Source organism: Thalassophryne amazonica, chromosome 7 (assembly GCF_902500255.1).
Source record: "Thalassophryne amazonica chromosome 7, fThaAma1.1, whole genome shotgun sequence".
Lineage (NCBI taxonomy): Eukaryota > Metazoa > Chordata > Actinopteri > Batrachoidiformes > Batrachoididae > Thalassophryne > Thalassophryne amazonica.
This window is the reverse complement of record NC_047109.1, coordinates 18,119,835-18,191,923: the sequence shown is the minus strand read 5'-3', so window position 1 is coordinate 18,191,923 and position 72,089 is coordinate 18,119,835. Positions and strand designations below refer to the sequence as shown.

Genomic DNA, 72,089 nt, shown 5'->3' with positions numbered 1-72,089 from the left:
ACCACCACCATAAAGGCCGGACTGCAACTCCACCTTTCCGCCGAGAAATCAGCTACCTTGGAGGTAATTTCTCTGCTGAATTTAAACTGAATAATAGTCTGATCTCATTTGCAGCCGTTTCCCTGTGACGTATTCCTTATCTGCTGTATTGGCGTTTGGTGTGGACTGCGACGGCTTCGCCTCCCACCCCAACCAGATAAGTGGTTTTCACAGGAGCTGTCCGAGTGTGTTATTGGAGGTGGAGGTTCTCCCTCCTTACAGAACACAGACTGTGGGATTACTGAGTGTGCGTACTCACACTCACCTGTGCTGTTTCTGTTCTCTGCCAGCAGTACCAGGTCTGACAGCTGGAGACGGTGACCACCTGGGGACCCAGGACTTGGCGGCTCCGGTGTTCTTCAGATCCGTTGGCGGTGAGGGCCGTGTGGGATCCGGCTCGGTTCTGGACGGGCGTCTCCTATCCTCAAGCCTGCCCACACGTCACCCAACGTGTAATTGACTATAGTCTAAAACTGACTGTTGTCTGTATTCCGTTGTGAACAATTTACAACATTAAATTGTTACTGTTTGGCTTAGCCATTGCCCATTCATTTAACGCCCCCTGTTGTGGGTCCGTGTTCCTACACTTTCACAACACTTTTAATAATAACTCACTTAAAGAAACAATGGCAAAACTCACATGTAAGTAAAAAAAAAAACCCAAAACGATTAATCGAAAAAATAATCGACCGATGAATTGATTACTAAAATAATCGTTCGTTGCAGCCCTAGTGTTTAGGCTGAAAAAAATGTCTTTCCTAAAAAATCTAAGTCTGGATTTCAAAAAAGAAGAGGAAAAAAAGGACAGGGAAAGAAAACTAAATGAGGGAAAGCAGCTGCTAACCAAATTCTTTGAAAAGAGAGGTGAGTGTGAAAGCTAGCTATATTGAGTTGGGGGATCTGGAGGACCAAATTGCACCATTTTTCTAGAAAATGGTGCAACTTGGTGCATTGCTCTCCCAACTTTTAAAAAGGGTTCTGACTCCCAGGTGTGATCTAAGGTATACATGATTTAGACCTGGTTTGACTATGCATTAGAAATTTGGTGTTTGCATTAATAAAAAAGAACATAACAGTGTGGAGCGGGGGGGGGGGGGGGGGGGGGGGGTCTTCAATGTGGCTAGTACCTAGGGGCCAGAATTTGGTGCTACACCCCTGAGGGGATCGCTCAAATGCGTGAGAGTTGTCAGAAAATAATCTTTGACAGCGTCAAAGATCTGGTCGAGGGTTATATAAAAGACCCCACCCTTGCAGCATCTATCAAAACGCCGCATCAGGGAATTTAACATCATAAAAACAGTTTCAGTCTAACAAACGTATCATTTCAAAAAACCTTCAGAGTGGTGTATGAAAACAGCATCTTTTAAAGGACGGGGAAACCGAGCCCTTTGGGTTTTGAAACATGTCTCACTCTACCGCTGCAGTCGATTTTGACCCCAGACTTCAGCTCCCATTCTCCTGCCTCATCGTTGGGCCAAGTGGGTCAGGAAAAACTGTGTTTGTGAAAACATTGCTGGAAAATTGTAACCACACCATGAGATATCTTCCTGATAACGTTGTATGGGTCTATACATCCAATCAGACTCTGTATTCTGAACTGAGGGTGAAGAATAAAAATATACAATTTTTACAAGGTCTGCCTGATTCCTTGGAAGATGAAAGTCTTTTTCCTGAAGGTCAGAGTCATCTGATTATTTTGGACGATCTCATCTTTCAAGCAATGGCTCATCCTGAAGTTGTAAGAATTTTTACCCAGTACAGACATCATCGGAATATGAGTGTTATAATGATCACGCAGAATGTATTCCATAAAGGGAAATACAGTCAGACCATAGGCTTGAATTGTAATTATATGGTGCTGTTTAAAAACCCCAGAGGCAAGTTACAGATGAACATTCTTGCTCAGCAAATGTTTCTCAGCAGAAAACAATATTTTTTGGAGGCTCTTGATGATGCTACGAGCGTACCTTATGGGTATTTATTACTGGATTGTACGCAGGGGTGTCCAGATCAGTTCAGATTGAGGTTGGGTTTACTTCCACACGAGTAGCCTGTGGTTTATTTACAGAAAGATAAACAGATATGAGCTCTCATTTAAAAAGGAACACCCCCGCTCTTAAAATGCTAATCAAAGCCGGGGCGAAGCAGCGTCAGCACATCTTGAAAACATGCAGGTTAGAGCTCCTGAGAACCTTATCAGAGATTGCTTTGAATATTTTGAAGGGGAATATCGCTTTGAGCAAGTCTCAATTTCTCACCTTAAACAAAAGAGAGTTTTACATCTTCTTGCAAACAGAAAAACCAGCTACAAAAGAAAGCACGGGGCGTTGATTCAGACGGGCGGCTTTCTCCTTCTTCTGCTAGCCGCAGCCCTGCTTGCTATAACGAGTCTAATGCTTCCCAGAGGATAATGGAGTTCAAAGTCACGCAAAAGATGTTTTTAGTGAGTCCACAGCAGCTGCAGCAACTCAGGCGTTCCGTCTTGCATCCATCAAGCGGTAATAACATCACGCAGGCTGCTAAAAATGATCTAGACATGCAAATGCGGGCCGTGCTGAACACAGTCGCTTGCTCCCCTTATGGAAAAAATAAAAAAATATGAGGCTTTGCTGCAGCGCTATTTAAGACTGATCAAACAGGGGGAAGTCGTGTATTTCAGCCCCACAAGAGACACACCCCGCTAAACAACCTGAGGAGGAAGAAGAGACTTTGAGGGAAGTCCTGAAGAACATTCGATCCAGAGACCGTAGAAATGCTGAATACGAGGTCTGTCCATAAAGTATTGTACCTTTTTATTTATTTTTTTAAACTATATGGATTTGATTCATGTGTTTTCACGTCAGACAAGCTTGAACCCTAGTGCGCATGCGTGAGTTTTTCCACGCCTGTCGGTGACGTCATTCGCCTGTGAGCACGCCTTGTGGAAGGAGTGGTCCCGCCCCGTCGTCGGATTTTCATTGTCTGGAAATGGCGGAATGATTTGGGTTTTTTCCATCAGAATTTTTTCAGAAACTGTTAGAGACTGGCAGTTGGAAACCATTCGAAAAATGTATCTGGCTTTCGGTGAAAATTTTACGGGCTTCACAGAGAATAAGGACTATTACTACAGCTTTAAGGACGGCCCACAATGGCGCTCGGCGCGCCGCGCTCCAAGCCGCGATGACAGGCACGAACCACCGGATTATTTCTAAACGGATGGCTGTGTGGAGCTGGGACCGTCGTGTGCACTTTCTCTGGTTATCACAAGAGCTGGACATCAACCATTTTTCAGCAGATTTCACTTTTAACAAGAGATTTTGTAGTGGAAAGCCGCGCGGAGGCTTCGTGCGTAATGACCGATTCGCTGTTCGAGCGAGACAAAGAACGCCTCCTTTTCGGCGTGTTAGAGGACAAGTTGTGACATGCCTATCTCGGCTTTCAATGCTTACCAGTAGACTGAGTTATAAGAGAAATTGTGGAGAGCTAGACATGTCCGAACTTGTCCTCTGACATGCCAAAACGGAGGCGTTCTTTGTCTCGCTCCAACAGCGAATCAGTCGTTACGCACGAAGCCTCCACGCGGCTTTCCACGACAAAATCTCTTGATAAAAGTGAAATCTGCCGGAAAATGGTTGATGTCCAGCTCTTGTGATAACCAGAGAAAGTGCACACGACGGTCCCAGCTCCACACAGCCATCCGTTTAGAAATAATCCAGTGGTTCGTGCCTGTCGTCGCGGCTCAGAGCGCAGCGCGCCGAGTGCCATTGTGGGCCATCCTTAAAGCTGTAGTAAATTTCTCAACACTGTCATTCCAGTGACATTCATATCAAACTAGCAAGCCCGTGAGCAGTTTCAGAAGCTTAAAAAAGTGCGAAGCAGCTCGCCGATGAAAACCACGTTTCAACCAAGTCACCCGCTTTGAAGAAACCTAAGAAAAAAAAAAGACTTCCAGTGCTGGGAAGGTTTCTCGCCATAAAAGAAGGATGCCAGCAGTCGATGTGGCAGTGTGCATGAAATAATAAAAAAAAAAACAACAGACGGAATATTGTGTTCATCATTTTTTAATACATAATTACTGTTACACGTTTTCATCTCATTGCGAATAAAATATCGAGTGAAACTAATAAACGGTCTTCAGCAGTTTTAATCAGCGGTTTCATTAATTAATAACAATGTTTTAAAGCATGCAAACGCAACGAAACTTCAAAGATATGATGAGGAGACCCCTCTCAACACATCCGTAACTTTTTTCCCCACAAAAACATAGAAAAAACCCCCAAAAAAATCAGGACCATGGACAGCTCTCACAGGTACACTTTTTCTTTAATTAATAACAACGTTTAAAAGCATGCAAACGCAACGAAACTTCAAAGATATGATGAGGAGACCACTGTTGACACATATGTAACTTTTTTCCCCAAAAAACATAGTTTTATAAAAAAAAAGTTCAGCACCACTGCCAGGGGTCAAAGGTCAACACTTTTTCTTTAATCAATAACAATACCTCAAAGCATGCAAATGCGATGAAACTTCAAAGATATGACAAGGAGACCTCTCTCAACACATCTGCGTTATTCTTTCCACAAAAAAACAAAACACAGACAGTGATCCGACTCAAAGACCAGCATTTCTTTAACCCTCTGGTTTCCGAGGGCTTTTTTTGGTGTTTAAAACCCAGCATATAGGCCATCGGTGGCTGAAAACGGAGGTAATAGTTCCCATCCCCAGCCCATTGGAATTTTTTTAATGTCATTGTATTTTAGACTGAGCTTGATATTCTTCCAACGAGAATTTATTTGATGCATAATCAAGTCAAGGTCATCATAATATCTCAACTCGAAATAGTCTTCAACAACTGGGGCTACATTTTTCATCCAGTGAAACATGGAGTGCTACCTGTCTGTAATATTTAACCAGGTGCGAGGGTACGAGATTTCGCTTAAGGCCACCTACCATTCCCCTTCTAAATAGAGATGCTAAGTCAACCTGGTAGCATGAAATTGTGTTGTCTTTAAAGACAAAATTGGCAAAATCAACAGCCTGGGTAAATACTGGCCTGTAGCTGTATTTTATCCAAGTTCTTGGTGAGGATTATACTGAACAGGCTGGAACAGTTTGTCTGGATCTCTGACAACCAGTTTGGATTTAACCCTAAACGCGGCACAGACGTTGATTTTTGCCTTAAAGGAGATTTTAGACATGTAGAACAGGAATAATTCCACGTTTGATGTGTTTTATCTAAATCCATCTGTTACAGCTGTAAAACAGGCTGTAAGGTCCGTAACATCATCAGCATCAATCATCTGATGTACGCAGATGATTTGGTGATATTTTGTCCATGTGCTGGTCTTCGACAGTTACTCAGAGTGAGCTCTCAGCATGCCTCAGACTTTGACATTAAATATGCTGCAAAGAGTAACATTAGGATTGCTAGAAGCAAGGAGGACCATAAGTTGGCATTTCCTGTTTTCTCTCTATCTGGTTCTATCCTTAAAATATGTGACGAGGTTAGGTATTTAGGACATTACATAACTGATGACCTGTCTGATGATAAGGACATTTACAGACAGGACAAATTTAGTATGTGCTCATCATCTGTGAAGACCAGACTTTTTAAAGCTTTTTCTGCACCCCAATGTATACCACCCACTCGTGGCGTCACTACAAGAAAAGCAGTATGCAAAAATGTAAAGTGGCATATGAAGATGACATGAGATTGGTACATGAAGCCGTGCAAGGCAGATGTTTGTCAGTGTCGGTGTTCCCACTTGTCCTACTGCACTCAGGAATCTCATGTACAGTATGTTGACTATCAAGTTGCCCAACAGCAGAAATGCAACACTAGTGAACCTGCAGCGAGTGCACTCAGCTTCACCTCCACACTGAGAAACCACTGGAATTTTAATCTATATGTAAATATTTGAACAGTTTGCTGTTGTGGATTTCTGACTGTTTTTGTTATGTGTCTCTTGTATTTGTTGTGAGAGAGAAAACCAAGACATAACTTGTCAAAAGGGCCATAAAATCATAAACTATCATAACTTATGACCCCCCCTCCTCCCTATCCCCCTACTCCAAACCCCACCTCCAAACTCCGCCCCTACCACAGCCCCTCCCACCTGCATCAAATTTTTTAATAGCATTTTATATTTTTTAATTCCTGAATTAAAGAATAATTTAAAAAATAACCGTATGTTTATTGTAATTATGTGATGATTTCTTTAATATAGTAATTAAGGAAATAGCGGTTTATTTGAATTGAATTTATTAGACACCCATGCATAACACAAATTCAGTCATATACAAACAACCAAACTCATAACAGAAAAGTCAAAGGTGAAAAGAAATATAAGAAAATAAACAAAATACATGGTGCCTAAAGACGTAGGCAGAAGCAACGGTTATCAATGCCTACCCCCCTGTATAAAGTCCAGTGTTGTATAGTAACGAAGTAAAAATACTTCACTACTGTACTTAAGTACGTTTTGGGAGACTTTGTACTTTACTTGAGTTTTTTAAATTCAGCTTACTTTCACTTTTTACTTCACTACATTTCCGACCGTAATTGCATACGTACTTCTACTCCGATACATTTTCTATGCGCCATGCTGTTACTCCTTACAAAAAACAAAAAAACAACAAACACACACACGAAAAAAGTCGTGTTTTCACCCAGAGACACCACTGATTACTAGTGACTGCAACGAAGTCAGGCTGATTTGTCATAATGCATGTCCTGTAGGCTTTTTTGCAGTTGCGCACTTGGGGGTTGTTTGTCAGGAAAATGATCATTTCTCTACATTGATTACAGACCTGCAGCAGGTCTGTAATCAACTTTTCTGCAGCGCGGCTTTGCTTTGAACCTTGAACCAATCGAAGCAGTGATTTGCAGATCGAAGCACTGAGCTGTTCGCATCAGAACGTTTGTGTTGATTTGTTTTCTGTATAATTAATGGCTCAGCGTTCGTTGTCGTAAAGGAGTCAAATTGTAATTTTTAAAATTTATTTTTATTCATATATTAATAATAATAGCAACAACAACAATAGTCATTAATAATAGACCAATGTTACAATACAATTTTAGAGAAAGAGACAAAAAGAACCTAATGAAACAAAACACAACAGAAAAGATAAAACCATGTAACAATGAAAATAAATAAATACATATAGAAATAAATAACTGTTTCCTGTGAACACCTAGTGAGTAGCCTACTCTCGTTTAGGTTTTGAAACCTTGTTTCTGAAGTGTTTTTGTGTGATGTGCACAATTTTCAGTACTTTGACTAATACTACCAGTCATTTACAAGCTTAGATAAACTTTGTAATATAAAAAAATCAGTCCATTTTTGATTATTAACACTTACTTGTACTTTTACTTTCAATACTTGAGTACATTAAGTTGTACATTGTCATACATTGTACATTGTACTTGTCATACTTAAGTACAATAAATACTATATACTTTAAGACTTTTACTTGAGTAGCATTTCAGTCGGTGACTTGAACTTCTACCAAAGTCATTTTTAATGGGTATCTGTACTTTTACTTAAGTGTGATTTTCCGGTACTTTATATAACACTGATAAAGTCAAATCAAACCAGGCATATATGGCTGATCATAGACATTTATATCCAGACACAATCTGAACAACAGCAACACATAGCTATAGATAAGAGAAGTCAAATATTTCTCCAGACAGCACCCAAAACAAACTAAACACACACACACACACAAAAGCTTCCAGTATAACAGCATCTACATATAACACAACTCAACCACATTTATCTAATACATATCTAGAAAATACCATTTCTTTGTATAAATATTTGAACAGGTTGATATCTGGACATTGCTAAGTTTTGCTTAAATAAGTAAATTATTCCATTTTTGGGCCACAAATTGAGACACAAAAGCACCTCCTAGTCGCCGTAGCGCCAGTTTTAGACCAATTTAATGACAATTTGTTTATGTCAAACCAACTCTTCAACTTTATCATTTCAGTTCTTAAATCAAACAATAATTGCTGAAAATTCTCTCCAGAACAAAACAGGTTTGTGTCATCAGCAAAGAGAACTGTTGTGAAAGTGTAATGACACGGACCCACAACAGGGGGCGTAAATGAACGGACAATAGATGAGCCAAAAATACAACACTTTACGTTGTGAAGCGTGCACAACGAAATACAGACAAATACAGAATTTGAACAGAGTCAAATGTACTAAGGTGACGTGTGGGCAGGCTCGAGGATAGAAGACGTCCGTCCAGAGAAGAGCCGGATCCCACACGATTTCCACTGCCACCGAACCCGGAGAATACTGCAGCCGCCAAGTTCCGAGTCCACAGGTGGCCACCGTCTCCGGCTGTCGGATCTGGTACTGCTGGCAGGAAGCGGAAACAGTTATGTGTGGGTGTGTGTACACCCAGCAATACAATCAGCGACAGTTCCTTAATGGTGGGTAAGACACCTCCACCTCCAAAACAGGAACACAATAACAAATACCAGTAGCACCTACTGAACACGGCTGAGAGAATACCTCAAAGGCAAACGATATCTCGGCAGCGGGGTGGAGATGTCGTCCGGCTTATATGGAGTGGTTGATGGGTTGATGATTGGTGACAGCTGTCAGGAGTTAATGAGTGACAGCTGTCACTCTCGGCTGTCTTGTGAGGCGGCAGCGCCCTCTCGTGCCTGAAGCCCGCACTCCAGGCAGGGCGCCTGTCGGGCGTATGTGGATTTGCCACATGAATCATTGGATAGACTCCTGATCCACCTGGTTCCTGATCAGCCGGTGGGGCTGATGGTCCAGGTTGATTTTCTTCATCTTTTAGTGTTTTGGATCGTGTTCTCATGACGTGTTGTGTAGGGTCTACATATGATGGGGGTTGTCCCTGCGGTAAATCTGGATAGAGTTTATTCTCCTTTATTTCAGCTTCTGGCTGACTGTGTTTTGTAGTATCCAATTTTACTACCATTTCTACTTTTGGAGCCGCAGGCCCTGTCTCATTATCTTCTTGTCTGTGAAACATCACGTTCCCCTGCTCCTTCTTATCATTTACTGTTTCTTTCTGTCTTTCCTTTGCTTCTCTAAGGCCCTTCTTTCGTTTCTCAACTTCTCTTTCCCATGCTACAATTTCACCTTGACCTTCTTTTTCTTTCTTTTTCTCACTTGTTCCACACTTTTTCTCAATACTGTTCTTTAGTTTAGTTAATGACTCTTTCTGCAAGCGTCCATCAAATCCATGATCTTTTATCCACTTATCTAAGTGTTTTGTTGAATTTGGATCAATTTTATTCATGTATATCCAATCTTTTGTTTTTAGATCGTCCCGGGACTTAGGTCTCTCATTTTTACTGTTAGATTTTCCCATTTTGTGTTTTCAGAACGTTTTAGACCAGTGATGGTTTTGCCCCTACAGGGTCCTAATCCACTGGTGTTGTTACAATCACAGGGTAGTAATCAACTATTCTGAGAAGTGCGTTCCCTTTCGCCACCCCGGAGGGCACGGCAAGGCCTTGCCTTTGCTTCTTCTCAAAACTTACTACTTACTTTCCTGTGAGATTTTCATAGAGGGGAGTCGAAGTGACTCCACACTCTCACTCAGTCACTTTATTACACTCACACACAGTTATTTTAATTTACACAAATACATAGAAACACTTTTAATAATCGTACGCGTATTCTTAGGTCAGGGGAGCTCGCCCTCCCGTGGAATTTAACTAATGTCCTGCATTAGGGGACTCCACCATCCCTGCGAGGTTTAACTGCCTTTTCACTGTGCACTTATTTCCCTGTTTAACCGTGACTTTCTGTCACTATTTCACTATTTCAACATTTCTATTTTACGCAGCCTACTGCCACCATTCACAACAACAATTTTATCAGAATCAAATTCTATACTCACACTCCGTCGGTCTCTTTCCCTCTCGGTGATCCCGTCAACCTTTCAGATCCCAGCCAACGGATTGAGCCAGTCCCGTCAAAGGGTCTGAGTTACCTTGGCCAAGGATTTCTCTGGTGTCGATCACGCTCGCTGGATCCGTCAGGTCTGTTGGGATCCCGGACGAGCCCCCAGTCTTTGTCGGGTTTAGAATACTGTACCTTTGATAAGAGGAAGAGACAACCAGGCAATAAAACAAGTGAGAGATAGAATTCAATTTAAGCTCGCGAGGAGTGCAGTCAGGCTGTACACCAAAGCTACACTAAAGTCTGGCCTGCGCTCCCGCTCTTTTTATTTAGGACTTCCCTACATACATGGGCGGTACAGCTCCTGAGGGGAAGAGTGATAGCGCGTGAGCTGTTGCCGCAGAACTGCTGATTGCACAATACATTCAGGATGTTCAGAACCTTTTTAATCTTGGGCTTGGTTAAGATGTGTTTAAGACATCTAACGATTAATCACACTTCTTCTGACAAAAGGACTGATGTATCACAATCACACTGTGGTTGGAACATTCAATTCTCTATTCTTTATCTTACTGCTCAGCTTCGGCTGCGTCCTGCATGAGTCATCTTCACATGTCCTAAAAAGAGCTTAGCGTGCACACAGAGATACCACAACTTGCAGAAACACGTCATGTCACATATCTTAAGTAACCTTCACCCATCACATCAGTACAATACACTTTATCAGAGCAGAGAGAACTACATTCTACCAGAGCAGAGAACACAAAACATGCATGATAAAATAAAACAGTGTATCTACAGAATAACTCCAACAGCGCCCTCTGATGGTGGGTCAGCAGTACCTCCTCTTCAGCGGCCCACACAACAAGAACTGCTTTAAACACATTGCAAACTTGACATAAATCATTAATATATAAAATAAATAATTTTGGTGCCAGCACAGAGCCCTGGGAACCCCGCAAACGATGTCCAGATATGCAGAACAGCAGTCCCCGATTTTAACAAATTGCTTCCGGTTTTGCAAATAACTTTTAATCCAATTCAGAGCCACTCCTTTAATCAATCAATTTTATTTATATAGCGCCAAATCACAACAAACAGTTGCCCCAGGTGCTTTATATTGTAAGGCAAGGCCATACAATAATTACGTAAAAACTCCAACGGTCAAAACGACCCCCTGTGAGCAAGCACTTGGCGACAGTGGGAAGGAAAAACTCCCTTTTAACAGGAAGAAACCTCCAGCAGAACCAGGCTCAGGGAGGGGCAGTCTTCTGCTAGGACTGGTTGGGGCTGAGGGAGAGAACCAGGAAAAAGACATGCTGTGGAGGGGAGCAGAGATCAATCACTAATGATTAAATGCAGAGTGGTGCATACAGAGCAAAAAGAGAAAGAAACACTCAGTGCATCATGGGAACCCCCCAGCAGTCTAAGTCTATAGCAGCATAACTAAGGGATGGTTCAGGGTCACCTGATCCAGCCCTAACTATAAGCTTTAGCAAAAAGGAAAGTTTTAAGCCTAATCTTAAAAGTAGAGAGGGTGTCTGTCTCCCTGATCTGAATTGGGAGCTGGTTCCACAGGAGAGGAGCCTGAAAGCTGAAGGCTCTGCCTCCCATTCTACTCTTACAAACCCTAGGAACTACAAGTAAGCCTGCAGTCTGAGAGCGAAGCGCTCTATTGGGGTGATATGGTACTACGAGGTCCCTAAGATAAGATGGGACCTGATTATTCAAAACCTTATAAGTAAGAAGAAGAATTTTAAATTCTATTCTAGAATTAACAGGAAGCCAATGAAGAGAGGCCAATATGGGTGAGATATGCTCTCTCCTTCTAGTCCCCATTAGTACTCTAGCTGCAGCATTTTGAATTAACTGAAGGCTTTTCAAGGAACTTTTAGGACAACCTGATGATAATGAATTACAATAGTCCAGCCTAGAGGAAATAAATGCATGAATTAGTTTTTCAGCATTACTCTGAGACAAGACCTTTCTAATTTTAGAGATATTGCGTAAATGCAAAAAAGCAGTCCTACATATTTAATATGCGCATTGAATGACATATCCTGATCAAAAATGACTCCAAGATTTCTCACAGTATTACTAGAGGTCAGGGTAATGCCATCCAGAGTAAGGATCTGGTTAGACACCATGTTTCTAAGATTTGTGGGATCAAGTACAATAACTTCAGTTTTATCTGAGTTTAAAAGCAGGAAATTAGAGGTCATCCATGTCTTTATGTCTGTAAGACAATCCTGCAGTTTAGCTAATTGATGTGTGTCCTCTGGCTTCATGGATAGATAAAGCTGGGTATCATGTTGTGTCGGACGCAGGACGGAGAACCGACCAGCGTTTGAAGGACCCAGTATAAAATAAGCAGAGCACGGTACAAAGGATAACTGAATTTAATAACATAACAGTGATGTGCTACAATACAAACAAATGAGTGCGCAGTGGAGATACGGTGCGCTCCTAGCAGCACAAATGGTCCTGAGCCAGAAACAGTTCGGACCCAAGGACCCCGCCGACACCCCCCAGGTGGCCGCGACAAACCGAGTCTGTGAAAGAAGAAACCATCATGTGAGTCCACACTCCACACACAGAGAGACCACTCAAAGGTGTACATAAACAGCAAACACTTCCTGGCTTAATCACTAATCAGCTTCCCACCCTGCAGGCATGGAACACCCAGTTCACATTCTTCACTGCAGTGGAAGCTGATTAAACGACTAACATAACAGCTCAATATAATAAGGTGTGAGGGACACATTTACTGACTGTACTAATGTTAGTCACAAAACCTACTGTACCTCAGGAAGTGTGCTGACGAGCGTGAGACCTCACCCCCTCCTCTTTCACAGACCATGGCATCAAAACCTGGTACGGTCTCTGCATCCAAGATGATGAGATGGCTCTCGAGACGGCGATCTCACCCGTCTGGTCACAAGGTCGAGTCTCTGGCAAATACACACTGTGTACTCCAGACTTAAATGCAACCATGCCCCAATCCATGTAGATGCACCACAGCTGTGAGTCCTGACGAGCTGCACATGACCAGCCTCAGGTGATCAGGGTGAGGTCCTAATAGCTCAGCCACACAGCCACTCAGTCCTGAACGCAAGCCACCTGGAAGGAAAAACAAAAGACAAAACAGAAACAAAAGGCAGCCAGGCACCCCCAGCCATTCAACATATCATCTGCGTAACAATGAAAATTTAAGCAATGCCGTCTAATAATACTGCCTAAGGAAGCATGTATAAAGTGAATAAAATCGGTCCTAGCACAGAACCTTTTGGAACTCCATAATTAACCTTAGTCTGAAGAAGATTCCCCATTTACATGAACAAATTGTAATCTATTAGATAAATATGATTCAAACCACCGCAGCACAGTGCCTTTAATACCTATGGCGTGCTCTAATCTCTGTAATAAAATTTTATGGTCAACAGTATCAAAAGCAGCACTGAGGTCTAACAGAACAAGCACAGAGATGAGTCCACTGTCTGAGGCCATAAGAAGATCATTTGTAACTTTCACTAATGCTGTTTCTGTACTATGATGAATTCTAAAACCTGACTGAAACTCTTCAAATAGACCATTCCTCTGCAGATGATCAGTTAGCTGTTTTACAACTACCCTTTCAAGAATTTTTGAGAGAAAAGGAAGGTTGGAGATTGTCCTATAATTAGCTAAGATAGCTGGGTCAAGTGATGGCTTTTTAAGTAATGGTTTAATTACTGCCACCTTAAAAGCCTGTGGTACATAGCCAACTAATAAAGATAGATATATCATATTTAAGATCGAAGCATTAAATAATGGTAGGGCTTCCTTGAGCACCCTGGTAGGAATGGGGTCTAATAGACATGTTGATGGTTTGGATGAAGTAACTAATGAAAATAACTCAGACAGAACAATCGGAGAGAAAGAGTCTAACCAAATACCGGCATCACTGAAAGCAGCCAAAGATAACGATACGTCTTTGGGATGGTTATGAGTAATTTTTTCTCTAATAGTTAAAATTTTATTAGCAAAGAAAGTCATGAAGTCATTACTAGTTAAAGTTAAAGGAATACTCGGCTCAATAGACCTCTGACTCTGTCAGCCTGGCTACAGTGCTGATAAGAAACCTGAGGTTCTTCTTATTTTCTTCAATTAGTGATGAGTAGTAAGATGTCCTAGCTTTACGGAGGGCGTTTTTATAGAGCAACACTCTTTTTCCAGGCTAAGTGAAGATCTTCTAAATTAGTGAGACGCCATTTCCTCTCCAACCTACGGGTTATCTGCTTTAAGCTGCGAGTTTATGAGTTATACCACGGAGTCAGGCACTTCTGATTTAAAGCTCTCTTTTTCAGAGGAGCTACAGCATCCAAAGTTGTCTTCAATGAGGATGTAAAACTATTGACAAGATACTCTATCTTACTTACAGAGTTTAGGTAGCTACTCTGCACTGTGTTGGTATATGGCATTAGAGAACATAAAGAAGGAATCATATCCTTAAACCTAGTTACAGTGCTTTCTGAAAGACTTCTAGTGTAATGAAACTTATTCCCCACTGCTGGGTAGTCCATCAGAGTAAATGTAAATGTTATTAAGAAATGATCAGACAGAAGGGAGTTTTCAGGGAATACTGTTAAGTCTTCAATTTCCATACCATAAGTCAGAACAAAGTGACAAAGTTTGACAAAGTTTTTTTAATTCGGCACACAAAATATTCAAATAGAAAAAAATGAACAATTCCACAAACAAACACAGACAAAACTAGTGATTCCGAAAGGGTGTGGGCTGAAGCAAAGCTTATTAGCGCCCACCCCTGCTAGTACAAGTCCAACAATTCTAATCAGTCATATTTACATAAATATAAATTCACTACTACATGTCGACACACAGACATACACATCAATATACTATTCACTTATAATTATATTTATATAGTACCAGATCATAAGAAAGTCGAATCAAGGCACTTTACGCCAGTAAGGACTAACCTTACCAACCCAGAACCCAACAGAACAAGATCTAAGATATGATTAAAGTGGTGGGTGGACTCATTTACATTTTGAGCAAAGCCAATTGAGTCTAATAATAGATTAAATGCAGTGTTGAGGCTGTCATTCTCAGCATCTGTGTGGATGTTAAAATCGCCCACTATAATTATCTTATCTGAGCTAAGCACTAAGTCAGACAAAAGGTCTGAAAATTCACAGAGAAACTCGCAGTAACGACCAGGTGGACGATAGATAATAACAAATAAAACTGGTTTTTGGGACTTCCAATTTGGATGGACAAGACTAAGAGTCAAGCTTTCAAATGAATTAAAGCTCTGTCTGGGTTTTTGATTAATTAATAAGCTGGAATGGAAGATTGCTGCTAATCCTCCGCCTCGGCCCGTGCTACGAGCATTCTGGCAGTTAGTGACTCGGGGGTGTTGACTCATTTAAACTAACATATTCATCCTGCTGTAACCAGGTTTCTGTAAGGCAGAATAAATCAATATGTTGATCAATTATTATATCATTTACTAACAGGGACTTACAAGAGAGAGGCCTAATGTTTAATAGACCACATTTAACTGTTTTAGTCTGTGGTGCAGTTGAAGGTGCTATATTATTTGTTCTTTTTGAATTTTTATGCTTAAATAGATTTTTGCTGGTTATTGGTGGTCTGGGAGCAGGCACCGTCTCTACGGGGATGGGGTAATGAGGGGATGGCAGGGGGAGAGAAGCTGCAGAGAGGTGTGTAAGACTACAACTCTGCTTCCTGGTCCCAACCCTGGATAGTCACGGTTTGGAGGATTTAAGAAAATTGGCCAGATTTCTAGAAATGAGAGCTGCTCCATCCAAAGTGGGATGGATGCCGTCTCTCCTAACAAGACCAGGTTTTCCCCAGAAGCTTTGCCAATTATCTATGAAGCCCACCTCATTTTTTGGACACCACTCAGACAGCCAGCAATTCAAGGAGAACATGCGGCTAAACATGTCACTCCCGGTCCGATTGGGGAGGGGCCCAGAGAAAACTACAGAGTCCGACATTGTTTTTGCAAAGTTACACACCGATTCAATGTTAATTTTAGTGACCTCCGATTGGCGTAACCGGGTGTCATTACTGCCGACGTGAATTACAATCTTACCAAATTTACGCTTAGCCTTAGCCAGCTGTTTCAAATTTCCTTCAATGTCGCCTGCTCTGGCCCCCGGAAGACAACTGACTATGGTTGCTGGTGTCGCTAACTTCACATTTCTCAAAACAGAGTCGCCAATAACCAGAGTTTGTTCCTTGGCGGGTGTGTCGTCGAGTGGGGAAAAACGGTTAGAAATGTGAACGGGTTGACGGTGTACACGGGGCTTCTGTTTAGAACTACGCTTCCTCCTCACAGTCACCCAGTTGGCCTGCTTTCCCGGCTGCTCGGGATCTGCCAGAGGGAAACTAACGGCGGCTAAGCTACCTTGGTCCGCACCGACTACAGGGGCCTGGCTAGCTGTAGAATTTTCCACGGTGCGGAGCTGAGTCTCCAATTCGCCCAGCCTGGCCTCCAAAGCTACGAATAAGCTACACTTATCACAAGTACCATTACTGCTAAAGAAGGCCGAGGAATAACTAAACATTTCACACCCAGAGCAGAAAGGTGCGGGAGAGACAGAAGAAGCCGCCATGCTAAACCGGCTAAGAGCTAGTAGCTGCGCTAAGCTAGCGGATTCCTAAAAACACACAAAGTGAATAATGTGTAAATAATTTAGAGGTGATTCAGCAGAGGGAGTGCTTTCGTTAAGGCACGTGAAGATTACACTGTGAAACAAATCGTTATCTAGTTAACTAGATCAATCTAACTGCGCAGATTAAACAGCTAACAGATACAGCAAAACACCGCTGTGCTCCGGAACAGGCAGTGATACAATACCGCAGTGAGAGCCAACCACCAGTAGAGGCAAGCAAGAGCTCCAGCTTGTTCCAGCCCATAAAGTTCCAACTTTTGAAATGTGATTGATTGTGTCAAAAGCCTTTCTTAAGCCAATAAATAGACCCATTACTAATTCCCTTGAGTCGACATGTTTATTGATCTCTTCGACTGCATTACACAAAGCCAAAGCAGTGGACCTTTTCGCTCTGAACCCATATTGACTGTCATCAAGCAGGTTGTGTAGTTCAATAAATCTATCCAATTTGTTATTGTAAAGTTTTTCCAGTATCTTAGAAAATTGTGACAATAAACGACACAGGCCTGTAGTTAATAAAAAGATGTCACCAGATTTAAATAAAGGTATCACCTTTGCCTCTTTCATACCATTTCGAACAATTCCCGTTTGAAATGCTTTATTAAATATATATGCTAATGGTTTAGCAATTTCTGTAATTATCTGCTTTACTAAGGTCATATGTACATCATTATGATCAGTTGTCTTTTTGAAAACGTCCTAGTGCTGGACGATCCAGCCATAACCCATCTTCAATGCTCTTACTGAGGGAAGGAGGTTATTTGCCAAAATCTCGTAATACATGACCCCATCCATCCTCCCTTCAATACGGTGCAGTCGTCCTGTCCCCTCTGCAGAAGAGCACCTCCAGAGTATGATGTTTCCACCCCCATGCTTCACGGTTGGGGTGGTTTTCTTGGGGTTGTTCTCATCCTCTCAACATGGTAAGTGGAGTTGATCCCAAAAAGCTCTATGTTGGTCTCATATCACATGACCTTCTCCCATGCCTCCTCTGGATCATCCAGATGGTCACTGGTGAACTTCAAACGGGCCTGGACATGTGCTGGCTTGAGCAGGGGGACCTTGCTGCCTTGCAGGATTTTAAACCATGACAGCATCATGTGTTAGTAATGTAATCTTTGTGACTGTGGTCCCAGCTCTCTTCAGGCCATTGACCAGGTTCTCCTGTGTGGTCCTGAGCTTTCTCAGAATCGTCCTTACCCCACAAAGTGAGATCTTGCATAGAATCCCAGACCGAGGGAGATTGACAGTCATCTTGTGTTTCTTCCACTTTCTAATAAATAATAACAGTTGTCTTCTACCAAGCTGCTTGCCTGTTATCCTGTAGTCCATCCCAGCCTTGTGCAGGTCTACAGTTTTGTCCCTGGTGTCCTTAGACAGCTCTTTGGACTTGGCTATGGTGGACAGGTTACAGTGTGATTGATTGAGTGTATGAACAGGTGTCTTTTATACAGGTAAGTTCAAACAGGTGCAATTAATACAGGTAAAGAGTGCAGAATAAGAGGGCTTCTTAAATAAAAATTAACAGGTCTGTAAGAGCCAGAAATTTGGTATGGGGTCAAATACTTATTTTCTGCAATAAAATGTATGTTATGGTATGATTTTATTTCTCAGGGACAGTGCACAATAATACACTGACCTAAAAAACAGGAAAGATGCATTGTGCCAAGTTATAGCAAAAATACTAATTTCCACCTGTAGTCCCTGGCCAGGCTGATGTCTAACTGAATGACAGTTTGTAAGTGAAAAGAAAATCCATTTAGCAGAAAGACTATTCATACTGTAAACATATACCTCGCCCCTCAAATATACCATTCATAAAAACTTTCAACATTTTATCAGCTCAGACATATACAAAAGATACCACTTTGTTCACACTCAAACTCATCACATACATACATATATATATATATATATAGTCACACTTTTCAAACATCTTCACGCTATACTCTCACACATAGGCACATACATACATCATATATACAAATCATACTTTTCAGACACCTGCACTCTGTGCTCTCACGTGCACACTCTCATACATACATTCATCAGTGGTGGGCTTTGATAAAGCCATTTCTTTGTCAGCTGTGCAAACGTTGGAAAAGTTGTACATTTCATTATGTCGTTTGGTAAGATATTCCACTGACTAGAGGCAACAACGGAAAAGGCAGATTTGGCAAGAGGTCCTACATTTAGCGATGCTGCTCTCTCCTCTAGAGATCGCTCTTGTAGCTTGTTCTTTGAGCACAATGTGACAAACCTTCTTAGGGGAGGAGCAGCCATATCAGATGATTTTAAAAAGTAGACAGATATTTGCATGCATTATTAGATTGCCAAAATTTAGAAAATCATACTTAGAAAGAATAAGACAATGATGATATTGTCTGGATTCCCTACCGTGAATTTTTATTGCCCTTTTGAACATTGATTCAAGTGGCTTTAGGACTGATTTACTGGCCTGCGACCAACTAGTCACGCAATACAGAAGGCGTGAGAGAATCGTAGAATTTAAATACATATGAGATGCTTCAATAGTAAGAGATCCTCGAATGTACCTAAAATTTGCCAGATTAAATTTTAAAGAATTACACAATTTCTAAAAGTCAAGGTTGGGTCAAGCGTAACGCCCAAGTAGGTGAAGTTGTTTACATTCCTTATTAGGACACTGTGAGAAACAATATCGAAAGCCTTTCGCAGGTCCAGAAACACAGCTCCCACTACACTATGTAAACTAATTATTTTAAAATCATACAATGTGATTTACTGGATTTTTTTTTTTTTAGATTCTGTCTCACAGTTGAAGTGTACCTACGATAAAAATTACAGACCTCTCCATTCTTTGTAGGTGGGAAAACCTGCAAAACTGACAGGGGGTCAAATACTTATTTTCCCCCACTGTAATAATAAAAGAAAACAAGAGCAATTAGAGATTTCTGACATCCACCAATCCAGATCCGGATCACCTCCAAAATTTAATGGAGTCTTCCATGCACTAAAATCTACCTGTGGTGCAAATTTAGTGAGAATCCATGTAGTTTTGAAGACATCCTTCAAAGCGTATATAAAGTGGAATCTTGATCCAGAATCCGGATTCGGATTACCTCCAAACTTTAATGGAGTCTTCCATTAAAGTTTGGAGGTGAAGGTGAAGGTAAATTTGCACCTATTTACCTGTGGTGCAAATTTGGTGACAATCCGTGAAGTAGTTTTGACATAATACTTTAACGACCATATAAAGTGAAACGATCCAAATCACCTCCAAAATGCAATGGATTCTTCCATGGCCTAATATGCATCTGTGGTGAAAATTTCGTAGTTTCATAGTAGTTTTGACGTAACCCTGCAAACAAGTCAGACAAACATCCTTGGCGGATGTAATAACATTAATACAGATGATATCAACAGTGTGTATATAATAAGAACAGTATATAAATACATTAAGACAGCAAATTAACATAAAATAATTATGTAAATCAAGCAGGTGGTGTGTTACCGACTCACTATCATCCTACATATGGAGAATATCTCAGCTTCTTCTCTCTTTTCCACCATCTTGTCTGCTTAAAAGTCCTCCTCCCTCCAGTTTGGCACCTTAGGAGCTCTCTTAAGGCCTAAGGTGCTTTGTAGACAACTTTCCAATTTTACCAAGAGAAAATTCTAAGAAATGTCTAAGAATTTGAAGAATTCTGAGATTTTTCTTAGAATAATATCTCTAGGGGCTATTTTTAGCCTAAGGCTGCTTCATGGATACAGCCCATGGGCTGCTGAGCTGCTCCCAGTTTGGTCTCAGGATTTGATGTGGTTTTTGACAGACAGGAGGAACAGACTTTGAACAGGATACAGTGGGGCCAAAAAGTATTTAGTCAGCCCATGATTGTGCAAGTTCTCCTACTTAGGAAGATGAGAGGGGTAATTTCCAACATAGGTACACTTCAATTATGAGAGAGAAAATAAGAAGAAAAAAAAAAAATCCAGAAAATCACATTGTAGGATTTTTAAAGAATTTATTTGTAAATTATGGTGGAAAATAAGTATATGGTCACATACAAACAAGCAAGATTTCTGGCTCTCACAGACCTGTAACTTCTTCTTTAAGAAGCTCTTCTGTCCTCCACCTGTTACCTGTATTAATGGCACCTGTTGGAACTCGTTAAGTGTATAAAAGACACCTATCCACAGCCTCAAACAGTCAGACTCCAAACTCAACCATGGCCAAGAGCTGTCGAAGGACACCAGGAAGAAAATTGCAGATGTGCACCAGGCTGTGAAGAGTGAATCTACAATAGTCAAGCAGGTTGGTGTGAATAAAATCAACTGTGGGAGCAATTGTAAGAAAATGGAAGACATACAAGACCATTGATAATCTCCCTCGATCTGGGGCTCCACGCAAGATGTCATCCCATGGGGTCAAAATGATCACGAGAACGGTGAGCAAAAATCCCAGAACTACACGGAGAGACCTGATGAATGACCTGCAGAGAGCTGGGACCATAGTAACAAAGGCTACACATTATGCAGAGAGGGACTCAAATCCTGCTCCTGCAGAGCCAGTACATGTCCAGGCCCATCTGAAGTTTGCCAGAGAGCATATGGGTGATCCAGAAGAGGATTGGGAGAATATCATGTGGTCAGATGAGTCCAAAATAGAACATTTTGGTAAAAACTCAACTAATCGTGTTTGGAGGAAGAAGAATGCTGAGTTGCATTCCAAGAACACATCTACTGTGAAGCATGGGGGTGGAAACATCATGCTTTGGGGCTGTTTTCTGCAAAGGGGACAGGACGACTGATCCGTGTTAAGGGAAGAATGAACGGGGCCATGTATCATGAGACTTTAAGCCAAAACCTCCTTCCATCAGTGAGAGCATTGAAGATGCAACATGGCTGGGTCTTCCAGCATGACAATGATCCCAAACACCCTGCTCAGGCAACAAAGGAGTGGCTCCGCAAAAAGCATTTCAAGGTCCTGGAGTGGCCAAGCCAGTCTCCAGACCTGAACCCCATAGAAAATTTGCTGAGGGAGTTGAAAGTCCGTGTTGCCCAGCGACAGCCCCAAAACATCACTGCTCTAGGGGAGACCTGCATGGAGGAATGGATCAAAATACCAGCTAGTGTGTGCAAACCTGGTGAAGACTTACAGGAAACATTTGATCTCTGTCATTGCCAACAAAGATTATGTTGCAAAGTATTGAATTGCATTTTTGTTATTGATCAAATACTTATTTTCCAACATAATTTACAAATAAATTCTTTAAAAATCCTACAATGTGATTTTCTGGATTTTTTCTTTCTCATTTTGTCTCTCATAATTGAAGTGCACCCATGTTGAAAATTACAGACCTCTCTAATCTTCCTAAGTAGGAGACCTTGCACAATCAGGGGCTGCCTAAATACTTTTTGGCCCCACTGTAAATACCTTCAGTTCAAACATGTTTGATAAACACATCATCACATGTGCAGTTGCTTACCATCTTAATTGACCTGTGTTCATAATCAAAACACTTGTGACCCCTAATGAGTGTAAAGCACTTTTGTGTACAAATCTAAAACAAATTGTTTTCACTCGAAACAAACATTAAAGTAGTTACAAAATTAACTCTGATTTTATTTTGAAAAACATTTTTTAAAAGATGACAGTGACATAATGAAAGAAAGAAGGAAAAGAATTAGAAAATTTAAAATGTAAAACATGCTTCCCCCAAATTAAATATGTACAATTTAAACACTGGTGCTGAAATGACTTTTTATTACAAAGCAAGAGTGGGTTTTGGCAAAATGATTAATAAAAGGGTTTAATTTAAATCAACAAAACTTCTTTGTCACTGTAAAAACAATAAAATATGTTTGTTCACTTTAGAGAAACTAACTCTGAACTCCAACGTTACATCTCGATCTCAACCACAGAACAAAGCTCTTACAGAACTGACAGGCAGGTTTTTCCATTTTCATTCATGTTTGGCAAAGTGTGACAAGACGAGCTTTCACGCAGAGGAAAACAAACTTTTTATATCTTTTAAAAATTAATTAATGATGAATCCATTTAATCTGAAAACCTACCGGAACCACACACACAGTGTGAAAAGTTAAGATGTGAAACAAAAAGGAGCTTTTGAGTTTTTCCTGCTGATGTGCTGCCTTTGTTACATTTGGTCAATTTTCTTCAGATCTTCATGTGATGAGCTGTTAGGAGGGGAAAAAAAAAGAGACGGTTACAGTTACAGAGTATGGTTTAAACAACTTAACTTCAAACCCTTATTATATACAGTGGTCCCTCGTTTATTGCCATCCCCTGAGGTGATGGTCTAGTGGTTAAGGTGTTGGGCTTGAGTCCAGAAGATCATGGGTTCAAATCCCCGCCTGACTGGAAAATCACTAAGGGCCCTTGGGCAAGGCCTTTAATCCCCTATTGCTTCCGACGTGTAGTGAGCGCCTTGTATGGCAGCACCCTGACATCAGGGTGAATGTGAGGCATTATTGTAAAGCGCTTTGAGCGTCTGATGCAGATGGAAAAGCGCTATATATGCAGTCCATTTACCATTGCGGGAGTTACGTTCTAAAACTAAGCCGTAACAAGCAAAATCCGCGAAGTAGTCAGCACTATTTTTTGCAATTATTATAGATGTTTTAGGGTGATTCTTAGACTACAGGCACTTATGTCCTTTGATCATATTGTATGAAAAACAGAAAAAAGGGGAAATTTCACACTTTTATAGTTATCTTTACAATGAAGGTGTTTTAAAAAATTTGTTCTAGTAGTCTATGATGACTTTTTCACCTTTTTTCAGCATCATTATATGCAAATATTGCCGTTTTGTGCTTGTCCACACCCAGACTTTTGATCTTCAATGATAAAAATGAATGGTAAAAAAATGTTTTTTTCTAATGTTTTAAAATATCTCTGAATAAAATATCAGTAAAATAATCAAAACATAATTGGGGTATTCAATGTCATACAACTGTTGTGATTTTTTTTTTTTTTTTAAACAAAATGTAGTTGTCCCACACTATTGCCGTAATTTCCACCACAACACTGTAATGTCCATTTAAACAGTTTGTATGAAAGATTCTTTGGGTAGTTTCTATGGAGATAAACAGTGACATCAGAGCACATGTATATAGTGCCAAATCACAACAAACAGTTGCCCCAAGGCGCTTTATATTGTAAGGCAATGGTGTGGTGGAAACTACATTTACAAGGCCAATAGTGCCCATAGTTAAAGAATCACCCTTTAAGGCTGTAAAACCAATCACTACACACTTTATACACTTTCTCAAACAGGCATTAACATTTTCTCACTTTTCTCTCCTGTGTAAACACTCTTTTTTTCTTCTAGGCGACAAGATTACAACCCCTGGCAAAAATTATGGAATCACCGGCCTCAGAGGATGTTCATTCAGTTGTTTAATTTTGTAGAAAAAAAGCAGATCACAGACATGACACAAAACTAAAGTCATTTCAAATGGCAACTTTCTGGCTGTAAGAAACACTGTAAGAAATCAGGAAAAAAAAAATTGTGGCAGTGAGTAACGGTTACTTTTTTAGACCAAGCAGAGGGAAAAAAAATATGGAATCACTCAATTCTGAGGAAAAAAAATCATGGAATCATGAAAAACAAAAGAACACTCCATCACTAGTATTTTGTTGCATCATCTCTGGCTTTTATAACAGCTTGCAGTCTCTGAGGCATAGACTTAATGAGTGACAAACAGTACTCTTCATCAATCTGGCTCCAACTTTCTCTGATTGCTGTTGCCAGATCAGCTTTGCAGCTTGGAGCCTTATGGACCATTTTCTTCAACTTCCACCAAAGATTTTCAATTGGATTAAGATCCGGACTATTTGCAGGCCATGACACTGACCCTATGTGTCTTTTTGCAAGGAATGTTTTCACAGTTTTTGCTCTATGGCAAGATGCATTATCATCTTGAAAAATGATTTCATCATCTCCAAACATCCTTTCAATTGATGGGATAAGAAAAGTGTCCAAAATATCAACAAACTTGTGCATTTATTGATGATGTAATGACAGCCATCTCCCCCAGTGCCTTTACCTGACGTTGACTCCTGTTTCCTCCTATTCGTTCCTCATTTGTTTTGTTGTGCATTTTCGATTTTTGAGACATATTGCTTTAATGTCTTCCTTGGTCTACCAGTATGTTTGCCTTTAACAACCTTCCCATGTTTGTATTTGGTCCAGAGTTTAGACACAGCTGACTGTGAACAACCAATATCTTTTGCAACATTGCGTGATAATTTACCCTCTTTTAAGAGTTTTTGATAATCCTCTTGTTGTTGTTGATAATCTTTCGTGTTGGAGCCATGATTCATGTCAGTCCACTTGGTGCAACAGCTCTCCAAGGTGTGATCACTCCTTTTTAGATGCAGACTAACGAGCAGATCTGATTTGATGCAGGTGTTAGTTTTGGGGATGAAAATTTACAGGATGATTCCATAATTTATTCCTCAGAATTGAGTGATTCCATATTTTTTTCCCTCTGCTTGGTCTAAAAAAGTAACCGTTACTGACTGCCACAATTTTTTTCCTGATTTCTTATAGTGTTTCTTAAAGTCAGAAAGTTGCCATTTGAAATGACTTTAGTTTTGTGTCATGTCTGTGATCTGCTTTTTTTCTACACAATTAAACAACTGATTGAACATCCTCCGAGGCCAGTGATTCCATAATTATTGCCAGGGGTTGTATAAACAGACACACGCAAAACACAATGCGCGTGCACTCCCTTCGCTCACTGCCTCCGGAGGTACGGATGCGGGACCCGTAAAATCCAAGTCCTCTCTCAGTGGCCACGGAGCTCTGCGGCTGCGATCAACATCCGTATCAAAACAGCGAGCATAGTCTCTGGACCTGTTGCCAGATTTGGCGCAGCTCTGCAAAGTAGACAGGAGGGCGGTGTGAGTTGCCCGCTGAGGTAGGGAGAGCAGTCGCGGTGATGCCGACCAGTGCCGCGACTGGCCCACTTGATAAGGACGCAGAACATAATGCGCTGTTAGAAAAAAAACAAAAAAAAACACAAACAAAATTGCACTAAAAAAAATCCACGAAACGTGAACCGCATTATAGCGAGGGACCACTGTAATCTGTAAAGTCAAAAACATCCAAAACCCAGTACGATTTAACCCTCTGAAGGTGACGGATGCACAGGCGCGCCCAACTCTGATTTTCCCTCATGTTGCTATTAATAGATCCTGGACTGAACATCACAGAGATTTCCACCCCGCTCAGAGTGCCGCTCTCACTGGACCGACATCTCTGCTATTTTGGAACTGTGGGATAAATCGCGTCCACAGATTGAACTCGCCAGTCTACTTTTGCCACACTCTCATGAGTGCCACTATTCCCAGATAGATCTCTTTCAGTGCAGCTTCTTGTTCTGACAAAGTTAACACCCAAGTCTTTCATCATCAACTATAAATGGTAATCAAACCATTCCAATCGTATCTTTCTGAACTCTTCCCCATAAACTCCATCGTGTCAATGTTTACAATGTGCTTGAGCAGGTGAAGCAGCTCATAAATAAGTTTCTTAAATATTTATTACGGCCACTCTTAAAACTTCAGTTATCTTCGTAATTTTATCACTGGTTATTTTAAGAATTGACAATTATCTGGGAACTACTTTTTGCGCAGGAATTCATCAAGCACGTCGGCCGCAGGTGCGTACTAACACAATACCCAGAAACTGGACAGTTGTTCGGCCATAATGAGAGCATCCACTTTTAGCTTGCCATAAGCTAAGATAGTGGCGCTCGCGAGAGTGTGAGACTTCATCCGCTTCCTGAAACCACAGTCCTTTAACTTTAAACTGCACTCTCCCACTCAATGATATATGCCTCACAGCCAATTCTATAGACTGGAGAATGTCACATGGGTCTGTTTGTCTCCGCTTTCAGCCGACTTTGCTCCAGAAAGGTTTTTTTCCCCCCTCTTTTTTTTTTTTTAACAACCAGAACACGAGAAAAAAAAAAAGCTTGTAACAACAATGGGGCACCACAGTCTCGTTTGAACACTGTGATATCGCGGGATTTGACCACTTACGGGGACTTAGAATCCACTGTGCAACACAGCATGACTTAACACAGATAAATGGTATACTGTTTTGTTTTCGGCTGCAATCACCGAAGCAGTCGTAAAAAGTGACAGAGGTGAACAAAAGACAAGGCAGGTGGGAAATGTGTCAGTAAGTGTTAGCCTACACGGCTAACCAGAGTAGCTCTGCTCTCTCTCGCCTGCAAAACCGCCTCAACACGTTTGAGGTCCGGGTCATAAACAAACCACAACACATGTCCACTTCCCCCCCACATCGTCACTTTTTCTTTGCATTTTCACTTTGTTTGCGTGTAATTTGCCCAAAAACCCCATTAAAGTGCTGTTGCTGCTCTCCTGGGAGTAGAGAAATTACATCATATTTTACCCCTTTAGCGCCTGCTCTCGAGACTGTGGTGCCCAATTATAGCCATTTCAATTACTGGAAAACTCATCTCTATTCAGCCTAGACGAAAGTGTAACAGGGATGAGAATGGGCAAAAAAAAAACCAAAAAAACAAACTGAAAATCAGCAGGGGCCCGGAGCTGGCATAGGCCCCCAGCGGGATCCAGGGGCTGTGCCCCTGGTTAGGGCCCACAGCTTTTTAGCATTTTAGAAGCATTTCAGGGCCACTAGAGCATGGGTTAAAGCAATAAATTTTCATCTGACTGAAATTTGTTGGCAAAAATCAATGCCAGCAATTCCCTAAAATGTGGCGTAGTGGGGCCACACACTGTTTTTCCTCAATAAATACAATAAACCCATTATACAGCATACAAATCAATTCTAAATAGCCTCTAAGGACAGACAGACAAAGCATAAAAAGAATGCAAAACCTGAACATACAGGTACATAAAAGGGTGGTGGGGGTGGGGTGTAGTCTTGATTCTGGGGGGTCTGGGGGTATTCCCACAGAACATTTTTTTAAAGACCAAGTTAAATTTTGTGTATTCTGGTGAATTTTAAATGGGTATGAAGCCCTGTGAATCAAATAAAACTCACTTCAATATGTGAAGTAAAAACACAGTATTGATTATGGGGGGTCTGGGGGTTCTCCCCCACAATTTTTTTTAAAAGAGCAAGTTGAATTTTGTATATTCTAGTGAATTTTAATGGGTATGAAGCCCTCTGAAACAAAGAAAACTCACTTCAAACTGTTAAGTAAAAACACAGTATTGATTATGGGGGGTCTGGGGGATCTCCCCCACAATTCTTTTTAAAAAGCAACTCAAATTTAGTATATTCTGGTGAATTTTAATGAGTATGAAGCCCTCTGAAACAAAGAAAACTCACTTCAATCTGTGAAGTAAAAACACAGTATTGATTATGGGGGGTTTGGGGGTTCTCCCCCAGAATTTTTTTTTTTTTTAAAAAGCAAGTCAAATTTTGTATATTCTGGTGAATTTTAATGGGTATGAAGCCCACTGAAACAAAGAAAACTCACTTCAAACTATGGGGGTCTGGGGGTGCTCCCCCAGAGATTTTTTTTTTAAAAGAGCAAGTCAAATTTTGTATATTCTGGTGAATTTTAATGAGTATGAAGCCCTCTGAAACAAAGAAAACTCACTTCAATCTGTGAAGTAAAAACACAGTATTGATTATGGGGGGGTCTGGGGGTTCTCCCCCACAATTTTTTTTAAAAGAGCAAGTTGAATTTTGTATATTCTGGTGAATTTTAATGAGTATGAAGCCCTCTGAAACAAAGAAAACTCACTTCAATATGTGAAGTAAAAACACAGTATTGATTATGGGGGGTCTGGGGGTTCTCCCCCACAATTTTTTTTAAAAGAGCAAGTCAAATTTTGTATATTCTGGTGAATTTTAATGAGTATGAAGCCCTCTGAAACAAAGAAAACTCACTTCAATATGTGAAGTAAAAACACAGTATTGATTATGGGGGGTCTGGGGGTTCTCCCCCACAATTTTTTTTAAAAGAGCAAGTTGAATTTTGTATATTCTGGTGAATTTTAATGGGTATGAAGCCCTCTGAAACAAAGAAAACTCACTTCAAACTGTTAAGTAAAAACACAGTATTGATTATGGGGGGTCTGGGGGATCTCCCCCACAATTTTTTTTAAAAGAGCAAGTCAAATTTTGTATTTTCTGGTGAATTTTAATGAGTATGAAGCCCTCTGAAACAAAGAAAACTCACTTCAATCTGTGAAGTAAAAACACAGTATTGATTATGGGGGGTTAGGGGGTTCTCCCCCAGAATTTTTTTTTTTTAAAAAGCAAGTCAAATTTTGTATATTCTGGTGAATTTTAATGGGTATGAAGCCCACTGAAACAAAGAAAACGCACTTCAAACTGTCAAGTAAAAATTCTTTGTCTTCTGTAGTATTTTGATTTGTTCTAATCCGGTGAATGCACCAAATGGGTGCTGTGTCGCTGTACAGTCAATAAAATACAAAATTAGGGCCTAAAGCAACTGACAATGTTGTTCTGCTGTGCACAAAGTAACACTGTCACCAGTTTTGAAAATGCATGCGCACTGAGAAACTCAAAACTGGCTTATTCACATTTAATCTGTAAAATGCACTCACTCCTAAAACAAACTGGGGCTGCAACTAACGATTATTTTAGTAATCGATTAATCTTTTTTTTTTTTTTTTTAACTTACATGTGAGTTTTGCCATTTCTTGAAGTGAGTTATTATTAAAAGGCCTTTATCACGCAACATCGTTTGACCTTGTAATAAAGTTATGATGTTATACAACCCCTGGCAAAAATTATGGAATTACCGGCCTCAGAGGATGTTCATTCAGTTGTTTAATTTTGTAGAAAAAGAAAAAAAAAAAAAAAAAAAAAAAAAAAAAAGCAGATCACAGACATGACACAAAACTAAAGACATTTCAAATGGCAACTTTCTGGCTTTAAGAAACACTATAAGAAATCAGGAAAAATAAATGTGGCAGTCAGTAACAGTTACTTTTTTTAGACCAAGCAGAGAGGAAAAAATATGGAATCACTCAATTCTGAGGAATAAATTATGGAATCACTCTGTAAATTTTCATCCCCAAAACTAAAACCTGCATTATATCAGATCCGCTCGTTAGTCTGCATCTAAAAAGGAGTGATCACACCTTGGAGAGCTGTTGCACCAAGTGGACTGACATGAATCATGGCTCCAACACGAGAGATGTCAATTGAAACAAAGGAGAGGATTATCAAAAACTCTTAAAAGAGAGTAAATCATCACGCAATGTTGCAAAAGATGTTGGTTGTTCACAGTCAGCTGTGTCTAAACTCTGGACCAAATACAAACAACATGAGAAGGTTGTTAAAGGCAAACATACCGCTAGACCAAGGAAGACATCAAAGCGTCAAGACAGAAAACTTAAAGCAATGTCTCAAAAATCAAAAATGCACAACAAAACAAATGAGGAACGAATGGGAGGAAACGGGAGTCAACGTCTGATTGAACTGTAAGAAACCGCCTAAAGGAAATGGGATTTACATACAGAAAAGCTAAACGAAAGCCATCATTAACACCTAAAATAAAAAAAATAAAAAAAACAAGGTTACAATGGGCTAAGGAAAAGCAATCGTGGACTGTGGATGACTGGATGAGTCATATTCAGCGATGAATCTAGAATCTGCATTGGCCAAGGTGATGATGCTGGAACTTTTGTTTGGTGCCGTTCCAATGAGATTTATAAAGATGACTGCCTGAAGAGAACATGTAAATTTCCACAGTCATTGATGATATGGGGCTGCATGTCAGGTAAAGGCACTGGGGAGATGGCTGTCATTACATCATCAATAAATGCACAAGTTTACATTGATATTTTGGACACTTTTCTTATCCCATCAATTGAAAGGATGTTTGGGGATGATGAAATCATTTTTCAAGAAGATAATGCATCTTGCCATAGAGCAAAACCTGTGAAAACATTCCTTGCAAAAAGACACATAGGGTCAATGTCATGGCCTGCAAATAGTCCGGATCTTAATCCAGTTGAAAATCTTTGGTGGAAGTTGAAGAAAATGGTCCATGATAAAGCTCCAACTTGCAAAGCTGATCTGGCAACAGCAATCAGAGAAAGTTGGAGCCAGATTGATGAAGAGTACTGTTTGTCACTCATTAAGTCCATGCCTCAGAAACTGCAAGCTGTTATAAAAGCCAGAGATGGTGCAACAAAATACTAGTGATGTGTTGGAGCGTTCTTTTGTTTTTCATGATTCCATAATTTTTTCCTCAGAATTGAGTGAGCCCATATTTTTCTCCCTCTGCTTGGTCTAAAAAAGTAACCGTTACTGACTGCCACAATTTTTTTTCCTGATTTCTTATAGTGTTTCTTAAAGCCAGAAACTTGCCATTTGAAATGACTTTAGTTTTGTGTCATGTCTGTGATCTGCTTTTTTTCCACAAAATTAAACAACTGAATGAACATCCTCCGAGGCCGGTGATTCCATAATTTTTGCCAGGGGTTGTATTCTTGTCAAAAACATACCTCGAATAATGTCTTATTTTGAGAGATTTCCATCAGGTTTCATCAGATTATGAGCATTTTTAGATGCCTACAGAAACTATCTCAACCATCCATCCATTTTCTTCCGCTTTATCCGGAGTCGGGTCGCGGGGGCAGCAGCTCAAGCAAAGCCACCCAGACCTCCCGATCCACACACACACCTCCTCCAGCTCATCCGGGGGAACCCCAAGGTGTTCCCAAGCCAGCCGAGAGATGTAGTCCCTCCAGCGTGTCCTGGGTCTTCCCCGGGGCCTCCTCCCAGTGGGACGTGCCCAGTACACCTCTCCAGCGAGGCGTCCAGGGGGCATCCGGAAAAGATGCCCGAGCCACCTCAACTGACTCCTTTCGACGTGGAGGAGCAGCGGCTTGACTCCAAGCTCCTCCCGAGTGACCGAGCTCCTCACCTATCTCTAAGGGAGCGCCCTGCCACCATGCGGAGGAAACTCATCTCGGCCGCTTGTACTCGAGATCTCGTTCTTTCGATCATGAGCCAAATCTCATGTCCATAGGTGAGGATCGGAACGTAGATCGATCGGTAAATCGAGAGCTTTGCCCCCCTACTCTGCTCTCTCTTCACCACGACGGTCCGATACAGCAACCGCATCACTGCAGATGCTGCACCGATCCGTCTATCGATCTCACTCTCCATCCGTCCCTCACTCGTGAACAAGACCCCGAGATACTTAAACTCCACTTGAGGCAAGGACACTCCACCGACCTGAAGAGGGCAAAGCACTTTTTTCCGGTCGAGAACCATGGCCTCGGATTTGGAGGTGCTGATTTTCATCCCGGACGCTTCACACTCGGCTGCAAACCGCCCCAGTGCACGTTGAAGGTCCTGATTTGACGAAGCCAACAGAACCACATCGTCCGCAAACAGCAGAGACGAGATTCTGTGGTTCCAAAACCAGACCCCCTCTACACCCTGGCTGCGCCTAGAAATTCTGTCCATAAAAATAATGAACAGAACCGGTGACAAAGGGCAGCCCTGGCGGAGGCCAACATGCACTGGAAACAGGTTTGACTTACTACCGGCAATGTGAACCAAGCTCCTGCTGCGGTCGTACAGGGACCGGATAGCCCTTAGCAAAGGACCCCGGACCCCGTACTCCCGGAGCACTCCCCATAGGGTGCCCCGAGGGACACGGTCGAATGCCTTCTCCAGATCCACAAAACACATGTGGACTGGTTGGACAAACTCCCATGAACCCTCAAGCCCCCGATGGAGCGTGTAGAGCTGGTCCAGTGTGCCACGACCAGGACGAAAACCACACTGCTCCTCCTGAATCCGAGGTTCGACCATCGGTCGAATTCTCCTCTCCAGTACTCTGGAATAAACCTTACCGGGGAGGCTGAGGAGTGTGTGATCCCCCTATAGTTGGAACACACCCTCCGATCCCCCTTCTTAAACAGAGGGACCACCACCCTGGTCTGCCAATCCAGAGGCACTGTCCCCGATCGCCACGCGATGTTGCAGAGGCGTGTCAGCCAAGACGGCCCCACAACATCCAGAGACTTAAGGTACTCAGGATGGATTTCATCCAACCCAAGAGCCTTGCCACCGAGGAGCTTTATAACCACCTTGGTGACTTCGGCCTGGGTAATGGATGAGTCCGCCTCCGAGTCCCCAGTCTCTGCTTCCTCTTCGGAAGACGTGATGATGGGATTGAGGAGATCCTCGAAGTACTCCTTCCACCGCCCGACAACATCCCCAGTCAGGGTCAACAGCTCCCCACCCGCACCGTAAACAGTGCTGGTGGAGAGCTGCTTCCGCCTCCTGAGGCATCGGACGGTTTGCCAGAATCTCTTTGAGGCCGACCGATAGTCCTCCTCCATAGCCTCCCCGAACTCCTCCCAGACCCGAGTTTTTGCCTCTGCGACTGCACGGGCTGCGGCACGCTTGGCCTGCCGGTACCTGACAGCTGCCTCTGGGGTCCCACCTACCAACAAAGATAAGTAGGACTCCTTCAGCTTGATGGCATCCCTTACTTCCGGTGTCCACCACCGGGTTCGGGGATTGCTGCCGCGACAGGGACCAGAGACCTTGCGACCACAGCTACGAGCAGCCGCATCAACAATGGAGGTGGAGAACATGGTCCACTCGGACTCCATGTCTCCAACCTCCCCCGGGATCTGGGAGAAGCACTCCTGGAGGTGGGAGTTGAAGACCTCGCTGACAGAGGGTTCCGCCAGTCGTTCCCAGCAGACCCTCACGATACGTTTGGGCCTGCCAGCTCTGCCCCTCTCTTCACTCGAGTGTCCAAGACACATGGCCGAAGGTCAGATGATACGACTACAAAGTCGATCATCGACCTCCGGCTCAGGGTGTCCTGGTGCCATGTGCACTTATGGACACCCTTGTGCTCGAACATGGTGTTCGTGATGGACAAACTGTGACTAGCACAGAAGTCCAACAACTGAACACCACTCGGGTTCAGATCGGGGAGGCCGTGCTTCCCGATCACCCCCCTCCAGGTCTCACTGTCGCCGCCCACGTGGGCGTTGAAATCCCCCAGGAGAACAATGGGAACAACTATCTCAACCACTGACAACATATTACAGCAAGAGTCCACAAAAGTATTTTAAAGGCCTGACTAAAGTGTAATATGTGATCTTTAATAAGTTATTTTCATGAAAAAGACACAAATGTGCAATTTACTGCATTTTATTTTTTTGTGTAAAAACACAGCTTAGATGTGGTTTGACTGAAACAAATTGTCATTAAACTTAACCAGTTGTATATAATTCTCGTTTTACATTACTTAGTCCACATTTCATTTTATTTTACCTTATGTTTATATTAGTTGTGCATATACTCTGAATAATTTACCGTTAAATTTCACGATCTTTCATTTGGCTAAAAATTACTTGCACCATGGAAAGCACCTTTTTGGAATTGCACTCAAATCTCGTTGTAATGCAAATTACAATAAAGGCGATTCTGATTCTTCTGATTATTATTATTATTAATACATAAATAAAAATAAATAAATTATAATTCGTAATACATTTGACTCTTTTACGACAACAAACACTAAGCCATTATTTATTATACAGAAAACATGCACACAAACTGTGCTGAGATGCGAACAGCTTAATGCTAACTTTAACATTGAAAACGCCATAGACATGCTAACGCGTTAGCAGCGGTCCCGTTTTTAAGTTATAAAATACATCTATCAACTGTTTTAGAAGACCATAACATGTCGGTTTAATATAAAAAAAAGGTAAATATTACTCACAGACAATGTAGACCTTTCAGTCACCAGGAAAACCCCACAGGCACATAAAGCATTGTATCATTAAAAACCACACATCCTGTGCACCAACTGTACCGCAGTCTATGAAATTCACCAAAATAAAACTGATGCAGGATGATTTCAGCATGCAGGCAAAATATATTTTGTAATTTTTTAATAGTTTATCAAGTGTACAAACTGAAAGAAATCAACTGTAAAGCCTGAAAGAAGGTTCTATACTAAGTATTTTAACCATAAGGTCAAGTAAGAAGGGAAAGTGCTTTTTTTCTTGAAACACACTGAACTTAAGATTTAGTCTTGCTATAACGGACTGATGCAGCAGGTGGCAGCAATGCAACAATAAGCACACCGACTGCCACAAAAGAAGAAGGGTTTGTTTTCTCTACAGCAGGGGTGGCCAAGTTCAGTCCTCGAGAGCCACCTTCCTGCTCCAACACACCTGAATCCAATGAAAGACTCATTAAAATTCTGCTAACGAGTCTTTCATTGGATTCAGGTGTGTTGGAGCAGGGAGACAACTAAGTGTCAGGAAGGTGGCTCTCGAGGACCGAACTTGACCACCCCTGCTCTACAAGGTCACGTTTTGGAGAAAAAAAAAAGCGCATTTCGTGTCAAAATAAAGCCATAAAATACATGTTTTATTTTTTAAGTTAGCAGTTTTATATGACGAAATAAATGGAACATGGGAACAATTTTTGATGAAAATCTGTATACAAACGCCGGTCAGTTCAGTACTTGCACAGCTGAGCCACACTTAAAAACTTTCAGTGACTGCAGTTTTTATTGTTGTCTTGACTCTTAGTCTTGCCTCTACTGGTGGTTGGCTCTCACTGCGGTATTGTATCACTTCCTGTTCTGGAGCACAGCGGTGTTTTGCTGTATCTGTTAGCTGTTTAATTTGCGCAGTTAGATTGATCTAGTTATCTAGATAACGATTTGTTTCCCAGTGTAATCTTCACGTGCCTTAACTAAAGCACTCCTTCTGCTGAATCACCTCTAAATTATTTACACATTATTCACTTTGCGTGTTTTTAGGGATCTGCTAGCTTAGCGCAGCTACTAGCTCTTAGCCCATTTAGCATGGCGGCTTCTCCTGTCTCTCCCGCACTTTTCTGCTCTGGGTGTGAAATGTTAAGTTATTCCTCGGCCTCTTTGAGCAGTAATGGTACTTGTAATAAGTGTAGCTTATTCATAGCTTTGGAGGCCAGGCTGGGCGAATTGGAGACTCGGCTCCGCACCGTGGAAAATTCTACAGCTAGCCAGGCCCCTGTAGTCGGTGCGGACCAAGGTAGCTTAGCCGCCGTTAGTTCCCCTCTGGCAGATCCCGAGCAGCCGGGAAAGCAGGCCGACTGGGTGACTTTGAGGAGGAAGCGTAGCCCTAAACAGAAGCCCCGTGTACACCGCCAACCCGTTCACATTTCTAACCGTTTTTCCCCACTCGACGACACACCCGCCGAGGATCAAACTCTGGTTATTGGCGACTCTGTTTTGCGAAATGTGAAGTTAGCGACACCAGCAACCATAGTCAATTGTCTTCCGGGGGCCAGAGCAGGCGACATTGAAGGAAATTTGAAACTGCTGGCTAAGGCTAAGCATAAATTTGGTAAGATTGTAATTCACGTCGGCAGTAATGACACCCGGTTACGCCAATCGGAGGTCACTAAAATTAATATTGAATCGGTGTGTAACTTTGCAAAAATAATGTCGGACTCTGTAGTTTTCTCTGGGCCCCTCCCCAATCGGACCGGGAGTGACATGTTTAGCCGCATGTTCTCCTTGAATTGCTGGCTGTCTGAGTGGTGTCCAAAAAATGAGGTGGGCTTCATAGATAATTGGCAAAGCTTCTGGGGAAACCTGGTCTTGTTAGGAGAGACGGCATCCATCCCACTTTGGATGGAGCAGCTCTCATTTCTAGAAATCTGGCTAATTTTCTTAAATCCTCCAAACCGTGACTATCCAGGGTTGGGACCAGGAAGCAGAGTTGTAGTCTTACACACCTCTCTGCAGCTTCTCTCCCCCTGCCATCCCCTCACTACCCCATCCCTGTAGAGACGGTGCCTGCTCCCAGACCACCAACAACCAGCAAAAATCTATTTAAGCATAAAAATTCAAAAAGAAAAACTAATATAGCATTATAGTGGGCGATTTTAACATCCACACAGATGCTGAGAATGACAGCCTCAACACTGCATTTAATCTATTGTTAGACTCGATTGGCTTTGCTCAAAATGTAAATGAGTCCACCCACCACTTTAATCATACCTTAGATCTTGTTCTGACTTATGGTATGGAAATTGAAGACTTAACAGTATTCCCTGAAAACCCCCTTCTGTCTGATCATTTCTTAATAACATTTACATTTACTTTAATGGACTACCCAGCAGTGGGGAATAAGTTTCATTACAGTAGAAGTCTTTCGGAAAGTGCTGTAACTAGGTTTAAGGATATGATTCCTTCTTTGTTATGTTCTCCAATGCCATATACCAACACAGTGCAGAGTAGCTACCTAAACTCTGTAAGTGAGATAGAGTATCTCGTCAATAGTTTTACATCCTCATTGAAGACAACTTTGGATGCTGTAGCTCCTCTGAAAAAGAGAGCTTTAAATCAGAAGTGCCTGACTCCGTGGTATAACTCACAAACTCGTAGCTTAAAGCAGATAACCCGTAAGTTGGAGAGGAAATGGCGTCTCACTAATTTAGAAGATCTTCACTTAGCCTGGAAAAAGAGTCTGTTGCTCTATAAAAAAAGCCCTCCATAAAGCTAGGACATCTTTCTACTCATCACTAATTGAAGAAAATAAGAACCCCAGGTTTCTTTTCAGCACTGTAGCCAGGCTGACAAAGAGTCAGAGCTCTATTGAGCTGAGTATTCCATTAACTTTAACTAGTAATGACTTCATGACTTTCTTTGCTAACAAAATTTTAACTATTAGAGAAAAAATTACTCATAACCATCCCAAAGACGTATCGTTATCTTTGGCTGCTTTCAGTGATGCCGGTATTTGGTTAGACTCTTTCTCTCCGAGTTATTTTCATTAGTTACTTCATCCAAACCATCAACATGTCTATTAGACCCCATTCCTACCAGGCTGCTCAAGGAAGCCCTACCATTATTTAATGCTTCAATCTTAAATATGATCAATCTATCTTTGTTAGTTGGCTATGTACCACAGGCTTTTAAGGTGGCAGTAATTAAACCATTACTTAAAAAGCCATCACTTGACCCAGCTATCTTAGCTAGTTATAGGCCAATCTCCAACCTTCCTTTTCTCTCAAAAATTCTTGAAAGGGTAGTTGTAAAACAGCTAACTGATCATCTGCAGAGGAATGGTCTATTTGAAGAGTTTCAGTCAGGTTTTAGAATTCATCATAGTACAGAAACAGCATTAGTGAAGGTTACAAATGATCTTCTTATGGCCTCGGACAGTGGACTCATCTCTGTGCTTGTTCTGTTAGACCTCAGTGCTGCTTTTGATACTGTTGACCATAAAATTTTATTACAGAGATTAGAGCATGCCATAGGTATTAAAGGCACTGCGCTGCAGTGGTTTGAATCATATTTGTCTAATAGATTACAATTTGTTCATGTAAATGGGGAATCTTCTTCACAGACTAAAGTTAATTATGGAGTTTCACAAGGTTCTGTGCTAGGACAAATTTTATTCACTTTATAAATGCTTCCCTTAGGCAGTATTATTAGACGGTATTGCTTAAATTTTCATTGTTACGCAGATGATACCCAGCTTTATCTATCCATGAAGCCAGAGGACACACACCAATTAGCTAAACTGCAGGATTGTCTTACAGACATAAAGACATGGATGACCTCTAATTTCCTGCTTTTAAACTCAGATAAAACTGAAGTTATTGTACTTGGCCCCACAAATCTTAGAAACATGGTGTCTAACCAGATCCTTACTCTGGATGGCATTACCCTGACCTCTAGTAATACTGTGAGAAATCTTGGAGTCATTTTTGATCAGGATATGTCATTCAATGCGCATATTAAACAAATATGTAGGACTGCTTTTTTGCATTTACGCAATATCTCTAAAATTAGAAAGGTCTTGTCTCAGAGTGATGCTGAAAAACTAATTCATGCATTTATTTCCTCTAGGCTGGACTATTGTAATTCATTATTATCAGGTTGTCCTAAAAGTTCCCTGAAAAGCCTTCAGTTAATTCAAAATGCTGCAGCTAGAATACTCACAGGGACTAGAAGGAGAGAGCATATCTCACCCATATTGGCCTCTCTTCATTGGCTTCCTGTTAATTCTAGAATAGAATTTAAAATTCTTCTTCTTACTTATAAGGTTTTGAATAATCAGGTCCCATCTTATCTTAGGGACCTCATAGTACCATATCACCCCAATAGAGCGCTTCGCTCTCAGACTGCAGGCTTACTTGTAGTTCCTAGGGTTTGTAAGAGTAAAATGGGAGGCAGAGCCTTCAGCTTTCAGGCTCCTCTCCTGTGGAACCAGCTCCCAATTCAGATCAGGGAGACAGACACCCTCTCTACTTTTAAGATTAGGCTTAAAACTTTCCTTTTTGCTAAAGCTTATAGTTAGGGCTGGATCAGGTGACCCTGAACCATCCCTTAGTTATGCTGCTATAGACGTAGACTGCTGGGGGGTTCCCATGATGCACTGTTTCTTTCTCTTTTTGCTCTGTATGCACCACTCTGCATTTAATCATTAGTGATCGATCTCTGCTCCCCTCCACAGCATGTCTTTTTCCTGGTTCTCTCCCTCAGCCCCAACCAGTCCCAGCAGAAGACTGCCCCTCCCTGAGCCTGGTTCTGCTGGAGATTTCTTCCTGTTAAAAGGGAGTTTTTCCTTCCCACTGTAGCCAAGTGCTTGCTCACAGGGGGTCGTTTTGACCGTTGGGGTTTTACATAATTATTGTATGGCCTTGCCTTACAATATAAAGCGCCTTGGGGCAACTGTTTGTTGTGATTTGGCGCTATATAAAAAAAAACTGATTGATTGATTGTAACAATTTAACTGCATGAGAAGAATTACTGACATGCACCTGAGCACTGAATGTTCAGTCGCTGATGGGTGTCAGGAGCTCAGCACTCCCCTTACCGGTACGAGTGCTGTAGGCTTTGGGGCTCACTGTGCCTCTTCTGCGCTCTTCTGGAGCCGGACACATTAGTCCATTTAATATTAACTTTGCTGACATGTTTCTTCATCTTGCAGTGTTCTTCCAATGTTTTGTTGATGAAATCCAAACATAATCTGCAGAGGGCTTTATAGAGAAGCTCAACCTTGCGGACTAATTCACCAAGTCCTGCCTTTGTCCCATCCACATCCACCTCCTGGACTAAACATGCCTGCTTGAGCCTTTTTTTTTTTTCTTTTTTTTTTTTTTTTTAAACACCATTATCATTGTCTCTCAGTAATTTTGGCCATGTTACAGGCACAGCTCGACAGACCAAAACTTGCGGAAACTCACAATATCCACATCCAGGTACTTTCAGTGACTTCAGATATTACAGAGATTCTGATTGGCTGAAAATTTGCTGTTGAAGGAGATGTAACCAATGATTTTGCACATTTTAGCTTGCAGTTTCGGCAGCACTATTATGGTCCCCATGCATACGATGAAAGATTTCACTCGCACAGATGACCCGCGCTGCACCACCCACCCAAACTTTTTCTCAACTCTGAAATCTGCGGATCCGCGGAAAATTCTCATCCCTGGTAACATATTCCGAGTTGAGATTCTTCTGGACATTTTAATGTGCAATACATTGACACTTGAGAAAGTGATTAGGAAGGCCAGCTCTGTCCTGCGAAGTCCCCCGGACTCCATGCAGGAGGCAGGAGAAAGGAGGATGATCCTTGCTGGAGAATGCCTCTCCGTGAGTGACACCCTGACTACACTGGAGAGCTCCTTCAGCGACAGGCTGCTCCACCCAAAACGTGCGAAGGAGCGACACCACAGCTCCTTCCTTCCTGCTGCTGTCAGACTCCACAACCAGCACCGTTCCCAGTCAAACGCTCAGATCCTTAATATCGTTACAGTAACAATTTTTCAGCCATTTGCAGTAATACTACACATTCTGTGCAATAATGCTTGTACACTCGTGTACAACATCACAAAACATTCTTTCTGCTTGAATATAGTGTAATCTATTCCACTGCATATATTAGTCCGTACAGAACTTGACTTCCGTACTTTGGTAATTATTTTTCTTTTACCTTATTTTTGCACATTTGCACTGTTACTCTGACTGTCCTTGTGCTACTGTAACATTGTAAATTTCCCCATCATGGGACTATTAAAGGATTATCTTATTTTATTGTACCGCTCACATTTGGTAACTGGAATGTCACAGACACGGTGCACTAAAAAAAAAAAAAAAGTATTTTTATTTTTGACATATATTACACATTGACGTACAGCCTTCTTCATATATTACACTACTTTTGCGAGCCAAAATCATTTGTGAACCCATTATTTACATATGAAATGTATGCTTACAAATTATTGTCCCATAATAAATTCTGAAATCTGAAACCGACTACTTACGTCAGTCAGCAGAAGTTTCTAAAAGTTTCTCTGTAGGAAGTATTTTAACCAAGTGAGAAGGGAAGTATTAGCTTTTTAAATACTTGAAAGACACTGGACTTGTGGACAGGATTTAGTCCTGCTATAATGCTATAACAGACTGATGCAGCAGGTGGCAGTAAGGTAACAACAGGTTCTCCTCAGAAATTTTTAGTGTAGCAGTGCTGTGGGCAATTATCACCCAAGGCGGCACGCTGCGAGTCATTTTGACTGGTTTTAGATGCACTGAAAGCAAGAAAAAAAAAAAAAAAAAAAAAAAAAAAACTTATGTTGTAATATCAAAGTTCTTTATGGCATGTTTTTGTCTAAGTTAATAAAATTGACATTGAAAAGTTTAAAAACACATTAATATTTGATGGACATAACATTTGCTCTCCTCTTCAAAAATGACACACTGTACCTTTAATCCAGTAAGACTTTTACTGTCATGTTGATGGTTTAGGGTTTTTTCTTTTCAACATTTCTGAGTGGGACTGCATTTTTTTTTTGTAAACAATATAACCAGTAGTTGTCTTCTTTGAACAAGAGCTAAACCTGAACTGATTTGATTGTCAAATCAGAACAAAATTTATTGCAAAGCAAGTTCTCACATACAAGTAATATGATCTGGTGTCATTGGTGCATAAACAACAATAATAAAAAGAAAAACAAAAAAATACTTCTGCAAGAAGTAAATCTGCTCTTTTATAGATGAGATCCTGGATGGAAAAACTTTCTGAATCAGTTTTTCACACTTTACCGTTTCACTGAGGCTGTGTAGTGAAGATGATCATTGATTAAAATTGCTTCGATGCTTTTTTACAGCGTGTAGCCTCTCTCCCTCTGTGTGTGTGTGAGGGAACGAGAGACTTGTCACTCTCACACAGTCTTTGCGGCTTATTTGACCAAACTTTAGAAACATGAAGGCTTTCATCTGTAAAAGCCTTAATGTGTCACTCGTTACGCAGGCAGAAGGAGCTGTTTTTATTGAAAGAGTTTTTGCTCTCTCTCTCTCTCTGCCGGCAGGGGAGCAGGCAGCAGTCCATTCAGCACAAACAGCCTCTCTGGATTAAAAAAATATCTGACAGCATGGCGCAGTATAATGGCACTGTCATAACAGTATAATGGCACAACGCTGTTGTTCCATTGTCTGGGGTGAACCCTGAACAATAAGGATGCCACCTGCCGTTATACACTACAAAGGAAGAAGGGCTCCTTTGTTTTGTTTTTCTCCACACGGTCACATTTTCAGAAAAAGCATGTTTCGTGTCAAAATCAAGCCATAAAAAACATATGTATATTTTTAAGTTAGCTAGGGTAAGTGATGGTCTAGTGATTAAGCGTTAGGCTTGAGACCAGAGGATCCTTGGTTCAAATCTTAGCCTAACCGGACCGTTGGGCAAGGTCCTTAATCTCCTAGTTGCTCCCGGTGTGTAGTGAGCACCTTGTGTGGCAGCACCCTGACATCAGGGTGAATGTGAGGCATTATTGTAAAGCGCTTCGAGCGTCTCATGCAGATGGAAAAGCGCTCTATAAATGCAGTCCATTTGCCATTTAGCTAGTGGTTTTATATGACAAAATAAACGGAGCATGGAAACAAATTTTGACAAAATCCATATACAAATGGTGGTTTTACAGCACTGAATTTCACTTCAGTACATGTACAGTATATTTATACTGCACCACACTTAAAAATTTCAGTGACTGTTAACACATTTTAATTGCATGAATAGAATTATTGGTCATGCACCTGAGCACTGGATGTTCAGTCGCTGACCGGTGTCAGGAACTCAGCACTCCCCCTTAAGTGCTGTGAGCTTTGGGGCTCGCTGTGCCTCTTCCACGCTCTTCTGGACCCGGGCAGATTAGTCCGTTTAATATTAATTTGATGACGATTCTTCGTCTTGCAGTGTTCTTCCACAGTTTGTTGATGAAATCTGAACATAGCGTGCAGAGGGCCTTACCGGGGAGCTCAACCTTGCAAACTAATTCTCTGAGTCTTGCCTTTGTCCACGTCCACCTCCCACTCCAAACATGTCCACTTAAACCTTTTTTTTTTTTTTTTTTTAAACACCACTATCGATGTCTTTAACACAGTCTTCGTCCTCGTTCTCTGTAATTTTGGCTATGTTACAGGCACAGCTCGACAGACCAAAACTTGCGGAAATGCAAAATGTCCACGTTCGGGTACTTTCACTGACTTTAGATATGACAAAGATTCTGACTGGCTCAAAGTTCGCTGTTGTAGAAAAAGTAACCAATGACGTGCATTTTAGCCTGCAGTTTCAGCAGCGCTATTGTGGTTTCAATGCATATGAAGAAAGATTTAACTCGCATGGATGACCCACGAGTTAAAGCACTTGTTTTCTCAACAGATTTACACTGATCTCAGAAATGGCCCAGAAAAAGTGAGTAAATGTATATTTTCAATAAAGATTTTTGAAGAATTTTCTAAAAATGAATTAAATTTTTCCCACTATAGAATTATTTCTTTACACAGTGTCTGACAATTGTAGTATTTTCCAGAGTTTAAGTTGCATTTTTTTTTTTTTTTTTTTTTTTTTTTAACTAGTTTGGGAGGCCCTGCGATTTATACTCTGGTGCAACATATATACTGAAAATTTATGTTTGTTATTAATAATAGTAATGACTATTTATGTAGAACTTTCCCAAGAGTCAAAGCTGCAAACAAAAACCTCCAATAATAAAAGAATGCCAGTAAAAAAAAAAAAAAATACACTACAAACATCCCAAATTAAAGCGCTCATAACAGAAAAAAGTGCAACGTGTTTTCTTCAAGAGGCATTTTTAACAGGTGTGACTTATGCTCCGGAAAATACAGTATGATATGACATATTCTGAAAGTTTCTTCTGAATGCTTTGACATGCAACATATGGGCGTTATACAAAAAATGAAAATAAAAGCGCCTTAAAAGGTGAATTATTGAAAGTATTAAAAAAATGAATAAAATGGAGAAAACACTTTTGGACCCCAGAGGGTTAACAACTTCAAACAGTGCATAATCTATGAAGACAAATAGGCCCCAAAACATCATCATCCATCATCTTGAGCAATAAGAAGACTATTCTGCCTGGTTAGTAACAGACTACTCACAGATTTCACTGTGTTTTTGATAAAGTCCTTCTTGCTGGTCAGGTCGTAATCTGGATACGTGTCAAAAACCTGAAAGACAGCATACACCTTTTCCCACAATGCTTTAGGACAAAAGGAAGAGCTGCAACAGCGGGAGGGTTTGGGGGTGCATTACCTTCCGGCAGATCTGCTTCATGGTCATCTCCTCCAGGTTGGCCTCCTTCAGCAGTCCCTGCACAGTCTCCTTCAGCTCCTCCTCGCTCGGTGCCTTCTTTATCATCTTAATCAGCGGCTCGTCGTCCGAACTGTCGTCAGCTACAAACGGAAAAACAAACCCCAGAAAACTTGCTGCGTCAATTCTTCAGACCCGAACGGGACATTTCAGAACTTTGAACGCAACATGCAGAATTACAGACAACTGTTCCCCAGTTCACAAGTTAACTTGTATACTGGTCAAAATTAATCTCCCCTAATTAATTTTCCAAAAATAATCTCTAATAGATCAACCTCTAAAAATCAACAATTTATATCGTAACTTAATCTTATTTTTGTCCTATAGGAAAACAAACAAAATGATACAAAAGGAATATTCTAGAGAAAAGGATCAATAAACATCTCTGATTATCAAAGCTAAACAGGCTTCAAGTGTCAGTAAGTTGATTTTTATAGAATATCCAAAGAGCCTCAAAAGCAGAGAGAAAAACTAAATTCTTCCACATTTTGGAAAACTCCTGGCAGTAATGAAATTTTTTTCCAGAAATGTAGAATGTGCCCGTTTAACAGGCATATTTATGTGAGTGACTTTACCGGTGTTTGTGTTGTTTTTTCTGTTGCTGCTGCTGTCGGCTCTCTTGGCTTTTGCAGCTGATTTCTTTGTTTTGGGCTGAAAAACAAAAAATAAACTGACATCAACTCAAACAAAACAAATACCACAGACACAAAAATAATCACAAATATCAGATCTTAGACAAAGCAAGAGTTTGACCTTTACAACTTTTAAACTTTACCTTAATGTTGCTTTCAGGGAGTGATTTTTTTGCAAATGATATAAATTTAGGAAACCTGTGGTGCTTAATACATAGAATGTTTCCAATAATCACATAACACAGTTATTGTAAAAATAATTAAATACATGATTTTCTTATATATTGTAGGGAAATGCAAAAGGTATGCAAACATGTCACTTACTGATACAAATTACACATTTGGCAGTCCACCCCACCCTCCAAAATTATGCTGTGTTGGAAGATGCACAAAGAATTACTGGGACACAGAATTTTGGAGATTACAACATTAAAATTGATTTTGCAGTAGTCTTTACCAGTTTCAGTCAAAGCGCCCCCTTCAGGTTCCAAGCTCACTGCTAAAACATCTTATTATTTTATTACTACGACTGAACGAACGCAGGTCAATCAATCAATCAACTTTTTTCTTATATAGCGCCAAATCACAACAAACAGTTGCCCCAAGGCGCTCCATATTGTAAGGCAAGGCCATACAATAATTATGAAAAACCCCAACGGTCAAAACGACCCCCTATGAGCAAGCACTTGGCAACAGTGGGAAGGAAAAACTCCCTTTTAACAGGAAGAAACCTCCAGCAGAACCAGGCTCAGGGAGGGGCAGTCTTCTGCTGAGACTGGTTGGGGCTGAGGGAAAAAACCAGGAAAAAGACATGCCGTGAAGGGGGGTAGAGATCGATCACTAATGATTAAATGCAGAGTGATGCATACGGAGCAAAAAGAGAAAGAAACAGTGCATCATGGGAACCCCCCACAATCTACGTCTAAAGCAGCATAACCAAGGGATGGTCCAGGGTCACCCGATCCAGCCCTAACTATAAGCCTTAGCGAAAAGGAAAGTTTTAAGCCTAATCTTAAAAGTAGAGAGGGTATCTGTCTCCCTGATCTGAATTGGGAGCTGGTTCCACAGGAGAGGAGCCTGAAAGCTGAAGGCTCTGCCTCCCATTCTACTCTTACAAACCCTAGGAACTACAAGTAAGCCCGCAGTCTCAGAGCGAAGCGCTCTAATGGGGTAATATGGTACTACGAGGTCCCTAAGATAAGATGGGACCTGATTATTCAAAACCTTATAAGTAAGAAGAAGAATTTTAAATTCTATTCTAGAATTAACAGGAAGCCAATGAAGAGAGGCCAACACGGGTGAGATATGCTCTCTCCTGCCAGTCCCCGTCAGTACTCTAGCTGCAGCATTCTGAACCAACTGAAGGCTTTTTAGGGAACTTTTAGGACAACCTGATAATAATGAATTACAATAGTCCAGCCTAGAGGAAATAAATGCATGAATTAGTTTTTCAGCATCACTCTGAGACAAGACCTTTCTGATTTTAGAGATATTGCGTAAATGCAAAAAGGCAGTCCTACATATTTGTTTAATATGCGCCTTGAATGACATATCCTGATCAAAAATGACTCCAAGATTTCTCACAGTATTACTAGAGATCAGGGAAATGCCATCCAGAGTAACGATCTGGTTAGACACCATGCTTCTAAGATTTGTGGGGCCAAGTACAATAACTTCAGTTTTATCTGAGTTTAAAAGCAGGAAATTAGAGGTCATCCATGTCTTTATGTCTGTAAGACAATCCTGCAGGTTAGCTAATTGGTGTGTATCCTCTGGCTTCATGGATAGATAAAGCTGGGTATCATCTGCGTAACAATGAAAATTTAAGCAATACCGTCTAATAATACTGCCTAAGGGAAGCATGTATAAAGTGAATAAAATTGGTCCTAGCACAGAACCTTGTGGAACTCCATAATTAACTTTAGTCTGTGAAGAAGATTCCCCATTTACATGAACAAACTGTAATCTATTAGACAAATATGATTCAAACCACTGCAGCGCAGTGCCTTTAATACCTATGACATGCTCTAATCTCTGTAATAAAATTTTATGGTCAACAGTATCAAAAGCAGCACTGAGGTCCAACAGAACAAGCACAGAGATAAGTCCACTGTCCGAAGCCATAAGAAGATCATTTGTAACCTTCACTAATGCTGTTTCTGTACTATGATGAATTCTAAAACCTGACTGAAACTCTTCAAATAGACCATTCCTCTGCAGGTGATCAGTTAACTGTTTTACAACTACCCTCTCAAGAATCTTTGAGAGAAAAGGAAGGTTGGAAATTGGCCTATAATTAGCTAAGATAGCTGGATCAAGTGATGGCTTTTTAAGTAATGGTTTAATTACTGCCACCTTAAAGGCCTGTGGTACATAACCAACTAACAAAGATAGATTGATCATATTTAAGATTGAAGCATTAAATAATGGTAGGACTTCCTTGAGCAGCCTGGCAGGAATGGGGTCCAATAAACATGCCGATGGTTTGGACGAAGCAACCAATGAAAATAACTCAGACAGAACAACCGGAGAGAAAGAGTCTAACCAAATACCGGCATCACTGAAAGCAGCCAAAGATAACGATACATCTTTGGGATGGTTATGAGTAATTTTTTCTCTAATAGTCAAAATTTTGTTAGCAAAGAAAGTCATGAAGTCATTACTAGTAAAGTTAATGGAATACTCAGCTCAATAGAGCTCTGACTCTTTGTCAGCCTAGCTACAGTGCTGAAAAGAAACCTGAGGTTATTCTTATTTTCTTCAATTAGTGATGAGTAGAAAGATGTCCTAGCTTTACGGAGGGCTTTTTTATAGAGCAACAAACTCTTTTTCCAGGCTAAGTGAAGATCTTCTAAGTTAGTGAGACGCCATTTCCTCTCCAACTTACGGGTTATCTGCTTTAAGCTACGAGTTTGTGAGTTATACCACGGAGTCAGACACTTCTGATTTAAAGCTCTCTTTTTCAGAGGAGCTACAGCATCCAAAGTTGTCTTCAAAGAGGATGTAAAACTATTGACGAGATACTCTAACTCCCTTACAGAGTTTAGGTAGCTACTCTGCTCTGTGTTGGTATATGACATTAGAGAACATAACGAAGGAATCATATCCTTAAACCTAGTTACAGCGCTTTCTGAAAGACTTCTAGTGTAATGAAACTTATTCCCCACTGCAGGGTAGTCCATCAGGGTAAATGTAAATGTTATTAAAAAATGATCAGACAGAAGGGAGTTTTCAGGGAATACTGTTAAATCTTCTATTTCCATACCATAAGTCAGAACAAGATCTAAGATATGATTAAAGTGGTGGGTGGACTCATTTACTTTTTGAGCAAAGCCGATAGAGTCCAATAATAGACCAAATGCAGTGCTGAGGCTGTCATTCTCAGCATCTGTGTGGATATTAAAATCGCCCACTATAATTATCTTATCTGAGCTAAGCACTAAGTCAGACAAAAGGTCTGAAAATTCACAGAGAAACTCACAGTAACGACCAGGTGGACGATAGATAATAAATAAAACTGGTTTTTGGGACTTCCAATTTGGATGGACAAGACTAAGAGACAAGCTTTCAAATGAATTAAAGCTCTGTCTAGGTTTTTGATTAATTAATAAGCTGGAATGGAAGATTGCTGCTAATCCTCCGCCACGGCCCGTGCTACGAGCATTCTGACGGTTAGTGTGACTCGGGGGTGTTGACTCATTTAAACTAACATATTCATCCTGCTGTAACCAGGTTTCTGTTAGGCAGAATAAATCAATACGTTGATCAATTATTATATCATTTACCAACAGGGACTTAGAAGAGAGAGACCTAATGTTTAATAGACCACATTTAACTGTTTTAGTCTGTGGTGCAATTGAAGGTGCTATATTTTTTCTTTTTGAATTTTTATGCTTAAATAGATTTTTGCTGGTTATTGGTGGTCTGGGAGCAGGCACCGTCTCTACGGGGATGGGGTAATGAGGGGATGGCAGGGGGAGAGAAGCTGCAGAGAGGTGTATAAGACCACAGCTCTGCCTCCTGGTCCCAACGCTGGACAGTCACAGTTTGGAGGATCCAAGAAAATTGGCCAGATTTCTAGAAATGAGAACTGCTCCATCTAAAGTGGGATGGATGCCGTCTCTCCTAACAAGACCAGGTTTTCCCCAGAAGCTTTGCCAATTATCAATGAAGCCCACCTCATTTTTTGGACACCACTCAGCCAGCAATTCAAGGAGAACATGCGGCTAAACATGTCACTCCCGGTCTGATTGGGGAGGGGCCCAGAGAAAACAACAGAGTCCGACATTGTTTTTGCAAAGTTACACACCGATTTAATGTTAATTTTAGTGACCTCCGATTGGCGTAACCGAGTGTCATTACTGCCGACGTGAATTACAATCTTACCAAATTTACGCTTAGCCTTAGCCAGCAATTTCAAATGTCCTTCGATGTCGCCTGCTCTGGCCCCCGGAAGACAATTGACAATGGTTGCTGGTGTCGCTAACTTCACATTTCTCAAAACAGAGTCGCCAATAACCAGAGTTTGATCCTCGGCGAGTGTATCGTCGAGTGGGGAAAAACGGTTAGAGATGTGAACGGGTTGACGGTGTACACGGGGCTTCTGTTTAGGGCTACGCTTCCTCCTCACAGTCACCCAGTCAGCCTGCTTTCCCGACTGCCCGGGATCTGCCAGGGGGGAACTAACGGCAGCTAAGCTACCTTGGTCCGCACCGACTACAGGGGCCTGGCTAGCTGTAGAATTTTCCACGGTGCGGAGCCGAGTCTCCAATTCGCCCAGCCTGGCCTCCAAAACTACGAATAAGCTGCACTTATTACAAGTACCGTTACTGCTAAAGGAGGCCGAGGAATAACTAAACATTTCACACCCAGAGCAGAAAAGTGCGGGAGAGACAGGAGAAGCCGCCATGCTAAATCGGCTAAGAGCTAGTAGCTACGCAACCTAGCGGATTCCTAAAAACACACAAAGTGAATAATGTGTAAATAATTTAAAGGTGATTCAGCAGAAGTTGTGCCCCAATCAAGGCACCAAACAGGCCATGAAGCAGCACAGGCAACGCACGACAACAGTGCTAAAAGAGGAAAAAAAAAAAAAGGTCACCTCCACACTGCTGCCCCACCCCGGAATAAATGAGATATTCTGTCTTTAATTAACAAACGGATGTCATCTTCACTGTTGCTGTTGGCCACAGGTGTCAGATTCTATTTCTGACTGTTTTGAGGGTCGTTGATGGCGTCTGCGGTCTCACCTTCTCGTCGGCGCCGCTGTCTGCCTCAGACTGGCCTGAAGGTTCTTTCTTGGCTCTCTTTTTTGGAGGACCATTCTTCTTTGCTGGTGTCCTCTGTCTCTTGGCTGGTGCTGATTTACTGGTTGCAGGTTTCACTCTGCCCATCTTTGTTTTGGGACCCTGGTGTGAAGAGATGAGCATCAGAACAGCCATCAGTGTGTGGCTGGTTTTCTACTGTAACTACTATGGTCTACTTTGTGCTCCATGCCCCAACCTAACTGGTCCCCCTTTAGATCACACCTTAATAGAGTATTTTCGAATATTGAGCCTGATAAAATATCTTCCTCTTCTATGAAATATTCCAACCTGCATGTTTGAAAACCTACAATTTCACACCAAGATCACACAAATCAATTAAGTACTGACAATGCTTTGAGGAAAAACAAAATTATTTTGGGGTCGATTTGGTGGTCAGGGTCCAGGATGGACAAACACCCAATAAAATGCTGACAGACATCCAGGAAAAATAAATCAGTCCTGTGAGAACATCTGAATGCTTCAGAGGAAGAGAAATGATGCTTCATGAACCTGCAGGCTTCATTTCATGGCTGCTTCACTTGTTTTCACACATTTACTCAGCCTCACCTCATCTTCATCACCTTCCTCCTCCTCCTCCTCCTCAGACTGCTCATCCTCAGACTGCTCAGACATCTCGTCTTTCTCTGACAGTTTCTCCTCGTTATCCGATCCCTCTGCCCCAGCTGAAGCCCCCGCCTTATCGTCTTCCTCATCCTCGTCGCTGCTGGAATCCATGACGATGGCCTTGGACTTGCTTCCTGCTTTGGATTTCTTTGGACTCGATGTGTTTCGGGGTTTGGGTCTGCCCTTCCTCTTAGTCTTCGACACAGCATCATCACCAGACAGCTTCTTTTTAGATCTTCTCTTTTTCTTTGTGGGCAAACGCTACAGCACACACAATTCAGAGTCATATTCAACTCAGAGACAAAGAAAGATTCGGCTGTTATTTTAATGTTATTGTGACAGAAGAAATACACTAACAATAAAATAACCATATAATAAATAATAATTAAATTATTTCTACCTTCCCGCTGTTTTTGGGAGAGATGAGGAACGTCAGGATTCTGTCAATCAGATCTGAATGAGTTCCTTTCTTCTCAAGGTCCAGAACCCCACAGATCACTTTGAGTTTGGTGTTGGTGAAATGTGAATTCCTGCATGTGGAAAATACACAGCTCAGAGTTACCCAGCGTTTATCGTAAAATAAAACAAAACAAAAAAAAAAAAACAACCAACAACCCATCTGAAAGTAACTGCACCACAAACAGATGAGTTTCTATTTCAATCTTTGCTCTCGTCTGGTCAAAGACAGAGTGATTGTGTGTCATCATCAGCATAAAATTGATTCAAATGAGTGGGCCGTAAACAAACAGAGTTCAGTGTTTGATGTTTGATCTGTGTGCACACAACATACAGTGCTGTGCAAATGTTTTAGGCACACCACTAGGCTTTAAAATTAAGCACTTTAGTCCACTTGTATGGTCAACATTTTTACTTGTCCTCCACACCGGTGCAGTGAACATAATTCAGTTCAGACGTAGTCAAAATAACGCCTGTTTCCTCCCACCAAGAAAGATTTGCAACTGTTTGAACCCTAAGAGTTAAACCCCATGTTATTCCATTACACATCCAAACATTAGCACATTTACATAATGCGCATTAAATCTATACATACTGATGATGCAACTGCTGACTACAACAGTCCACTGACATTCACTGATGACATAACAGAAACACTACACCCCAAACCCCCACTAGATGTCAACAGTCTTCAAGGAGCTGCTAAACAAGGCTCCAAGTAATTAAGCTTTTGGTGAAGCAATTAACCAGAAAGCCACGGCGGCTATGTATTTTAAAGTTGGGCGCCATCATAAAGCACACTCGTCATCCAAACGGTTTTTCTAAAAGATGAGAGTTAATACTGAAGCCTGACGCAACAATAAATTTGTCCCATAAAAATACTGCATCCACCACAATGTTCTGTCAACGCATTAGTGTACATAAAGCTGTCAGTTGATTATGACCACATCAACGACACTGACAAACCAGTATTTGTTTACCATCTTGTAAATTAATAAGCAGACCATATTTACAACCACACTTCACAAAGCAACTGAAAAACAAACTTACTTGAGAAGTTTTTCTCGTTTTCTGTTGTATTGTTCACTGTCCATGTCAAAAGGAAAGCCGTTAAACAGACGCACGTTCTTCTTTATCATGGATACCTGCCAAAAACAAAAAACAAACCTGGTAAGTGTGTGTTCTCCGATTTACTGCTATTAAAAATAAATACAATTCAAGTGCCTGTGGCCCTGTGGGTTACCGGTGTCACAGACTCAACGGTCCCCCCCTAAAAATTGGTCCGCCCTGCCTTCACTGCGCAAGCGTCACTTCTGAACGTCACCAGGGGTTCACTGATTATCACCTCGCTTCTGCTTAAAACTGCACTCCAGTCATCATCTATCTCAGTGACAGATACAGTAGTGTTCAGAATAATAGTGGTGCTATGTGACTAAAAAGATTAATCCAGGTTTTGAGTATATTTCTTATTGTTACATGGCAAACAAGGTACCAGTAGATTCAGTAGATTCTCACAAATCCAACAAGACCAAGGATTCATGATATGCACACTCTTAAGGCTATGAATTTGGTCTATTAGTAAAAAAAAGTAGAAAAGGGGGTGTTCACAATAATAGTAGTGTGGCATTCAGTCAGTGAGTTCGTCAATTTTGTGGAACAAACAGGTGTGAATCAGGTGTCCCCTATTTAAGGATGAAGCCAGCATCTGTTGAACATGCTTTTCTCTTTGAAAGCCTGAGGAAAATGGGACGTTCAAGACATTGTGCAGAAGAACAGCATAGTTTGATTAAAAAGTTGATTGGAGAGGGAAAAACTTATACGCAGGTGCAAAAAATTATAGGCTGTTCATCTACAATGATCTCCAATGCTTTAAAATGGACAAAAAAAAAAAAAAACAGACGCGTGGAAGAAAACGGAAAACAACCATCAAAATGGATAGAAGAATAACCAGAATGGCAAAGGCTCACCCATTGATCACCTCCAGGATGATCAAAGACAGTGTGGAGTTACCTGTAAGTGCTGTGACAGTTAGAAGACGCCTGTGTGAAGCTAATTTATTTGCAAGAATCCCCCGCAAAGTCCCTCTGTTAAATAAAAGATGTGCAGAAGAGGTTACAATTTGCCAAAGAACACATCAACTGGACTAAAAAGAAATGGAGGAATTTTTGTGGACTGATAAGTAAAATTGTTCTTTTTGGGTCCAAGGGCTGCAGACAGTTTGTGAGACGACCCCCAAACTCTGAATTCAAGCCACAGTTCACAGTGAAGACAGTGAAGCATGGTGGTGCAAGCATCATGATATGGGCATGTTTCTCCTACTATGGTGTTGGGCCTATATATCGCATACCAGGTATCATGGATCAGTTTGGATATGTCAAAATACTTGAAGAGGTCATGTTGCCTTATGCTGAAGAGGACATGCCCTTGAAATGGGTGTTTCAACAAGACATTAACCCCAAGCACACTAGTAAACAAGCAAAATCTTGGTTCCAAACCAACAAAATTAATGTTTTGGAGTGGCCTGCCCAATCCCCGGACCTAAATCCAATTGAGAACTTGTGGGGTGACGCCAAAAAAGCTGTTTCTGAAGCAAAACCAAGAAATGTGAATTAATTGTGGAATGTTGTTAAAGAATCTTGGAGTGGAATACTGTAACAGCTGAAAAGTGCCACAAGTTGGCTGACTCCATGCCTTGCAGATGTGAAAAAATCATGAAAAACTGTGGTTATACAACTAAATACTAGTTTAGTGATTCACAGGATTGCTAAAAAAGCAGTTTGAACATAATAGTTTTGGGTTTGTAGCATCAACAGCAGATGCTACTATTATTGTCAACACCACCTTTTCTTTTTTTTACTAATAGCCCAATTTCATAGCCTTAAGAGTGTGCATATCATGAGTGATTGGTCTTGTTGGATTTGTGAGAATCTACTGGTACCTTGTTTCCCATGTAACAATAAGAAATATACTCAAAACCTGGATTGATCTTTTTAGTCACATAGCACTACTATGATTCTGAACACTACTGTATCTGAAGCTTTTGTACAACAATCATTTGAACAGAAATTCAACATTACTTCATAATAAAAGATGGAGGAAGAGATCAGAGCGCAGCAGCAGCACGAGCTGGTAGCTGCTGCGTTCCCTGCGCCTCCGTCATTTCACAGCGTCACTAGCAACTACCCGATTATCACCTCGTTTCTGCTTAAAACTGACTTTAGAATGATTTAAGAGGTTTTTACTAGGGATTGGTATCGGAAACAGGTTCTTTTCGGGTATCGTTAAGAAATGATTCGATCCACCGACATCAATAGCCCTTTTGCTTAACAATTCCCTGATCGATCCTTCAGACTGGTCGTTCTTTTTGGGGCGTGTTTGTCGGGAAAATGATCATGTCTCTACGTTGATTACAGACCCGCTGCAGGGTCTGTAATCAACCGTTTCTGCAGTGCAGCTTTGCTTTGAACCTTGAATCAATGAAGCAGTGCTTCAATCTTCTGCCTTGTTGGTTCTTTGTTTTATTTCGCTTTATCTTAATTTTTCCTCGCTAAAACCCTAAAGAGCATATGTCTGTAAGTAATATTTACGTTTTTTATGTTAAACCAACCTGTTATGGTCTTCTGAAACATTTGACAGATGTATTTTATAACTTAAAAACGGGACCAATGCTAACGCATTAGCATGTCTATGGCATTTTCAATGTTAAAGTTAGCATTAAACTGTTTGCATCTCAGCACGTTTGTGTGCATTTGTTTTCTGTATAATAATTAATGGCTCAGCGTTTGTTGTCGTAAAAGAGTCAAATGTATTACAAATTGTAGTATTTTAAATTTATTTTTATTTATATTGTCGCGAGCGGTGTGGAAGAGCGAGACGCTTGGAGCTTTTCTGCACTCTGCCGCAAGGAGGCCTGTTTTATTTTTTAACCCCAACAACATGGGAAATAGTGGAAAGCATCAAACGTAATACACTTTTTACTTATGGTGACAACAGAACACTTAACTAAACTTGACTAACCCAACTGGACAATTAAAACACACTAAATCAATAACTCCAACCACACTATTAAACTAACATGAAAGACAGTAACAGCTCTTAAAAACTCCCAAATCCCATACTCCCATGATGCACTGCGGCATCGCAGTTTTCAGATTTAGCGCAACTTAATTTTTGTTCAGCCTTTGTGACCCGTCTTCATGAAGTTAGATGCAAAAATGTTGAAATTGGCCGTATCCTGCAATGATAAAGAATCCTTAAAAAAAAAAAAAATAAAAATACTGGATCCGGATAGTGTTCCGGATCATTACCAAAATTTAAACACCTCTAAGTTAGACCAAGATACACCCCTGGTAAAAATTTCATTGAAATCTGTTGAGGATTTTTTTGAGTAATCCTGCTAACATCCAACCGACCAACCAACAAACAAATGGACGTGACCGAAAACATAACCTCTTTGGTGGAGGTAATAACTAATAATGCTACAATACAATTTTAGAGAAAGAGACAAAATAACCTGATAAAACAAAACAACAGAAAATATAAAACCAACTAACAATGAACATAAAGAAAAAAATAACTCTTTCCTGTGAACACCTAGTGACTCTCACACCTCCACTTCATCCCTGTTTGATTTAAGTTTAATCACAATCTGTTTTGGTCAAACCATATTTTCAATGTGTTAATTTCTTCAGTCATTTCCTCCACAACTATCTGCCAAGCTAGAAAACTGCTGCATCCTAGTAAGAGCAGAATACTACTGGAATGAATATGAATAAGTTGGGTTTTTTCTCACCAAAATGGATGCTGCACTCACTGCAGTTTATTGTCTGGAATAGTCCCAGATTGCATTTCAGAGCTTCTAGAATTCAAACATTTTTGTGCGAGTGGTGTTGGGGGGTAATTCAGGGTTACAGCTTTTTTTTTTGTTTTTCACCACTTTTATCCCTGAATATGTCAATCGTTAATCACTTTTGTGCGGATTAAAGTCACTAACTGGGAAACAAGAATCGTCCTCCGTTCTGTTCACACAGCTCCAAACGCTGCGCGGCTCTCTGCCAAGTTAGAACGATAGAGTCCAGTCAGAATTAATAAATTCAAAGCAAAACGCTGTTTAAATCAAATGACACCTCTTTTCAAACACTGTCATACAAACAAGCTGCAATCAATCAAAACATTTTTTCCTCCCAAAATGAGACGCCCTGTGCTGACGTGCAGAGGTATGGAGTGACATTCATGCCAAAATGTCTGAAAGGAAATGCCTTTGACAAAAACTACAGATTTGATTTATTTTTATTTATGTTCGGAGATCAAGGATCCAGTGACCAATTTAAAATGTTGTTGACATAGAAAACCTGTAAAGCCTACTTTTAGTACACAGAAAATTCACAAGAGGTATTGATAAGGGAATCGGATTGATAACGATAAATTCTTATCAATACCCATCCCTGGGTTTTACTTTGTCATCTGATGGTTAATAATCACATTATTCCCTTTGATCACTTTGGGTGAAGGCAGGTGGCCCAATTTTTAGGGGGGACCGTTCGGTCTGTAACACCGGCTCAATTAAAGCCCAAGGCAAAATGGCTATTTGCGGCATAAAAACGGCCACCATTTCCGAACGAACAAATCTACACATATAATTTTGGGAGGGGAACAATGTCAATGACCAATATTGTGCCCTTGTTAAATTCAAAAATAGGTTAATCTAATAGTTTTTGAGAAAATTGGTTTCAGATACCCAAACTGACTGTTTCTGGCATAAAAATGGCTGCCATTTCCAAACGAACGAATCTACGAATATGATTTTTAGACGGGAACAAATGTCAATGACCCATATTATGTCATAGCCAAATAAGAATAAACGTATGACGCCACCGCGCCATGAAATAGGCTTAGCGGCAGGTAACCCAAGGAAAATAAATAAATAAAAAAAATCCTGCACAACAAAGAGGACGAAGTGTCCAATCAGGCAGACTAAATGTCTCATTGTACATCTCCTTCACATTTGTACCTTTCCTGGTCTGTCAAACAAGATGGTGTGAAGCGGCTTCAGGTCAGCTGGCTTTATTTTTGTGAGCAGGTAGTTGGTTCGTGGAATATCTCCCAGTTTATCTCCTCCACCTACACAACGTAATGGGACACATACAGCACAGATGTCAGAAATAAGTTCGACAGGAATGAAGAAGCCTATCACGGCCATTTTCCTGAATGCTCTAGAATAAATGATAAATCAAAATAAAGAAGAATCACTTAACTGGAGACACCAGACAAATGGCAATAATAATAATGCTGAAGGCCCGCTGACACAAGCATGACTTTTGATTCATGCACTAGCACGCCCATCGTTGTGACGATCCCACCCGCTGTATTCACAGCTGGACGCTTTGTTCCACCGCCTGCCACGTGCTCTGCGCTAGATGCTGTGTATATAAACTAATTATTCTGTGTCAGATTAATCCTTTTCTCTGCAAATTGTTCGTTAAAAATGGCTCTAATCACTTCCTGAATCATAGAGGGCCACTTCAGCCGCTCGCATGCGAGCCTAATGAGCTGCAGAAAGCATTTTGAGTCATCTAAAAAGGTCATTATGTGTCATGTTTACATTGTCATGGCTTGGTAAAACAGTTGTGTGTTCTTTCCTTCCTGCGTACAGCTGTTAAAGTGCATTTTTGATAGATTTAACATCTTGTTGTAATCCTTCAACCGAGCTGCACTCTGATGCAATCCACTGACGCCACCACTCGCTCTGTTCACTTCTTCTTTACCCCACTTGACAAGCTGCATGTTGTGTTGGCGATAAGATCACGGCACGTAGCGCATTTATGCGTGAAGGATTTTTTTGAACATTTCAAAATTCTTTGCGCAATTGCACGAGCCGGCGCTGCTCTCACGTTCAGTGTACACCCGTTAAAGATGAGTTCACTCTCCTGCACAACAAGTGCGTGAATCAAAGTCATGCTTGTGTCAGGGGGCCTTAACCTAATGCTAAAACTTAACCCCGTGCACATGTCAAAAATATTTTTACCATCTTCCACCTTGAACTTCTCCTTCTGTTTCACTTGGATATCGAGCCTCTCCACTGCCTTTTTCGCTCGTTTTCCTTCAATTATTTCACCTACAGCTACAACAAGGAAGAGGATGAGAATTAAAAATCAGAATTACCAGCTGTGTTTAGTAAAAGGCAGCATGTCATCAAAATATTAAATCCAGTAACTGCACAGAAGTCAGGTCGTGACCTCCTCCTTTACCAGAGACTTTGTTGTAACTTTGACTCGGACTCGACTGCTCCTCCTGGCACTGCTCCTCCACCTCCTCCTCCGACACCGCAGAGCTGTCCATTGCTTCATCAGCAATGGCACTCATGGTTGCATCAGGTGTTAACTTATCCTGCTGGGGAAAAGAGACACATTTAAACCTTCTGTGACATGCTGTGAAATGTCATTTTGCACGTAACTATCAGCTGTGAACAGATATGATCCATTAATCAAAACTGATCCCAGACCTGCAGCGATTATAGGAAGGGCTAGGGGGGTGGGTGTAACGCAAGTTTGCGCTAGCTAAAACCCTGATAACGCATAGTAAAATAAATAAAGAATGAAATGATATAATAAACAAGAGCAACATTCAAAGACAAATAACAGCTACACGCTGGTGCAATAAGCCGCAATTTACGTATGATCCGATTATTCAACTAATCACAAAAATAATCGGTGACTAGTCGATTATCAAAATAATCGTTTGTGGCAGCCCTCGTAGCAAGTGAAATCACCCCACATGCAAACTCACCCCAGGTGAAGTCACCCCACTTTGTTTAAATTGACTCACCCCAGTGTGTTCTGTTACCGAGCTGGATTTTTTTTTTCTAGGCCAGTGAATTTATCCAGTTTATGCATCGGTGTTTTGTTAAACAATCATGCAAGAAAGCAGAGTGATGCTTAAGCTGCTCATTGTGTATGCTACCACTGTTTATCCATGCAAGGTGAGAGAAAGCGGTGATGCTGTGCTGGGTATTGTAGCACCTGTTTGACACTTGATAGGAATTATTTAAGGCCAAGACACTTCTACCTTGACATGGTAAATGGTTATTTTTCCAATAGCTAAATAAAATTCAAACCAATTTGAGTATAAGATCCATTATTTCATTAATATGTTTATGTTGCGGACATGAACAAGCAAAGCTCTTCAACATCTCACCATGTCATTTAGGTCCTTCAGACTTTTTTAGTAAATGCTTCAGGGCAGCATTAGCATGGCTAAAACCTTTCAGCTTCTGCCTTGCCTGTCGATCCAGGAAGTGTTTGACATCTCCTGTTTCACTGTGGACTCAAAACTTGGCACTTCCTGTTTGGGACTCACCATAAGTGAACTTCAAGCCGCTGTGCGTCGCTTCACTCATATTGTCATATACAGGAAGCTAATGTATAACAGATGCTACCATAAGGTAAAATCAGGTTTTTTGATCATGTGAGCTGGAGTTTTTTTCTAGGCTAATGAATTTCTCTAGCTTATGCACCTGTGTTTTGTAAAGCCATCATGCAAGAAAGCAGACTGGGAGCATCTGTCACATTCCAGGCCTTCTTGTCTTGGTCTGACTTCTTTGGCACATACCACACAAGGCTGAAGTACAGCAAGGATGGACATCGTGCAGAGGTTGAGTAAGCATGAAACTCCTGGAGATGTTGTTGCAACAGGAACACTCAGAAAACAACACCTCCCCCCTTTAAAGGGATCTTGAACAATAGTTATATTCCACACTCTGGTGACTGTTCTAGCAGTCTTATTGATGTTGGCATAAGTAATATTTTCATGTCACACTCTGCTAATTGCCTTCCTAAAAACAAAATTTGCTGGCTGGCAACTTGAGCTTTGATGTGCGCATGAGAACAGTGTATTACACAGTTCTTTTGTTCCATTATAGGCAGCAATGGCTGGTTGTGAGCATAAGCAAGCTTATTGTTTCACTAAAAATAACATTGGCAGAATGAACCCATTGTTTCAACGGAAGTATAGCCAACAGCTTTGCATGACACCCTGGTAGCTTTATCAGTTAAGCTAATATAATCTTTCATGTGCGGATAAACTTCAGTTCAGTATCTAGGGATGGGTATTGATAAGATTTTAATCAATATCAATGCCATTATCGATTCTGCTTATTGATCCGATTCCTTATCGATACCTCTTGTGAATTTTCTGTGTACTAAACGTAGGCTTTACAGGTTTTCTATGTCAACAACATTTTATTGAGTCTTAAAGTGAATAAATATGAAATTGGTCACTGTATCCTTGATCTCTGGACATAAATAAAAATAAAAAAAATATCTAGTTTTTTCAAAAGCATTGCCTTTCAGACATTTTGGCATGACTGTCTCTCCATACCTCTGAGCTGAGCCCAGCCAGCTGCTGCGCAGGACGTCTCATTTTAGGAGGAAAAAAAAAAGTTTTGATTGATTGCAGTTTGTTTGTATTACAACATTTGGAAAGAGGTGTCAATTGATTTAAACGGCTTTTTGCTTTGAATTTTATTAATTCTGACTGGACTCTATCGTTCTAACTTGACTCAGCAGAGAGCCGCACAGCATTTGGAGCTGTGTGAACACAATGGAGGATGATTCTCGTGTCTTTCTCGCAACAAGACAGGAGTCCCAGTTAGTGACTTTAATCCGCATAAAAGTGACTCACGATTGACATATTCAGGAATGAAAGTGGTGAATAAAAAAAAAAGCTGAAACCCAAAATCACCCCCCCCCCCCCCCCCCAACACCACCAGCACGAAAATTTTTGAATTCTAGAAGCCCTGAAATGCAATCTGGGGCTATTCCAGACAATAAACTGCAGTGAGTGCAGCATCAATTTTGGTGGAAAAAAAAAAAAAAAAAAAAACTCTTACTAGGATGCAGCAGTTTTCTAGCTTGGCAGATAGTTCTGGAGGAAATCACTGAAGAAATTAAATTGAAAATATGGTTTGATCAAAACAAATTGTCATTAAACTTAAATAAAACAGGGATGAAGTGGAGGTGTAAGAGTCACTAGGTGTTGCCTAGAAACAGTTACCTATTTTTATATTTATTTATGTTCATTGTTAGTTGGTTTTATATTTTCTGTTGTGTTTTTAATCATGTTCTTTTTGTCTCTTTCCATAAAATTGTAATGTAGCATTATTAGTTACTACTATTATTGGTGGTGTTATTATTAATATATAAACATCCATCCATCCATCCATTTTCTTCCGCTTTACCTGGAGTCAGGTCGCGAGGGCAGCAGCTCAAGCAAAGTTGCCTAGACCTCCCGATCCATACACACCTCCTCCAGCTCCTCCGGGGGAACCCCAAAGCATTCCCAAGCCAGCCGAGAGATGTAGTCCCTCCAGCGTGTCCTGGGTCTTCCCCGGGGCCTCCTCCCAGTGGGACGTGCCCGGAACACCTCTCCAGCGAGGCGTCCAGGGGGCATCCGGAAAAGATGCCCGAGCCACCTCAACTGACTCCTTTCGACATGGAGGAGCAGCGGCTCGACTCCGAGCTCCTCCCGAATGACCAAGCTCCTCACCATATCTCTAAGGGAGCGCCCTGCCACACTGCGGAGGAAACTCATCTCGGCCGCTTGTACTCGCGATCTCGTTCTGTCGGTCATGAGCCAAATCTCATGACCATAGGTGAGGATCGGAACGTAGATCGATCGGTAAATCGAGAGCTTTGCCCCCCTACTCAGCTCTCTCTTCACCACGACGGTCCGATACAGCAACCGCATCACTGCAGATGCTGCACCGATCTGTCTATCAATCTCACGCTCCATCCGTCCCTCACTCGTGAACAAGACCCCGAGATACTTAAACTCCTCCACTTGAGGCAAGGACACTCCACCGATCTGAAGAGGGCAAAGCACCTTTATCCGGTCGAGAACCATAACCTCGGATTTGGAGGTGCTGATTTTCATCCCGGACGCTTCACACTTGGCTGCAAACCGCCCCAGTGCACGCTGAAGGTCCTGATTTGACGAAGCCAACAGAACCACATCGTCCGCAAACAGCAGAGACGAGATTCTGTGGTTCCCAAACCAGACCCCCTCTACACCCTGGCTGCGCCTAGAAATTCTGTCCATAAAAATAATGAACAGAACCGGTGACAAAGGGCAGCCCTGGCGGAGGCCAGCGTGCACTGGAAACAGGTTTGACTTACTACCGGCAATGCGAACGTACAGGGACCGGATAGCCCTTAGCAAAGGACCCCGGACCCCGTACTCCCGGAGCACTCCCCACAGGGTGTGCCGAGGGACACGGTCGAATGCCTTCTCCAGATCCACAAAACACATGTGGACTGGTTGGACAAACTCCCACGAACCCTCGAGCACCCGATGGAGCATGTAGAGCTGGTCCAGTGTGCCACGACGAAAACCACACTGCTCCTCCTGAATCCGAGGTTCGACCATCGGCCGAATTCTCCTCTCCAGTACTCTGGAATAGACTTTACTGGGGAGGCTGAGGAGTGTGATCCCCTATAGTTGGAACACACCCTCCGGTCCCCCTTCTTAAACAGAGGGACCACCACCCGGTCTGCCAATCCAGAGGCACTGTCCCCGATCGCCACGCGATGTTGCAGAGGCATGTCAGCCAAGACAGCCCCACAACATCCAGAGACTTAAGGTACTCAGGACGGATTTCATCCACCCCAGGAGCCTTGCCACCGAGGAGCTTTCTAACCACCTCGGTGACTTCGGCCTGGGTAATGGATGAGTCCACCTCCGAGTCCCCAGTCTCTGCTTCCTCTTCGGAAGATGTGATGATGGGATTGAGGAGATCCTCGAAGTACTCCTTCCACCGCCCGACAACATCCTCAGTCAGGGTCAACAGCTCCCCACCCGCACTGTAAACAGTGCTGGTGGAGAGCTGCTTCCGCCTCCTGAGGCGTCAGCCGGTTTGCCAGAATCTCTTAGAGGCCGACCGATAGTCCTCCTCCATAGCCTCCCGAACTCCTCCCAGACCCGTGTTTTTGCCTCTGCGACCGCACGGGCTGTGGCACGCTTGGCCTGCCGGTACCTGTCAGCTGCCTCTGGGGTCCCACCTACCAACAAAGATAAGTAGGACTCCTTCAGCTTGATGGCATCCCTTACTTCCGGTGTCCACCACCGGGTTCGGGGATTGCTGCTGCGAGAGGGACCAGAGACCTTGCGACCACAGCTACGAGCAGCCGCATCAACAATGGAGGTGGAGAACATGGTCCACTCAGACTCCATGTCTCCAACCTCCACCGGGATCTGGGAGAAGCACTCCTGGAGGTGGGAGTTGAAGACCTCGCTGACAGAGGGTTCCGCCAGTCGTTACCAGCAGACCCTCACAATATGTTTGGGCCTGCCAGGTCTTACCGGCTTCCTACCCTCCCAGCGGATCCAACTCACCACCAGGTGGTGATCAGTCAACAGCTCTGCCCCTTTCTTCACTCGAGTGTCCGAGACACGTGGCCGAAGGTCAGATGATACGACTACAAAGTCGATCATCGACCTCCGGCTCAGGGTGTCCTGGTGCGACGTGCACTTATGGACACCCTTGTGCTCGAACATGGTGTTCGTGATGGACAAACTGTGACTAGCACAGAAGTCCAACAACTGAACACCACTCGGGTTCAGATCGGGGAGGCCGTGCTTCCCAATCACCCCCCTCCAGGTGTCACTGTCGCCGCCCACGTGGGCGTTGAAATCCCCCAGGAGAACAATGGAGTCCCCAGTCGGAGCGCTATCTAGTACCCCTCCCAGGGACTCCAGGAAGGTCGGGTACTCTGCACTGCTGCTCGGCCCGTAGGCCGAGACAACGGTGAGAGACCTGTCCCCGACCCGAAGGCGTAGGGACGCGACCCTCTCGTTCACCGGAGTGAACTCCAACACTTGGCGACTGAGCTGGGGAGCAATAAGCAATGCGACCCCAGCTCTCCGCCTCTCCCCGTGGGCAACGCCAGAAAAATGAAGCGTCCAGCCCCTCTCCAGGAGTTGGGTACCAGAGCCCAAGCTGTGTGTGGAGGTGAGCCCGACTATCTCTAGTCAGTATCTCTCAACCTCCCGCACAAGCTCAGGCTCCTTCCCCCCTAGCGAGGTGACATTCCACGTCCCAACAGCCAGGGACTGTGAGCATGGATCGGGCCGCCGGGCCACCCGCCCTCGACCGCCACCAAATCCTCTCTGCACCCGACCCCCATGGCCCCCTCTGCAGGTGGTGAACCCACAGGAGGTAATATCTAAAAAAATATTGAAAATATTTTTTTTTAATATATAAACAATAAATTTAAAAAAATATTACAATTTGTAATACATTTGACTCTTTTACGACAACAAACAGAGCCATTAATTATTATACAGAAAACAAATGCACACAAACATGTTGAGATGCGAACAGCTTAATGCTCACTTTAACATCAAAAATGCCATAGACATGCTAACGCATTAAGTAAGTAAGTAAGTAAGCTTTATTTATAAAGCGCCTTTCACAGACCAGGGTCACAAAGCGCTGCACATGGCATACAAAAATAATCTAAAAATAACATACGAAAACATAAGGAAGCATAAGGCTGGATCAGGTCCCTGATGTACTCCGGTGCCTGTCCATGCAGAGCTCTAAAAGTCAATACCAGGATTTTGTAATGAATCCTGTAGGAGACAGGCAGCCAATGCAAAGTATTAAGAATAGGAGTAATATGGTCCCTCCTGCGGGTGCGGGTAAGCAGGCGCGCAGCAGAATTTTGCACAACCTGCAGGCGGGCCAATTCTTTCTTATTCAGACAGGTGAAGAGACTGTTACAATAATCCAAACGCGATGAGACGAACGCATGAACAATCATCTCAAGCTCTTTTAAAGTCACCATCTTACGGAGCTTAGAGATGTTCCGAATTTGGAAAAAACAGTTCTTAACCAGGTAATTTGTGTGCTGCTCCAAAGACATCCCTCCATCCAAAATGACACCCAGGTTACGCAGGCTGCTTTTGACCGTGCAGCTTAGGCTACCGAGATGCTGCTTAATTCCAGGTACAGCACTATCTGGTGCTACAATCAGAGTCTCAGTCTTATTGGAATTTAACTGCAGACTGTTCTCAGTGAGCCATTCCTTAATTTTGGCCAAACAATTAGCATCAGTCCTGTTTTTAAGTTATAAAATGCATCTATCAACTGTTTCAGAAGACCATAACAGGTAAGATTAACATAAAAAGGTAAATATTACTCACAGACATGTGCTCTTTGGGATTTTAGCAGGGAGAAATTAAGATAAAGCGAAATAAAAGAAAGAACCAACAAAGTAGCGGGTCGGACGGTTCAATGCTTCATTGCTTCAAGCTTCAAAGAAGAGCCGCGCTGCAGGAACGGTTGATTACAGACCCTGCAGGGGTTCTGTAATCAATGCAGACATGATCACTTTCACGACAAACACCCCCAAAAACAAAGGCCGCTCTGAAGGACCAATAAAGGAATCGTTAAGCAAAAAGGCTACTGATGCCGGTGGATCGAATCATTTCTTAACGATACCCGAAAAGAACCGGTTCTCGATACCCAACCCTACCAGTATCATACTTTGTTGATCCTCCAGGACCAAGACAAACTGCCAAAATATATGTTCACTGCACTGAGTACACAGTGTGATCACAGGAACACTAAACTGACTGATAAATTCTGCTTACTGATGCATGAATTCTGTTAATGTTCTGTTAATTCTGTCCTAAAAAAAAAATCCTATCCTGTCATATAACTTTTAATAAATTTTATTGTGCTGTATTTTTATAACTTTCCCATATAATCCTATATTTTGTGGACTAACACCGATGACCCTGATGAATGTTTCAGAGGGACTTCTTATCTGCCTAACATACTTGGAACAATTTTAAAATAAACTTTGCTGTTTTTCAGGGAACAAATTACTTTCCAAAACTTGGATAACACTGTTGCTAATCACTGTGTAATATTTAATAATTTTCAAAAGTTTGCTTTTGAAAAATATATCACTAAATAAATGAGATTTACAAGATTTTTTTCCTTTCTCAAGCCTTTCCACTGAGCCAAATTTAATGTTTTATTAAAGTTTATATTTCTTTTGAGCAATATCCCGCATTATTATTCTTCTCATCATTACCATTTACACTCACATATTTCTTGCCATGGTTATCACATCAATTTTGTGAAAAACAGTGGTGGCATCCACTATTTATCAGTATTATTGTTAAGTTCTGGACTGATTAGAATTTCCTACCATTGTTTAGAGTTCACATGTCAGTGACTGGAGGTCAAGAAATATTTTTAGCATTGATTGCCCATTAAATAATGATTATATTTCAAAGTTATAGTCTATAAATGCCCTACACTGTTTAACTGACATAACAGAAAAGAACCTGCATGTCAATAATTTTGCAAATAGAATACCCTACTTATTTACTATAAGTTTTAGCCTCTGTATCTGATTGATGATAGTGACTGCCGAAAATCAAAACAGGAAAGTAATTGCTTGAAGAACTTCACTTTAGTTATACATGCCTTGTGGCAATAACTTGTGTCTCTATGAGTACTTTTCAGGTTGCCCTTGACACAGAATTTAATAAATACACTGCTGCAGAGATCTTTATTATATGGACCCTCAATGTCCTGAATTATGTAGCATCCTCAGCTTCAGTTCAGACTTTCTGGCATGAATTTGTTTACAAATGAGTCACTTTATTCAGTTTGGGTTTGTACATTTTCAACAGCTGGCTTGTAGAATCCTATTTTCACAGTGTATGAAGCATGCTTTCATACTTGAAGATAATTGGCTCACAGCCTCCGTCACGGGTCCTCTACTTTTAACAGTGAGTGTTCACTTTGCACCATCTTTTTTTAGTTTGAGTTACACTGACCCATGATGTCTGAAAACTGGAATTTATGGTGCTAGTGGTGTGTATAAACACTATTGAATGAACTTACCAAAGTTGAAATATTATGTTGCTAGAGTGGGGTGACTTCACCTAGAGATGATTTTATATATAGTCAGAGCAGTAAATTTATCAGTCCGTATGAACACCGTGCATTGACTCCTCATGTGCAGTTATGTCCACCAGATGCTGCCACTGATCCACGGCGTGAAATCTGCCTTCCAGAATAGCTCTTAATAATCCTCTGAATCATCTACCTGTTGTCTACCTGCTTCCACGTGTACAGATGGGCTGGACTGTCATGCATACATTCATAGTGTTAGATTTAATTAAAAAAATCATAAGCGCAGACACAAAGCCAAAACATCACCATGAAAGTGCACAGGATGCCTGGGGAAAAACAAAAACAATAAACTGCTGTGGTTGTGATTATTTTTATTTTAGAAATATAAAGTGATTTCTAAAATAAATTTTCCAGGCGTCCTGCGTACCCTGATGGTGATGTTTTAGCCCAGTGTCTCTGCTTATGATTTGTTATTAACTATAAACAGTGATTTGTAAAATAAAAATAATCACAACTACAGCTGTTTTTTTTCCCAGGCGTCCTGAATTTTTTGAGGCCGATGCCAATAAAAAAAAAAAAAAAAAGCTGATAATCGATAAATCGGCTGATTTGCCAATAGCCGATAAGTCAGCCGATATTATTTCTTTTTTAATGAATAAAATGTTCTTTTTTGGACCCTTAAAAAAGGTATGAGCTAAAAGCTGAAGCTTTGTCCTCATATTGATTAACTTATAACAAGAATTTTCAAAGTTCAAAAAATGCAATCAAGAATTAAACCTTTGTGAAATACATGAAAGAGTTGTGAAATACATCTGATCTTGTACCTCTTGTTGCTGCAACTTAGATATAGGTTCAGGATAAGGATATAGATCCATATAAACTTAATTGTATGCATTTGTCAGCCGATCAGTGCAGTGTGACAGCGAACTACGGGGGCCCTGCGATGAACACATTTAAGCAGGGGTATAAGCAGCTCTCAGTTGAATGGAGTCAGAGTTCCATCTACTGGACAAACGGTGCAAGGACATTTTACATTGCCGACACAAACAATTTCAGTAACTGTTCTGTTTGAGAAATTATCGGCGTTCTATCGGCAAAATTTCGGCCGACAGTGAGTTCTTTGAAAAGGGTTTATATCGGCCGATAATGTCAGCTGGCCGATATATCGGTTGGGCTCTACAAATTACATGCTTAAAGTAGACCTGCATTGAAATAAATGCAGTCAGATCTTTGGACCAAAAAACGACATATTTACACATAAGATCCTTCTGAATGTAGTAAAGTAAATCTTCAAGCCCAGATCTGTCATTCAACAGAGAAATCTTCATTTAAAAATAACAAATTTACAGCTAACATTTAGCCCTCCGCAAAACTGTCCCTCTCATCATGGACGCTGCCGAGACGTCACGGAGAAAACCCTCTCCCAGCATGCATTGCGCGCGCCAACTGTAATTTGTAGATTTACGTCAGGTTTCATCTGCACCTTTTTCTTGTCTTATGTCTTTTTCTTGGAAGGATCTACTTTTTTTAAACTTCATATTGTCTTGGGGTACGCTTGGCGAGTACACATTTCTTTTATTTGCGCTTGAAAATTATTTTGGGGGACTTTTTCATATGCCCGTTTGAATGAGTGGTGTTGCATTGAAAGTCTACTGTCTTTCGCCTCCGGTGTACCGTCACGGGCTATGGAGGTGAGACCTGCAAAGAATTCAAGTCATTAAAATTATATAAACCTCTCTTAGCGGCCACGGAGCTCTGCGGCTCCGATTACCGAGACGTGCGGCGCTGCGGATTTTGCCGCAAGTCTGTCCTTGCGAGCAACAGGTGTCACCGGCTGCTTCGCATTAAAACGGCGAGCGTAGTCTCTGGACTTGTGCCAAGGCTGCACCATTCAGTAGAAAGAGCTGTGTCTGCACAGCAGACACGGGGGTGTAAGTGGCCCGAGGCAGCATTTAACGAGCGCATGCACTCGTTAAGTGCAGCGGAGGCAGAGAGAGAGAGGCGTGGGGGAAGAACGTCACCCGCTGTCGATGTCGCCGCTGATCTGAGCATGTATCATGTATCAGAGCTGAATCTCACATTCATTGCAGCTTACTTTTGGATGTTGAAACCAGGATGTGTATAACAGTAACATTACTAACAGTTAAAATCAATTTCAATGCGGGATCGGACTGAAGGCGGGAGCGCGTCGTCTTGTCCCTGACGTCATGGAAATTATCCGGATGTACAAACTGTTTTCACAGAGGGCTAAATTTTAGCTGCAAATTTGTCATTTTTAAACAAAGATTTCTCCGTTGAATTACAAATTTGGGCTTACAGATGTACTTTACTGCATTCATAAGGGTCTTATAAATACATATCAGCTATTTCTTTCTGAACTCTGACCACATTTATGTCAATGCAGGTCTCCTTTAATTGAGATTAGATTTGACAGTACCATCATTTTGAAAGTAAATTATGCCAAAGCAGCCACAGCTTTCTGTCATTTTTCCTTCAAGAACAAAGACGTAAATTACCAAGATCTTACGAACTTCAAATGCTCCTAACGTTCTTCATATTTGACATAGAACAAATATTTAAACACCATTTGAAAGTCTCTTTAAGCTCCTTCCAAAAACAATGTCTATGTTACAATTCCGATATTTTTGTCACATACCTACCTACACGATTCAATTCAATTCAAAGCTTTTATGGTCATATACACAGTAAAGAAACAAGTTTTCCTGTACAATGAAATTCTTGCTTTGCTGCCCACACCGATGTCCAAATATATATATATATATATATATATATATATATATATATATATATATGTATAAATGACTAAGTATAAAATATATAAATATAAGTGGAAAAAAATGAAATAACATAAAATAAGCATGCTGGTAAGAACAATACAATATAACAAAGCAAAGCAATAGGAAAGGAACGATGCAGAGCTAAAAACGATGCTAAATAATAACATACCTAAAACATAATTGCCCCGCCCTTCCCACCTGAAAACCCCGGCTTCGCCTTTGATGTTTAGATGAATGAGGACTTCCGATCTCTAATCTTCAGTATTTGTATTCTGCGGAGTCAGTGCGGATTTGGCGCGCTCGAGCGCAGCGCACTAAAACGCGTTTTTACCTTATTAAATTAGCAGGTTCGAGTGCAAAATTAGGTTAATCGCTGCTGCGCCTGCATGTTTTTATCAGCCACTCGGCCGCTAATTAAAGGTTTTATCATTATTAAAGTTAGAAACGCAAACAGCGCTAGCTAGCACGGCTAGCTGCTACGTGCTAATTACCTCTAAACTTGCAATACAGCGCGCGCACACACACGCACAAAGAGCGGACACTTCCTGAAGACTAAAGGCGTCGTGTGACCATTTAAAAAGCGCGCTAGTGTCGTTAAGAAGCGATTCAAACTTTACCTTTGCGGCGCAGAAACACGTCCGATTCGTGTGAGCGCTTTTTTGTTTGTGGTTTCATGATGGCGGTTTCTCGAGTGGGCGGGGACAAACACTCAGCCTGTCCTCTGATTGAACCAAACGCCAGTGACACACTGTCTTTTTTTTCCTCGTGGTGTTGTGGATCGCAGGTTCTTAAGGGTGATTTACCGCCCCCTGCTGTTTCTACAGGATCATGTCATATGGGTTTACAAAAATAAGGCAAAAAATTACAGTGAAAAATAAAAAGATAATTTTTTGAATGCATTGAATTTATCTATTACGTTTGTTTTGAAGAATGCCAAATGCAGACATGCTTTCTGTCGAGATATTTAATTTTCCTTGTAACAGTTCTGCAAAAATGAGTCACTCATGTTAGAGTAACAACAGGAAATCTGAGCTGCGGTATGACAGAAGGCATGTGGACGATACGAAACTTTACTAAAGTCATCCATCCGTTAGTTAAACCCCCTGAGCAGGCTTGCAGAAGGCTGCACTCTCTTCATGCACGAATCGCGACAGGTTCTAGTAAACAATGTTTACATTAATTAAAAATTCAATCGCAGACGCTTTACACTGAAACATGGTGGCGCTGCTGGAACAGGGATGCGTGCAGTTAAAATGGAGCGTCAGTTTGGCTGAGAAAAGCTTTCGGCAGTGCTGTATGAGGAATTAGTGCTGCACAAAAGGAATGCAAGAAAACTGATGGAAAATATGAAAATATTTTCCACATAGTACTGTATAAACAGTCTTGTATAAAGTACCTCAAAGTGATACTTGAGTGAAAGTACAGGTATCTTACCATAAAAATTACTTTGGTAAAAGTCTCCTTTAAAAATATTACTCCAGTAAAAGTCCTGACATTTACTGTACTTAAGTATCAAAAGTAAATTTCTCATACAACCCCAATTCCAATGAAGTTGGGACGTTGTGTAAAATGTAAATAAAAACAGAATACAATGATTTGCAAATCCTCTTCAACCTATGTTCAATTGAATACACAACAAAGACAGACTTTATTGTTTTTGTGCAAATATTTGCTAATTTTGAAATGGATGCCTGCAACACGTTTCAAAAAAGCTGGGACAGTGATATGTTTGCCACTGTGTTACATCACCTTTCCTTCTAACAACACTCAATAAGCGTTTGGGAACTGAGGACACTAATTGCTGAAGCTTTGTAGGTGGAATTCTTTCCCATTCTTGCTTGATGTACGATTTCAGTTGTTCAACAGTCCGGGCAGTCTCTGTTGTCGTATTTTGCGCTTCATAATGCGCTACACATTTTCAATGGGCAACAGGTCTGGACTGCAGGCAGGCCAGTCTAGTACCTGCACTCTTTTACTATGAGGCCACGCTGTTGTAACACGTGCAGAATGTGGCTTGCCATTGTCTTGCTGAAATAAGCAGAGACGTCCCTGAAAAA

General features: G+C 41.4%; 1 protein-coding gene across 2 annotated transcripts; it reads right to left on the bottom strand.

Moving 5' to 3' along the window:
* Positions 1-22,207: 22,207 nt before the first annotated feature.
* Positions 22,208-70,713, bottom strand: dek (DEK proto-oncogene). Of its 2 annotated transcripts, XM_034173924.1 has the most exons (12): positions 70,650-70,713; positions 58,551-58,689; positions 58,328-58,423; positions 57,314-57,423; positions 52,354-52,448; positions 51,248-51,377; positions 50,791-51,108; positions 50,167-50,325; positions 44,861-44,936; positions 44,229-44,368; positions 44,075-44,143; positions 22,208-22,807 (listed from the first exon to the last, which is right to left on the bottom strand). In XM_034173924.1, the coding sequence occupies exons 2-12, from the start codon at positions 58,663-58,665 to the stop codon at positions 22,796-22,798; spliced, it is 1,320 nt and encodes a 439-aa protein (XP_034029815.1). In that variant the 5' UTR covers positions 58,666-58,689; positions 70,650-70,713; the 3' UTR covers positions 22,208-22,795. The 2 variants fall into 2 exon arrangements, with proteins under 2 accessions (XP_034029815.1, XP_034029814.1); XM_034173923.1 differs by lacking the exon at positions 70,650-70,713 and having other exon boundaries at positions 58,545-58,692.
* Positions 70,714-72,089: the final 1,376 nt, after the last annotated feature.

Bases quoted from the DNA above. Each gene is read 5' to 3' on its own strand.
- dek (XM_034173923.1), bottom strand. From the start codon at position 58,665: ATGAGTGCCATTGCTGATGAAGCAATGGACAGCTCTGCGGTGTCGGAG. The intron at 44,937-50,166 runs GTGAGACCGCAG...TTTGTTTTTCAG, and splicing joins ACAGCGGCGCCGACGAGAAG to CCCAAAACAAAGAAATCAGC. The intron at 44,144-44,228 runs GTAATGCACCCC...GCTGTCTTTCAG, and splicing joins TGAAGCAGATCTGCCGGAAG to GTTTTTGACACGTATCCAGA.